The following is a 72089-nucleotide window of genomic DNA, read 5'->3' as shown; positions in this document are numbered from 1 at the left end:
TGTTGCAGATAAGCAGTTCCAGCTTTGAGAGTGAATCCTCGCAGGTGCATGTACTAGCTCTGAATACAGAGCCTCTTATAATAGAGCTGGTGTGCCCCCTAGTGTCCAAACATAAATACTGTTCTGCCTCTGTTCTGCCTGTTCTGTTCAACAGAGCAATGAGGTTGGTGGCAGTTACCAAATGGAGAAAGAAGGATTGCAGCGAAGCCTAGCTCTTCTGAAGGACAGTGGTGTGACGTTGGATTGCATTGTCACAGACCGTCACCCCCAGATTCAGAAGTTCCTGAGAGATCAGGGCATCAATCACTTCTATGATGTCTGGCATCTAGCAAAGGGTATGACACATTCAATCTCTTATGCTGTTGTTATCCTGTTCTGTTTAACACTTTGACTGCCAGGGAGCGTCTTTAGACGTCTTTGCTGGCCATGCTAAAGTTGCCGGGGGACGCTGTACGTCGTCTTTATATCAATATTTCAAAAATCTGCGATCGGATTCATAATGTCCCTCCGCTGGCCTGAGACACAAGTGTGATCTCCTCTCAATCCTCTAGCGGTTCAAGACCGCCATCTGGTGGCCGATCGGCAGATCGAAACCGGATGTCAACCTTTAACCCGGTAGGACTCACTCCATATGGGGTCCGGGCACTCGCTAATGTTAGAGAGACTCCGTCTTCACACAGTGAACATCGATCGCTGCAAATAACTCGAAAAAACAACATGATTTGGACGTATATATTATTATACAACCTGGAAATGGACCGACTATTTCAACATCCCATAATGGAAAACTGTCTACCCCACGCTGATCGCCCAACGGCCCGCGGAGACTGGGGTGAGTTTTAGCGTGTAATATTACCGTGTTCGACACTAACTGCTATGATGAACATTTGACCCACATTAGATGATTGGTATAACGCTGCCCACGGAATTATAAACGCCCCCTCGCCCATCCGGTCAACATCAGATGACGTGTAGTAACTTCTAGAAGTACGTCTAGTTGGAATTTTTTATATCGCGCTGATTGCCATCAAACTGTATTTCATCATCAATATAATGCATTTGGGGCTATATATCACGTTCTGGAGAAAGCTGCAGAAAGAGATGAAAACATACTTATACATTAGACCATACTTTACTATGAATATGTGAATGAAAAAGTTTAACGTTGCTACACAATGAACAATACATATAGGACTTTGAATGGGCCCTAATAATGGCAATGTAGCAATAGAATTTAAAAAGTTATAGCCCTGCAAAGAAGGGGACTTTCTCCATAGACAAATAGCGCTGGCAATCTATGGTATATCATTAATTTAACCTTAGGCAACCAAAGTGTTAAATATGCATGATATCAAAGGTCTAAAATTAAGCTGTGTAAACAAAATGTATAGCTTGTAAAAAAGTAAAAGTAAATCAATTATGTAAAAGACTGGATGATGACTTATGTTCTGCAAAATCCTATTACAAGGGTTGTCTAAGAAGGTGGACGAAGTGGCCAAGGACAAGGACTGTCTGGTGGTGAAGAAGTGGAGGCAAGCCATAACAAACCACCTCTACTGGACTGCATCTTCATCGCAGACAGGCCCTGAGAAAGTGGCAAAGTGGACGTCAGTGTTCAACCACATGCATGATGTCCATACACATAAAGACCCACTGTTTAAAAAGTGTCTTCATGCGGACCATCTCTCAAGAGATAAGAGCAAGTGGTTGAAGCCTTGTATGTACACACTATGGTTATGTGTCAGAAGTTGATATTGTCAAAAGACCGATGTATGTCTGTCCATCTTTCATGATGAGTATATATTCAACATATTTTTTTCTGAATGCAATTTCTTTTTACCTTTAGAATCAAAGGCTGCCTTCAGACTTGAAAAAGTGCTTCTAAACAAGAGAATCCTGAAGGATGTCGCTAAACAAACGTCTCCATTGGAGTCCTATCACAGTGTCATCTTACGGTTCGCACCAAAGAACGTTGTGTTTCCATTTCTAGGAATGCTTTGCAGGTAATTTAGATTGTGTACAGATGACTAATTATGAACACCTGATGTGTAATCACTCATTATGTAGAACATAGATGACCTACTAGATCTATTAAAAATATATTGCTTATATATATTTTTGTTCTGTCAGACTCTACCTATCTGCAATGCATTTCAATGAAAATGCCAAACGCCCACAAGCTACAAGTTCCACTGGAGAGCCTGCTTTCAAGTAAAATGTTCCCAAGGCAAAGAAGGGGGGCTACACTCTGAAACCCATAAGGGCTGCGGCAACATTCAGTGAGTAAAACATCCAGATTTATTAACATGCATAAACTATATTATTGAAAGACTAAAACTGAACTTACAGTTGAACAGCAACAATAACAATAAAGTTATAAGAATACAAATAAATTTAAATAACATTTATAACATGACATGGCATTTTTTATTTACAGACTATGTGAACGAGCTCATGGAGCTCTTGTTTGACAGCGTCATCATTGAACCGGAGCGTTACATGGAGCAGGTGCTTGAGATTCCCATCCCTGAACATCTGTCTGCGCATTTTGACAGGCCTTCGATGGAGGATGCCATTGCGGGATATGAGTCACGCTTTAATGAAGGGGCGGTCTGAAACCAGACCAGGTTACTGGTCCAATGAACCTGCTCCCTCATAGTCATTAATGTTCTTTATTTATCTCGAACATTTCAACCATAAAACAATGAGTAGTATACACTATTACCAACCCAGACTCATATTCATTATACACTCTATTACCAACCCATACTTATATTCATTATACACACTCATACCAACCAAGACTCATTATACAGTAGTAACACAAAGGTTTTAGAGTTTTTTTTAATGTTTTTATTTTCTTTAGTCATGGGGCGGCGGTCTGAAGCCAGTGTATACCCCCTCCTCATCTGGGTATTCTGCATGGATGCGAAGGACCACACAAGAGGGAATGACGACCCTCACGTGGCGGCCCAGAAAACCCCAGCACCAGCTGACAAAGCTTCGATAAGCTACATATCTGAAACGACTAACTATTTTATTTATGAAAAGGTCCATGATCAGTTTCGGAGCGCTGCAGTAGGGATACAAGGACAGTGTCATCTGAAAACGTAACCAGATGCCTTTGGTCATCAAGCGATCTGCAGCTGTCCGTGTACATAATAAATAGAGATTTAATCTTTCACTAGATTACAAAAAATGTGAATCCCTACCCACCTTCAAAACCGCTCTCAAAGAGCACCTACGGGAGGCTGCAATTCTAAACTGGCCACCATAATGTCCAAATCCTTGTATGAAAGGTGCTATACAACTAAAGTGTATTATTATTATTATCAGTGTTGGGATATTTTGCATTCCACTGATATAGGTCTGTTTGAATTCCCAGTGGAATTAAGGTGATACCCGGCCGTGCCAGCTAAGTCTATAAAAAAAATTGAGACGCATGCTTTGGGCTCCAATCACTATTTATCACAATTTTTGTGTCTTTTTTTTGCACCGGCCTGAAAAATTGCACACTGGAGTCATCCACTATATAAAAACAAGATTGCATTAGCATGCGTCCAGGAGTTAATAAGTAGTTATGATACATGTAACATATAGGAAAGCTAATCATTTAGACTAATATCCTACTACTACCATGGCCGCCTAGTTATAGTTGAAAGTGGGGGTGCAAGAATATTATTTTTATTAATTTCTTTTTTTTTATTATTATTATTATTATTTATTTATTTTGACAGGCAAGGGGTGGCAGATTTTTTTTTAAATGTAATGAACCTGTACGTGCAATATAGAGCCTTCAATCTTGACCAATAAAGCTGCTCTTTTCACTATAAAACTCAGTTTATATTGCAGTATGATAGCCAATTACTATAATAATAATATATTATACTGTATATACACTGTATATTGATTTTTCGCTCATTCATTTTTATTAAATCAATCTCCTTTCAAATAGGCCAAGTTTTTAATAAGAAAGAGAAAAAAGATATATTCCCATTACCTGTAAATCTTGTGTCTCTTTCTCTCCTTCTCTGCCTCCTCCCTGAGTCTGCAGTGCACAATCATGACATCGATCTCAAAAAAAAAAGAAAAAGTAAAAAAAAAAAAAAAAAAAAAAATAATAATAATAATAATAATAAAAAAAATAAAAGTAAAGTAAAAAAGTAAAAAAGACAGAGATGCTTGCCATTCGGGGGAGGAGTCAAGTCTGTCGGGGAGCTGGAGGTGAAGGTGTGACTCTGTGCAGGTTGCTTCCTCGGGTTGGGGTCGACCTCGGGTGGTGTTGGTAGATTGGATTCCCTTTCTTGAGTCTGTTGGGCAGAGTTTGGGGGTGGGGACATTGCCTCATGCAGGCTCGCAGTAGCAAGGTCGTGGTCCGATACTGAGTGGTGTGGAGTGTTCCCAGTTATCACTGTAGCAAGGTAATTTCCTGTTGTTTGTGGTTGTGGAGTCCAGGGTATAGTTATATCTTCCTCCATATGAAATATCCATGTTTGAAGTACTGCAATTTTCTGCAGGTGTCCATGGCAGTCTTTGCAGGGAGACATTTGTATCCATGGCGATAGCACTAACGTCAGGTGGTTAGGCTCAAATAAAATAATAAAATATAGGACTAAAATAGGGTAACATTGAGGATAAGATAACGCTAAAATTGAAAGTGTTATTTTTTCCCCTTTATGATCTGTAAGGTGACCTTGGGTGTCATGAAAGGCGCCACCAAATAAAATGTATTATTATTATTAAAATCTTAGACACAAATTCAGCTTGTTCAGCCCCGACAGCAATCTAGTCATAGTAGTCATACTGGCCAGCAGCGTAACTAGTAACAGTAGGATATGTACAGATATAGATATTGTATCTTCTACAGATATGTAAAAGGACTATGATCTGGATGAATAGATAGCACACTGGGTAAGGGGGAAAATATGTTAAGAACATCCGCAGCTCCCAACCCCCACCCATTCCAAATGTTGAATCGAGAACCTCATCCTTCACTCTGTCATCTTTCTCTCCCATTACAGAACCCGAGACTCTGACACTGGTAACGTCAAACCGTCCGACTACATGCCAGCTGGACCAGCTACCCTCCCCACTCCTCCAGACCATAGCACCAGACATCCTCCCATTCCTAACTGCAACCATCAACTCCTCACTCAACTCGGGGGTGGTCCCCACCTCCCTAAAACAAGCCAGAGTCACGCCGCTCATAAAAAAACCAACCCTGAACCCTACCGTCATAGGCAACTACCGTCCTGTCTCTCTTCTCTCCTTCATTTCTAAAACACTTGAACGTGCTGTATCCAACCAACTTACTGCTTATCTCTTACAGAATGACCTCCTAGACCCTAATCAGTCTGGCTTCCGGACTGGCCACTCCACAGAAACGGCCCTCATTGCGGTCACAGAGGCACTTCACTTAGCAAAAGCGAAAGGCCTCTCCTCTGTCCTGATTCTCCTAGATCTATCTGCAGCCTTCGACACAGTCAACCACCAGATCCTCCTCGTGGCCCTCGCAGGAATGGGAGTGGCTGGCTCTGCGCTGACATGGCTGACATCATACCTCAATGACCGCTCCTACCAAGTGTCATGGAGAGGGACCCTGTCGGCCACCCGCCCCCTGCGGATGGGTGTCCCCCAGGGCTCGGTTCTAGGACCCCTTCTCTTCTCCCTCTACACTAAATCACTGGGTAACATTATCACGTCTCATGGCTTCTCCTATCATTGTTATGCCGACGATACTCAACTCTTCCTCTCCTTCCCTCCCTCAGATATCCACGTCTCTGAGCGGATCTCGGCCTGTCTGTCCGACATCTCTGCCTGGATGACGACCAACCACCTCAAACTGAACCTAAGCTAAACAGAATTGCTCCACCTGCCGGCCAAATCTCCCCCCCTGACCGATCTTTCCATCACAGTCGAGAATGCAGCTGTGACCGCGTCCCCGACCGCCAAGAACCTTGGTGTTGTCCTCGACGACCAGTTGAACTTCTCTGCTCACATCGCAGCGACAACCAGAACCTGCAGATTCCTCCTGAGCAACGTCAGAAGGATCCGCCCCTTCCTGGCAAAAGAAGCCACCCAACTCCTCGTCCAATCAACAGTCATCTCCCGCCTCGACTACTGCAACGCACTGCTCGCTGGCCTCCCGGCCACTGCCACTAAGCCTCTTCAACTCATTCAGAACGCAGCGGCCCGCCTGATCTCAAACCTACCGAAGTCGGCCCATGTCACCCCACTTCTTAGGGACCTGCACTGGCTCCCCATTGCTGCACGAATCCGCTTCAAGGCCCTCGACCTGGCATACCGTGCGGCAAAGGGAACCGCTCCCGCCTACTTCCGGTCAATGGTCTCTAACTACACACCCTCAAGACCCCTACGCTCTGCATTTTCTGGCCACCTCAGACCTACTCCTATCCAAGCTCCGGGAGGGTCATCAAAGAGAAGTCGCCTATTCTCAGTCCTTGCCCCACAATGGTGGAATGAACTACCCACCCCAGTTAGGACAGCCGAAACCCGTCCAATCTTTCGCCGTCTACTAAAGACGCACTTCTTCAACCATTATCTGAAAAAAAATAATAATAATAATATCTAACCCTAACTAACCTTACTGTCATGCACTTGTCCTAATAAACTAACCTACACTGTAGCACTCAACACTTTGATGAACATTGTTACTCAGCTGATAGAGTTGTGCCCTTCCTGATGACTTGTCGTACAGAACTTGTAAGTCGCTTTGGACAAAAGCGTCAGCTAAATGACTAAATGTAAATGTAAATGTTAAAAAAAAATTATTTCTATCCCCTTTAAGGCGCCCTGATGTAAAATGCTCGGTCAGCAGGATCAGAGGACCTCAGGCAGCGCTCCGGCTCATAGGGGGTTAGAAGGTCATGTGATCAAGGCCATCTTCAGTGAACACTAAGGAGACACACAGAGACAAATCTCTCTAACCTCATTCATGGCATCATCGATCTGTTTGAGTTCTTCATATCTGTCTCGTGAATCTCTGAGCGGCTGGACCATCATCTCCTCAATCTGAGGGAACAGCTGAGAGACGAACACACACACACACACAAACATCACATTAAGCACTTTATCATCACTAGCATGGTTGTCGTTACCATTGCTGCCGTTACTACCATACTTTCACAGTTAAATTGTATTGTCGTTCCATTTCATTTGACTGGAACTGTTAGTGATTAACTGTTCTGTTTATGTAACAGTTTCACTGTCAGCATGACGCAACTGTTGCTTCACTATGAAAGACCACAACGGAAGTAACTCTGGGGCCTTGTGTCCATGTAGCGTCTTTCCCAGGGGTGTAAAGTACTTGAGTAATTGTACTTTGTTACAATAATTAAGTACTGTTTTGGGGGATTTGTACTTTACTCAAGTATTATTAGGTTTGTATACTTGTACTTTTACTCAAATTACATTTCAGAGAAAAATAACACTTTTTACTCCTTACATTTAAAATGCAGACCTACAAAGTACAAAGTACAAATCTCGCAGGTCCAACCATTTTAATTAGTATATTTGTTTCTCTGGCCGAACTAACGTTAACGTTATTAATCATGCGGCCACACTTTATTTAAAAACAGCCAATCAAATCCCCATCAAGTAGTGTAGAGGTCTAAGCACTGGTGTGGCTGGGTAGTGTAGAGGTCTAAGCACTGGGGTGGCTGGGTAGTGTAGAGGTCTAAGTACTGGTGTGGCTGGGTAGTGTAGAGGTCTAAGTACTGAAGTGGCTGGGTAGTGTAGAGGTCTAAATACTGAAGTGGCTGGGTAGTGTAGAGGTCTAAGCACTGATGTGGCTGGGTAGTGTAGAGGTCTAAGCACTGATGTGGCTGGGTAGTGTAGAGGTCTAAGCACTGGTGTGACTGGGTAGTGTAGAGGTCTAAGTACTGAAGTGGCTGGGTAGTGTAGAGGTCTAAGCACTGATGTGGCTGGGTAGTGTAGAGGTCTAAGCACTGGTGTGGCTGGGTAGTGTAGAGGTCTAAGCACTGGAGTGGCTGGGTAGTGTAGCGGTCTAAGCACTGATGTGGCTGGGTAGTGTAGAGGTCTAAGTACTGAAGTGGCTTGGTAGTGTAGAGGTCTAAGTACTGATGTGGCTGGGTAGTGTAGAGGTCTAAGCACTGGTGTGGCTGGGTAGTGTAGAGGTCTAAGCACTGGTGTGGCTGGGTAGTGTAGAGGTCTAAGCACTGGAGTGGCTGGGTAGTGTAGAGGTCTAAGCACTGGTGTGGCTGGGTAGTGTAGAGGTCTAAGCACTGAAGTGGCTGGGTAGTGTAGAGGTCTAAGCACTGGAGTGGCTGGGTAGTGTAGAGGTCTAAGCACTGGAGTGGCTGGGTAGTGTAGAGGTCTAAGCACTGGTGTGGCTGGGTAGTGTAGAGGTTTAAGCACTGGTGTGGCTGGGTAGTGTAGAGGTCTAAGCACTGAAGTGGCTGGGTAGTGTAGAGGTCTAAGCACTGATGTGGCTGGGTAGTGTAGAGGTTTAAGCACTTTAGTTACTCAATAGTAACTTATGTCTAACATAATCCTTTTATTTGAACAACTTACTGGAAAAGCCTGCCTGCCTCACTGCCTGCCTCACTGCCTGCCACCAATATTATGACACACTCTGTGGGCTTTGATATTTACACTGACTCCTGCCTGCAGCCAGACTGCAGCGCTGTGAGGCAGTGAGCCAAGCTCTACGCGCTGGAGATGGGAGGAACTGGATCAAACCATAATGGGGCAGGGGGGGGGGGGGGGGGGGGGGGGTTCGCAATCTTTGGAAACTTAAAAACGTGTTATTAAGTGTCATTGCGTATTATTAATTTGATTGAAATTACGTAGTTATGCTTAGATTTATATATTGGGGGGGGGGTATATCATATTTTTCATATGATCAAAAAGTGGTGGAGCAAGATCATATCCTTGCTCCCCCAAGTTCAATAGTGGGAGAGCACGTGCATCGTCTGCTCTATTGCGCAGGCGTCTATGACTACTACTCATACATAAAGAAAATAAAACCAAGAGGTCTGCTGGCCATTTCAAGGAACCAAGTTTCGTATCCTTCCCATTCATTCACATCTGTCAGTGCTCCACAAGAGCCTGAAGGTCTGGGGGGGTGGTGGGGGCTACAGCAGGAGTAAGCTGAGCAGGTGGCATGCTAGGGGGAGCAGGTGGCAAGTGCACCGCAGTAGTGGGTGGTGGTTTGAAACTGGAAGACCCAAGTGCTGAATGAACTCCGTGGCAATTTTCCACGTCTGGTCAATTTTAGCATGGTGTACTGTTATTCACCGTCAAAGGGAAAAAATGTATATTCTCTGCACGCAGTGGAACAGAGGACTGAGCAATCATGTATTGCCCAATGATGTGTCTGTCTAACCCCAATATTTTTATATATACGGTATATATACACAGGTGCCGCTCAATAAATTTGAATATCGTGGAAAAGTTATTTTATTTCAGTCATTCGAGCAAAACTCGATTATAGATTCATTACATACAAAGTGAAATATTTCAAGCCTTTATTTGTTTTAATTTGGATGATTATGGCTTAAAGCCCAAAATTCAGTATCTTGATAGTTTGAAGAGAAAAATGTAATATAGAAATGTCTTCTGAAAAGTTTGTTCACTCAGTAGGCTACTTGGTTGGGGCTCCTTTTGCACAAATTACTGCAAAATATATAGACTTTTACACTGTTCTAATTTATTGAGCTGTGTGTGTATATAAACACATGGCTGCTGTTACAAAGGGTCAGATTAAACCGAATATATATATTTACTACTTGAGATCCCTTGTATAATATTTGTATATCGTTTGATATCCCTTGTATATTCTTTGTATATATACACGGAATATCCCTTTACCTAGGTACAAACCAGACCATAATATTCGTTCTCCTATTGGACAGCGACCCCTAGGCGCCAACGGCCATACCCCCAATGGCAAGTTCAAAGCCAACGCCAAGGCATGTCTCAACATGTCCAGGTTTGCGCAGTAATACGAGACAGAACTGAGGTTGGCACTAGATTATTCACCTTACGCATAAATACGTCGCAGGTGGAAACAGCAGCAGTTCATTCAGTTCATCGTCTTATCCCAAAGTTGAAGCCTTCACCACGAGTCAACGACCAAGTGAAGTGAGCAACTTTGCGTCTAAATAGAGCACTTATAACATGTGCGAATAGGATAGTAAAAGTGTCAGAGTTTAGTAAAATAACGTCAAGTTCAATATAGTTTAATGTGAAGTATAGTGCACAGGAGAATCTACACCGGCGAATGCAGAGCCTTTTCCGGCTGGATTATATTGCTTTGGTACCGTGGCTGCTGGAGCAGAGAACCGTCTACCCCACTATTCGTGTGGGATCTACCCTGTGAGGAGCACCATCGAGCCCGCCTCTAGGACCACAGAGGCTGGCTAGCTTTCATCCATGCTGTCGTGCATACTGGAGTATAGCTGTTGCTTTGTCTACGGACCAAGGGAGTATTGCACTGGCTCCTGTACCTGGAGCCTCGTTATTCCGCGTTGACCCAGACTTTGCTCCCGAACATTCCTCTACCCTTGCTGGCTTACAACCGGAGGGAACCCCCTAGTGTCTCCAGCTGACTACGAGTGTGCCTTATGTAATTATTATGCTACAGGTGGCGTCAGTTATACCCATCTTACTATTCTCATGGACTTACGCTCTTGACCTACTTTAAGTGTTATTCGCCTTACAAGCGCAATCATAATTCTCACTCTGTAACCTACCGTTGCTTGCTTAATAATAATAAATCCCTCCAAATAGAACTTTATGTGTCATTGACGTATTCTTGTGTGGGTGTTCACCAGATATATCATGTACTGTATGGCCAGTTATTAAAGTACATAACTAAGCAGTGGTTTAATAATACCATACTCTCAATACAGTCAGGGAATTGTACCCCTCAGTTACAGTGGCGCTGCACCCCACATCATTGTTTAGGGAAAGCCCCAGCTAATTTACTCCCTACATTGAAACTCAACTATTTGCTGACCATAACAAATGAAGCTTCGAAGCACAATGATGAGGCCGCTGTGGCGGACATTGCTCTGCATTTTGTTATACAAGCAAATGATGTGGACTTCAATTCACCCTGTCCTGTAAACTGTACATCCTATGTGCATTACACAACGGCTACCTCCATCACCTTATCATAAGCTCTCAGTTAACCGATGTAAAGCTTTCTAAATAGTCATAGGCTGATTTTCAATGACCTAACCTTAGTAAATAGCATTTGTACTATTTTGTGGTAAATATTTTGCTAACTAGATATTTTTACTTGTTGTAACATTAGCATGTAGAGTAATGTATATAGCTAGCTAGTGGTGTATGGAAGATGCTGTTGGAATTTGTGAGCTTGTCTCAGAGTTCAGAGTTTATACGGTTGTGTGTGTGTGAGTGATTATGCTTGCCATAGTGATTGAAGTGGTGAAGACACCATTGCTAGGCAACTGGGCAATGCGTCTTGAAGCCACAACACTGGGTCCTTCATGTGGACTATTCTCGTGAACACTGTAAACACTACCCCATTTAATAATTAAAAGTGTTTGGCAAGTCAGTGCTATTTACTCCTCTTATAGTAGTGGATTTATTCCTCCCAGTATTAGTATGTGTTTATGGAAGCCATGTTCTTTTTATTGATAACTGCTCCTTGGTTATCCAATGTTTATTATTTGGATAAATAACAAGTTCAGTTAATCGTATATACTTGAATTGTCACTTTTGCACAACTGCCTTTGTTCATTTACAATTACACAATTGTATGATGTACAAGTAATATTCGCTGGTATTATAATGTAAAATAAATTGTGTTTTGTGCTGTACAACACAGTGACATTCCTTCATGCACAACACAGTATTCAAATACATTATACAGCTGTACTGTTATTACATTATACATACTTGTTTACACCCCAGATTGGCAGACGCCCATAATCTGCCCTGTAGATGTTGTTTGCCATTTGCAGCGAATATGGGTTTAGGCAGACTGGTTCCAAACCTGGGTGGTCTACCATGCACAAAGGGGGTTCCGGTGCTTGGTCACATCTTCTCCTGACCTATATAAAACAACACAGTTAGTCCATTTATTCACCCTAAACCCTGTCCTCATCCTTCAAGGTCAATCTAAAGAATGTGACATTAGCCAGATGCATGTTTTCTGTAACTGTTAGCCAGTTTATGTTACTCATAAACAGTACTGTATATTTGTAGATCTGGTATGTCATAAATGTCTAGATGCAACAGTACTGTCTACCTGTATGTAATTTATGTTATGATGAATTGAAAATGGGGGACCCTGATGTAAACAAGACGAAAGTCTTTCTCTGGTCTGCATCCCCTTATGTAATTGAGCTGTACTGTACTGTACCCATTCTGCAATCTAAAGTTTCAATCAATCAATCAATACCTGAGGTATTTCCAGGCAACAAAGATTCTCCACCGCGGTAGGCATTAGAGCACAGTTGCCACAGACACACCTGCAGTGCATAAACGAAAGTGCATATACTGTAAAGTGAACAGATTCAACACAATTCCTACTGTACTTGTAAGACGTGGATGCAATATATAACATTACGCTTCTCTTTTCGTTGGGCATGCTACCTAATTTACCCAAAGAAAACTAACGTTATACCTCGCTATAACGTCATAAATGACTACTAACTAACGTTACTGTTACTGACTGTTGTTAGACAGTATACATTACCCACCACTCAGAAACAACTTGAAGCCCTCGCTCAATCTTGTCCTCCTCCTCGTAGTCGCAGTCGGGGTCACTCTCCGGATCAAAAACATATGCTTGCGCCATGTTTGTTTACGAGTTCACTTTCGCACGCGTATGGGCGGAGCTACAGGTGGGGGTCTCTCTCTCTCTCCCTGTCACTCAAATCGCATTCAGAGTATGGGCGTGGCCAAGCCTCAAAACGGCTTAAAATGTTGAGGTAGACAAATGCTGTTTTTGAGTACTTGATTAGAAAGATTTTTTTTTTGTTTTTTTTTTTAAATAAACCTTACATATGTGTTCCATAAACTCACAGGAATTGTGTAAAAGTGCCCAAATAGTGAAAGAAATAGTAAAATAGTTCCCCTTTAAGTTTGGTCACTTCGGTTCCTTGAGATGCCTCCCTCCCGGTCTGGCGCATAACGAAGCCACTTCTTGACAGTTTCGCTGTAGTCCTGGTCGGTCAGCTTGGGGTCAAACTGTCGAGCAGCAGCTGATAGACACAAACATAAAAAAGTGAGGAAGAGAGGTGAGATGATGTACGATGATAAGAGCAACCCCCCCTTTACACGAGTGTGATTTTTTGTAATCACTCAATCACTCACTCTCTAGGTCTGGTGTCAGGCTAGGCGATTGCTTCTCTTTCCTGTCCAGTCTAACTGGATGCTGACTGTAGCTTGTTACTGTAGACTGTCTGCAGGGATCAAAGCCAGTCCCGTCAGACAGCAGACTGCTCCACCTGGCTCCTGAGCGCGACGCCCATGACCTCATCAGAGTGGGTGGTCGTCTGAGTCGAGCCCCGGACTTAACGGATGACGTCAAGTTCCCTATAGTCCTCAACAGCCGACACAAGGTCACCGAGCTCATCATAAAGAAATACGACGAGGATGTGCACCACGCTGGGGCAGAGAGAGTCTTCGCTGAGATCCGACGTCGCTATTGGATACTGAATGGAAGAGAAGCAGTACGACGCTTCCAGCGGACCTGTCTAGACTGTCGCAAGTGGCGAGCACAGCCCAGTATACCCAGGATGGCTGACCTGCCTCCCTGTCGCCTCCGACTTGGCGACAAGCCCTTTCACTCCACCGGCATGGACTGCTTCGGCCCGCTGTACGTGAAGAAAGGAAGAGGGACGGAGAAGAGGTGGGGCATTGTATTCAAATGCATGACCACCCGAGCAATACACATAGAACTCCTTCCGACCATGAGTACGGACTCATTCCTCATGGCCTTCCGGAGATTCACAGCGCGAAAAGGAAAACCGTCTATATTATTGTCTGATCACGGGACAAACTTCAAAGGCGGAGAAAGAGAGCTGAGAGAGAGCTTCCAAGCCATGGGCCCAGAACTTAAGACCCACCTCGCTCCCTCTCAGATTGACTTCCAGTTTAACCCCCCGAACACCCCTCACTTCGGGGGAACCTGGGAACGAGAAGTACATTCAATAAAGACAGCCCTGTACGCCGTGCTTGGGGCCCAGACCGTGGCTGAAGAAGTCCTCACGACAGTCCTCACAGAGATCGAGGGAGTATTGAACTCAAAGCCCCTCGGTTACGTCTCAAGTGATGTAGCTGATGTCGACCCAGTCACCCCCAACACTCTCTTGATGGGGCGGCTGGACCCCGCGCTCCCACAGACGGTGTACAGACCCGAAGAAGCGAACGGCCGAAGAATGTGGAGGTACAGTCAAGTATTGGCTGACAAGTTTTGGAACAGTTTCCTCCTCCACTACCTACCGTCTCTACAAACCCGCCAGAAATGGGTAAAAGATAGAGACAACTTGACGGAGAACACAGTCGTCATGATCGTGGACCAGTCACTACCCTGAGCTATGTGGCCGGCCGGCCGCGTAAGCAAAGTGATCACTGGTGCCGACGGAAAGGTCAGAGCGGCAGAAGTTCTTGTCCAGGGACGGACATACACCCGACCCGTGGCGAGGCTGATAGAGTTGCCAAGGCTCCCTGACTCCCTTGATGACGATCATGACCCACTGACTTTGTGAATTGCCCTACTCCCCACCAGTGATGCCGGTAACGCGTTACTAAGTAACGCGTTATTGTAATCTGATTACTTTTCCCCGAAAATAGTAATCTAACGCGTTAATCTTTAAAAGCCAGTAATCTGATTGCAGTTACTTGTCCAAGTGGCTGTGCGTTACTATTTCGTTACTATCTCATCATAAATTCATAATGCAGGTGGAATGCAGTATTTTATTTAGTTTTCGACAGTCAAAAATACATTTTTGAGCTGTTTTTCTTATTTGGGAGTGACGTGGTGTGGCAGTGAAAGGGTTACACAAGAATGTGTCCCGCGGCGTGACTGGACTCTCTGTCTGTGAGTGACTCTGCTTTGGCCCAATCACATTCCCCATCCACAGTCTGCGAATCAGAGGCAGAGTAGGGCGGGTCTTCACAGCACGTCATGTGACATATGCGCCAATCGTGTGACAGCAGGGCTCGTCTGCATTCGTCTGAGAATTCCACCCCAAAACGCTTGTCTAAACGAAGTGAAACCGCAAGAAGACTTTTGTGGTTTCTGTTCAGACTTCCACCCCAAAACGCTCGTCTAAACGTAGCCTCAGTCAAAATACTGTCTACCGCTAAAAACAGCACATCCAATTGCATTGAAAGCATCTGGAATCACAACACTAGCCGACGCTTCGACTAGGTACAGGAGGACTCGGAGGCCAGCCAAACAGCAAAAGAGAGAGATTGTTTCTTTCCCTATTGATTAATGTATATTTGATGGTGGCAGAGCAAAAGCTCTTATTTGCCAGATTTACAGTTAATTTACATGTTAAAGAGAGACTGATTGTATGTTTATAGAGAGACATTTATAAAAACAATTTAATAGTTACAGTTGATATAATTGAATAGTTCAGCCTGCATTTGTTAGATGTGAATGGATACACTGGTTTTGTAAAACCACTGGCTGGCTGCTCTAATGCTGTGAGCATCATAGACTGTTGCTTTACCATACTTGATGGTACAGAAGCTGAAGCACTAGTTTAACAATTTACGTTATGTGCAGAGAAACAAGTTAAAAACAATTTATGCACTTTCAATAAAGCGTTTAAAAAAAACTGTTGGGGGAACGACGACGACTTCGTAACCTAGTTACTTTCAAAGTAACTAAGTTACTCTGATAATCAAGTAATCAGTAAAGTAACTTGGATTACTTTTTAAAGGAGTAATCAGTAATCAGTAATCGGATTACTTTTACAAGTAATCTGTGGCATCACTGCTCCCCACAACAGACATTGAGTAGTTGACAAGACAATTAATCTGTCTTTGCTTTATCTAATTAGGTGCGGACTAATTAGGAGGCGGCTGTTACAAAGGGTCAGATTAAACCTATATATATATATTTATTGCTTGAGATCCCTTGTATAATATTTGTATATCGTTTGATATCCCTTGTATATTCTTTGTATATATACACGGAATATCCCTTTACCTGGGTACAAACCAGACCATAATATTCGCTCTCCTATTGGACAGCGACCCCTAGGTGCCAACGACCATACCCCCAATGGCAAGTTCAAAGGCAACGCCAAGGCATGTCTCCACATGTCCAGGTTTGCGCAGTAATACGAGACAGAACTGAGGTTGGCACTAGATAATTCACCTTACGTATAAATACGGCGCAGGTGGATACAGCACTAAAACGTTGATGCCTTCACCACGAGACAACGTGTAGTGAAGTGGGCAACTTTGCCTCTGAATAGAGCCTTGAGAACCGCGTGCGAATAGATTGCTAAAGTGTCAGAGTTTAACGCAGTACCGTTGAGTTCGACTTATTCTAATGTGAAGTAATAGTCTATCATTTATAGTGTATCGTGCGGCTACCGTTCTTCAGTGACCAGCATTGCCACCGGTTCGTCGTGTATATAGCTGGTGCACTTGTCCAGGCTGGGCGGCCTAGACTCGTGCCCCCACCCGAGGAGTCCTAGGCGAGAGCCGTTGGATATGTACACCGGAGGGCCTACACCGGCGACTGCAGAACCTTTTCTGGTTGGATTATATTGCTTTGGTACCGTGACTGCTGGAGGAGAGAACCGTCTACCCCACTATCGTGTGGGATCTACCCCCCGTGAGGAGCATCACTCGAGCCCGCCTCTAGGAAGAGGCTGGCTAGCTTTCATCCATGCTGTCGAGCATACTGGATTATAGCTGTTGCTTTGTCTATCGATCAAGGGAGTACTGCACTGGTTCCTGTATCTGGAACCTCGTTATTCCTCGTTGACCCAGACTTTGCACCCGAACATTCCTCTACCCTGCCGGCCTTACACCCGGAGGGAACCCCCCAGTGTCTCCAGCTGGTACTAGTGTGCCTTATGTAATTGCTATGCTACAGGTGGCGTCAGTTTAGACCCATCTTACTATTCTCATTGACTTACGCTCTTGACCTACTTTACGTGTGTTCTTCGCCTTACAAGCGCGAGTATAATTCTCAATCTGTAACCTAACGTTGCTTGCTCTGATAATAATAAATACCCTCCAAATAGAACTTTATGTGTCATTGCCGTATTCTTGTGTGGGTGTTCACCATATATATTCATGTACTGTATGGCCAGTAATTAAAGTACATAACTAAGTAGTGGTTTAATATATCATACTCTCAATACAGTCAGGGAATTGTACCCCTCAGTTACAGGCGGACACGGGCAAAACCAGGGTCAGTATCAAGAACAGTGTCCACAGCCCGCAAGTCCCACCGGTCCAGAACCCCCTCAGCACCAGAGCCAAGATGAGAGGCGGGGCCCAGCGATGGGAAGTCAGACCGCCAGCGCTGAGATGGGGGAAGCGGCGCCGACCTACAGATGACAAACGAGAGCGTTTATAGAAGCGTTCGAACGACACGAGGCAGTTCATCGAGACTTGATGAAGATACAGCGGGAGATTGGTCAAGCCGCACACGAGACGCAGAGACTGGAACAAGAACTGGCGAGAAAGAATGTACTGCTAGATGGTACAGCGATTGAGGTCCTGCTTCGGGGGCGTCGGAGTTAGGCCGCCATGATCAAGCAATGTCATGTGCCCTGTTGCCCAGACAGGGAGCGGGGCCTCGACAGGGTGCGCAGAGCCTCGGGCGGGGTAGGTTTCCAGACCCCTCCCAACAGCAGGCTCAAAGAACGGTGACTGAACAAAATAGGTACGTGGTTTTCTCCCCAGAACAGGCTCAAGGGGGGCGAGACCAGGAAGGGACTGTCAGAGGTGAGAGCCATGGCGGTAATGGCAGAGAGCAAGGACCGACTCTGGGCCCGATGAACCCAGGGCCATTCGATTACAGGCGGGGGGCCCACAGGGTCCCACAACCGAGGGAACAAGGACAGGTTTGCTGGATCTGTGGAATGATAGGTCATTTTCAAAGGTCATGTCTGCAGAGGCCGCCGGCAGAATAAAGAATATAGATGGATATTAAAAATAGAATGAATTGAATAAAAAATATGTACAACTGATTAGAATAAAAATAGAATAAAAAATATATAGAAGCGTTAGGTGATTAGGTTATGAGTGGAAGTTACTAAAATGGATGTGTGATTAACGTGGCGTGATGAAGTAACTGACGGATGCATGAACTAATCGGACTAACAAGAACATCAAATCAAATGTTAAACAGTTAATAGTAGGTATTCAATATTAGACAGTGAAATTATGTGACACTGCGGCAGCTAGTGGTCAGTAGATTATCCATGCTTGATCAACAATCAGATTGGTCAAAGGGTGGACTGCATGATTAAGAAATTAGGAAGACCCATAGTCTTTCCTAGGTTTTTATGATATTGATAGATCATGAGTAATAGATATAGGCGTTTATTTTTATTTCTACATATTTTTTCTTTCCTAGTGTGTTACAAGCAATTCCTGCCTTAGGCCGGAAGTTTTCATTTTGTTTATTCTTTAGATTTTTTCATTTTGTTTCTTAGTATATACGGGGGTGGTTACGCCCCTAGATGATTTAATTTGGTTTCTAAGAGTGAGTTGAAAAAGAAATGCTCACAAGTTTTGTTTATTGTTTTCAATTATTGTTTTGGGCATGTTTTTCTTTGTTTTGTTTCTTTTCTATATTTTTTCTTAGGAAACCTGACAGGCTGGGAGTGATCTCAACACAGCAGGACTGGGTAGTATATGTCTATATAGTGGACTGAGAACGATGTGGATGGACTAGAGCTGGTTCATGGTTTTTGTTCTCCGCTCATTAAAAATCCAGATCTAGGATCTGGGGGTTGTGTCGCGATTGGTTAAAGTGTTGGGAAACATGATTCTCTGTACGTTGATAAGCTCAGTAGGTTTTGGTCGCCATTGGCCAAATAGCCTTTGTGTAGGGTGTGGACATGTGCAATTGATAATTGGCTTGTGGGGGTCTCTGATGGCTTAGTAGAGGCTGGCAGAGCGTGTGAAAGATGTGTGTTTAAGGCGGACTGTGATTTGTTGCTGTGTGTGTAGGACTGCTGGGGGGGTGGTCTCGTCAGTACTGGCTGTCCGGGCCCCGAGGCAGCTGTCCAGAAATGAAGGTATGATGTTTAGAATTTTATTCCACATCAAAGGGTGGTGGGTTATACTGTTTTGACAGCATAATATAATGAGAGCCATGTAATTTTTTCTGAATTTTGAATATTAACGATCTAGAAGCCATGAAATATATAGATAAATGATTTGGAAAAGAAAGTTGTCAAACTCAGACCAGTAAAGAGTGTCTGAGGGAGGAAAATATGGATTCTCAATCAATTGTTGTGATCGAAGTAACCTGCACTGTCCACCGAAGCGATATATACTCACTGCAGGATACGAATGGGAGATTGGGGAGTCAGCAGTCAGCAGAGCGTGGTACGAGGAAGACCCAGGACTCCATCGGTACTGTTGATCCAGGACACTGGCTAGTGTCTACCCAGCGGTTCCATGGGGAACCACAACACTGCGAGTACCAAGAGATCCAGGAGAAGCCTAACTCTCAAGCGTTGAGAGTTCCGGCCAACGCAGTGACCGAGTCTTGAGGCTTCGGAGGGGAACAAGAGAGGCCAAACGACAGGCAAGCTACGAGGAGACAGGCTGCTAGGCCTCATCAACTGCTCGGGCTGTCAACAGACAGGCTGCAAGGCCTGAGCAACTGACCGGGTGTCATCGAGCGAGGGGGTGGAGCCTCTATCGCCCCTATCAACGACCAGGTCAACGGGGGTTGAGCCAGCGACGACTGCGGGAGACAACAACAACCTCCTCAACAGCCGTGACAGCGCCAGAGGGGAGATCTAATCACCCCACCTGAGATCGACGCAACTGACATCCGAGAGAAGAGTTCCTGGTTCAACTGAACAGGCCAATACAGCAGGGGGTCATGCCCCTATTCGAGTGACAGCACGAGGCACGAGGCCTCGACAGAAGACGGGGTGGGATCGGAAGTCAACTGGCTTTCTGATTCTACCTCCCAGAGTTGGTGGTAGCATTAAGAGGGAGATCAGCAGTCTTGAACTGCACGAGCTCTGAGAAATGAGGAGGGAGTGGACAGGTCAATCCAGAAAACATTGACCCCCCTTCTCCCTGCTCCAAGTCAGAATTTGACAAACCCCAATGGAAACCAGTGGAAATTGATCCTGGTACGAAAAAGAGTGTCAAAGACTGCACACCATAATGAAAATGGACTGAAAATAAAGATGTTTGGGTGACGATAAGGATACCTAGGAAAGAGATGTAGAAAAAGAATGTTGTTTTGATTTTTTAGGATCCAAGTGTGGGATGCCGTATGTAATATGATTTAAAATGGTTTATTTATATCCAGGTAGTGGAAATCAATACGTAGAAGTTGGGATCTATGGTTAACATATAATACTAGCTAATTAAGGATAGTTAATCTCTATCCAAGTGTGGACTGCAGTAGTATTTGGTAACCATAGATAGACATATGTTGCCTGAAACTGGTGTTCAAATCAAACTAATGTGTTCTAGTCTTGTAGAAACAGTCAAAGTGGAAAGATTGCCAATCAAAAATAGTTTATCATTAAACCTGATTTTACGAGGGTGACAAGCTTAGAGAGTGTGTGTGTTTACAGAGACCGGGGGCTCACCACAGGAGGTGATTTGCATACAACTGTTGGCAGCTGCAGACAAAAGATCAGGAGTCAGATATCCTGTGTTAGCGGTTAAACTGGTCCTATGGCCTTACTACATCACAGGAAGTCGTTATCTCATGACCCCGAGGCCAGGCCATCTGGTCTGATTATTACATGTTGAGACAGATGTAGGGGAGGAGCAAAGCGTCACCATTCTCAGTAACATAAAGTACACTTTCAAATGTCTGTTTCTATACTTAGATTAGTTTAATATGAACTACAAATGGTCCTGTTATATTGTGGAAATAATCTTGAATCTAATTATATAAAATATGCCATGTTTATGACTGGGAATCACAGAGTTTGAAATTAGGCCACGTCTGAATCTACATTGGAAAATACTTAAATGTGTTGAATAATAACTGTATAAAATAGATATTGATTTAAGTTAGCAGAATATGATTAGGACACTGGACGGGGGCTTAAATGATAAAACTACTGTGATTCTCATTTAGCATCACAAGAAACTGTTCAAAAATGATATCTCTGTGTTTATGAAATCAATCTCAATTTGAATATATATCTCTCAACAACCAAAGTATTATGTTAGTTAGACGGTATTTATTCTTTGGTTGGAAAACACAGGAAATAGCTGGTGGGCCCCAGGGGACGGCCCCTCTTTTTCAAATACTCTGTCAAGGCTCGCGATTGGGTGGAAATCCTGGGCGTGAGTTCACTTGGTGACGTCTCGCCCAGGGTCTCTGGCTCATGGATAAAATGGGAAGGTGGAGAGACTCTGAAACGGAAACAACACAGGACGACACCCACCTTCACACAGCGGACGGCGCGGGCAGAGGAGAACAACAAAGACAACAAAGAACATCAACAACGGAACAACTATCATTCTTTAAATCTGCTTTCTTAGAAGGACGAGCGGCATAGTGCTCCGGTACCTTGAATATTATAGTGTTCTTTATTGTAATTGAACCAGAACTTTTGTAATTACACTCTAAACTTTGAATTAAAACAGATGCTGTTACAAACCTCTCCTTCATTTCTCCTGCTGCTTAGCTGCTGTCGAACAAGACCAGTTGGTCTTTTGAAAGTACAAGGGTTTTTAGGAGACACAATTCACAACGCAGAGTATGATCCAGCCGGTTCTGATCTTATCAGAACCAGAACATAGACCTTTGTGACTTCAAGCTTTCCTGCAAGAATCCCATCTGACCACAAAGGATCATCATAGGTTGAAAGCCTCTTGGGTTGGACAAACCTTCCATTCCAATTTCAGTAGTAAAGCAAGGGGTACAGCTATTTTAATACATAAAACAGTACAGTTCAGACCAACTAAGGTTACAGCAGACCCCCAGGGCAGGTTTATTATAGTTTCAGGATCCCTTAATAATGTCATGGTAGTGCTAGTTAATCTATATGCACCCAATTGGGATGATGCAGCATTCATGGGAAAAGTAATAGCATGTTTACCTGATTTGAACTCTCACCATTTGATTTTGATCAACTGTGCAATAGACCCACGGCTAGACAAATCTAATCCAAAGAATATCTCTCCCTCTAAAATGGCAAAATCAATTACATCATTTGTGACCCATGGCGTTTTTTTTATCCGAGTAAAAAACACTTCTCTTTCTACTCTCAGGTCCATAAAACATTCTCTAGAATTGATTACTTCTATATTGATAAATATTTCATTCCGGCTGTCAATAATACAGAATACTCAACTATAGTGATATCGGATCACGCCCCATTACTACTTGACATCGCATTCTCACTCCTACAAAAATCAGGTTGGACTGCACATTGTTAAGTGATGATGGATTCTGCCAAACAATATCCAAGGTGATTGACGAATTCCTTATAACCAATAACCATGACAGCATATCCCCATCCCTACTACCTTAAAGGCGGTAGTTAGAGGAGAGATTATATCCTACTCTGCAAGACAAAACAAACTGAGAAAACAAAAACAGGAACAGCTCATGGAAAGTATTGCAAAACTAGACAGAAAATTATCAGTATCCCCAACCCCTGAATTAGACAAGGAAAGACAAAATCTCCAAATGGAATATAACTTACTTTCAACCCGTGAGACTGAAAAACAACTTTTAAGATTACGTGGGTCTTTCTACGAACATGGGGAAAAGGCAGGACGCCTTTTGGCACACCAAATTAAGAGTAGATTGACATCCCAACAAATTGAACAAATAAGGACTCCCTCCGGAGAACTCACAGTCATCCCATCTCTTATTAATGAGACTTTTAAAACATTCTACTCCGAGCTTTATACCTCACAAACCCCTGCGGATGATACAGACATGACAAGGTTTCTTGACAACCTGGAATTCCCATCCATAACCCACACGCAAGTGAGCGAAATAGACCAACCTCTAGAACTTGGTCATATAGCAGACTCGATTGGACTGATACAAAGTGGCAAGGCCCCTGGCCCAGATGGCTATCCAATAGAGTTCTATAAAAAATTCATAGATAAATGAACCCCCCTCCTGTTAAAAATGTTCAATCACTCTCTGGACCAAGGGGCTCTGCCTCCAACTCTCACTGAGGCCTCAATAACCTTGCTATTAAAACCGGGTAAAGAACAATCTGACTGCAGCTCCTACCACCCTATCTCCCTTTTAAATGCAGACTATAAAATCCTAGCAAAAACACTAGCCATGCGGCTAGATTAGGTTATGCCAGGTATCATATCATTAGACCAAACAGGGTTTATGAAAAACCGCAACTCCTTCTCTAATATCCGGCGCCTTTTAAATATTCTTCATTCTCCTGCATCCGGTGAGACACCAGAGGTGGTGATCTCCTTGGATGCGGAGAAAGCATTTGATAGGGTGGAGTGGGGGTATCTGCTAGAGGTCCTTAATAGGTTTCGTATGGGCCCAACATTTATTTCTTGGATAACACTTTTATACTCAGCACCTAAAGCATCTGTGAGTACTAATGGGATGATATCCCAGTACTTCACTCTTGGTAGAGGTACCCGACAGGGATGTTCTCTGAGTCCTTTGCTATTTGCCGTAGCAATCGAACCTTTATCTATTGCGCTCAAATCCGCCAACTCCAATCAAGGAATCTTTAGATATGGTTCGGAACACATACTCTCCTTGTATGCAGACGACTTATTATTATTCATTTCTGATCCACTGTCTACCATCCCTCAGACTATCGGACTGCTGAATAGATTCGGAACCTTTTCAGGTTACAAACTTAACTTTTCAAAAAGTGAATGCTTCCCAGTGAATAATCTAGCCTTACAGATCCCTGAAAAGCAATTCCCCTTTAAGATATCTAAAGACAGTTTTAAGTATTTGGGAGTGAACATATGTCGTACATTTTCAGACCTTATCGAGAATAATTTCTCACCCCTAATAGCCAAGCTTAAATTATACCTGGAGAGATGGAATAGCATACATATAACTATTGCGGGGAGGGTAAACTGTATAAAAATGAATGTGCTTCCACGTTTTCTATACCTTTTTCAATCCCTTCCAGTCTTCTTACCCAAATCCTTCTTTACTAAAGTAAATGCACTGATTTCCCATTTTATATGGGGAGGCAAGCCCCCCAGAATCAAAAGAGAGTTCTTACAGAGGCCTAGAGAGGGTGGGGGATTGGCACTCCCTGATATAAGAAACTATTATTGGGCAGCCAACATCCACAAGATGATTTTATGGACCCAAGAACCGGCACTGAGCTGGTGTGAATCTGAAGCAGGATCCTGCCAGTCTACCTCACTATTGGCCCTGCTCTCATCTGAATTGCCAATCCGGCCGACCAAATTTTCAAGAAACCCAATTGTTGTATCGACTTTAAAAATATGGCTTCAATTCAGGCGCGCCTCTGGACTCCTTGGGTTCTCCAGCCACAGCCCCATTTGCAACAACCACCTCTTTATCCCTCCCCACACTGATGCAGCCTTTTTGACCTGGCAAAGGTCAGGCCTAGTTAGAGTGAGGGACCTATACACCAATAAGGTTTTCTGCAGTTTTAGCGATCTGTGTGAAAATTTGGCCTCCCGAGATCTCATTTATTTCGATACTTTCAAGTTCGAAACTGGGTTAAACAACACAATACCTCCTTCCCTACTATCTCCAACTCAGTAATTGATACAATTCTGGACATCCCCACAAATCAAAAAGGTCTTATATCAAGGATTTACACCCTGATCTCCTGTAACACAGAAACATGTCTTGATAAAATCAAAGAGGACTGGGAAAAGGAATGGGGTGAGGCTATAGATGAGAATATTTGGAATGGAGTATTGGCCAGAGTAAATGACAGCACATCCTGCTCCAGGCTCAATCTGATGCAATTTAAGGTGGTCCATCGCATCTACTTCACAAACTCTAAACTCGCCAAAATATATCCCAATATTACAGACTCTTGTAATAGATGCCACATGTCCCCAGCAAATATGACGCACATGTTTTGGTCTTGTCCCCGCCTACACAGCTTCTGGACAGCTATTTTCAAACACCTCGCCGAGGCTTTCGACATGGAGCTAACTCCCAGTGCAGAAATAGCCATCTTTGGAGTCTTACCAAGACCGGATCACCAAGGGGTTAGGAGAAGAACAATAGATAGAATTGCCTTTGCATCCCTACTAGCACGCAGAAGGATCTTGCTAGAGTGGAAATCACCAGCATCCCCCAAAGCATCCCTATGGCTTAAAGATCTCATGTTCTTTCTAAATCTGGAGAAAATCAAACACAACCTAAGGGGTCTAGTGAAAAGTTTGAAATAGTATGGGGCCCTTTTATTGGTTACATAGCCAAGCTAAAGACATTAGGATAATGAGAAGGAAGGATGAGTGAGAGAGATATGTGTTAGTATGTTCTATGTTTCCTGTTGTGTATTTGTAGGATTGGACAAGATAGGGGAGGGAAAATGGGAGGGAGGGGGGAGGGTTCGTACAAGGTCCTTGAAATGCTAAATACTTGTATTTTGACACAAGGTAGCGCTAACTGTCGGAGATTGGCTTTGAGCCATGAAATATTGGATCCGACTAAAGGTGTATTCTTTACTGTTTATTAATTATTATTATAAATTTTTGCTATATAAAACAGCACTTAAAAGTGAACTGTATCACTTTAATTTTTTAATTCTCTTTTTTGAGAAAGTCCTTGAATCTAATTTTGCAATGTATTTGGGAACCCAGGAGGGAGGGGGGAAGGGCGAAAATACAAAATATGCCATTCAATGTGTAATGTATCCAACTGTACCTTTGATGACTAATAAATAAATGTTTAAAAGAAAATAAGAGCAAAATGGCCGCTGTGTGAACATGGTCAATTCTGGTATTAAATGCATCATACTTCATGAGAATACTATGAATAGGTACAGTAACCTCTCTTCTCTTTCAACCCTCTCTACCAGCTTTGCCCAGAAATCCACTCCACCCCTCAGTACCTGGCCCGTCTTTCACACCACAACCACAACTGTAGCTACTGGGGCCGAGAGTTGTCATCTGAGGAGGCCGTGGAGCATCGCTCCCTACTCGATTCCATTAAGTGGCCTGAGCCTCCACTCTTCTCCACACTGAAGGAGACAAGTGACCCCGCCCACAGCTGGTTCACAATCCTTCCGGTGGTGGGCGGCGGAGAGCGGCATGTAGGAGATCAGCTCGATGTTCGGATCCAAATGAATGACTTCCAGGATCGGCCCAAGCGGTACGGGGGAGACGTCTTATTTGCTCGGCTGCACAACCGGGAGCTTGTCGCGGGCATGATGGCGCAGGTGGTGGACCACCTGAATGGGTCCTACTCTTGTGTTTTCCCATTACTCTGGGAGGGTAGTGCACAGGTGGAGGTGACACTGCTCCACCCTAGTGAGGCTGTCTCTGTGCTTCTCAGGACAAAAAGGCAACAGCCTGACCGGCTGTTCTACAAGAGCCAGTTCCGCTCAGGCACTGTGTCCGAAACCATGGTTTGTGTTATGGTTTGACACCGACCCCAAACGCAACGACACAAGAGAGTAGGATTCAGAGTTGCCAAAAACAGGGGCTTGTTTATTGAGACTAATTAAACAGCATAGAATAGGAAGAGTCTAAACAAGACAGGAATTCAAGCAAGGATGAAACTGTTCTGCTGCTCTGCAGCTTCTCCCGAGGTGGTAGTAGGGGGTAGCAGATGCTGACGTCAGAGCCGCTCTGCAGACTTCTCTCGGCAGAATCTCCGAGGTGATGCGGGACCGAGAGAGAGAGAGAGGGAGCGAGTCAACACAGGGTGCAGGTAGAACGAGCAGGAGAACAGGAGAGGTGACTTGTACCCAAAAACAAAAGTTATCCAAGTGAACTAATCTTCGTGTAAACACACACAGTGAGCAATGTTCCAAAACACAATCCCAAGTGAAAAATATCTTCGGTGCAAAAATAGACACTGAGAGCGAAGTCCAAAATACAATCCAAAGTGATAATATCTTCGGTGTGATAAACACACAGTGGGAGATGTTAGGTCAAAATATTATCCCAGTGAAACAATCAAAAAGGCAACCGCTGGGTGAGTGACTGTCTGATAAAAAGGTGGTAATCTTCAGTGTTATAAAAACACACGAAAACGGAATTTGATCAAAGACAGTCATTAAAAACTCACCCAGGCGTTGTGCGTAAAGAGCGCTGGAACAGCAGCGGAGCGAGCGCGTCGCCACGGGAAAAAGGTGTCCAAGAGGAAGGCTTCTTGGATATCCTGGAGGTAAAGCACAGGGAACAACAGCAGCAGCAGGAATGGCGAATGCAAACAGAAAATATCAAAACGATCCAACAAAACTTGAGTGGGGAAACGGGGTATAAATAATACGGGATTGATTGATTGACAAGCAGTGACAGCTGGGGGATGTGATTGAAAAGCGTGTGGACGGGAGAGAACCAATCAACGACATCTCTGGGAAGAAGCATGTGAATGGGGGAATGAAATGATTAACAGAAACAAATGGAAAACAGAGCGAGGTGGTTTAAAGGAACAGAGCGAGTAGGTGAGCAAGGACAGAAACCTCACAGTACCCCCTCCTCCACGGGAGCCACCCGGCGACCAGGCCGACCCGGCTCGTCAGGATGGGCACGATGGAAGTCAGTGATCAAGCCGGGATCCACGATGAGCTGCCGGGAGACCCAGCTACGCTCCTCAGGACCGTAACCCTCCCAGTCTACCAGGTATTGGAACCCCCGGCCCCGCCGACGAACGCCCATCAACCGGCGGACCTGCCACTGGGGGTGACCATCCACCAACACGGGAGGCGGAGGATCAGGAGCTGGAGGCATAAGGGGACTGAGGGAGACGGGCTTAACCCGGGAGACATGGAACACGGGGTGGATGTGCATGGACGCAGGAAGTTTCAGGCGCAGGGCCGCCGGACTGAGTACCTTCAGGACCTCGAAAGGTCCGACGAAACGGGGGTTGAGTTTCTTGGCCGAGGACTGTAGCGGCAGGTCCTTTGCGGAGAGCCACACCCTCTGCCCAGGGCGGTAAGTCGGCGCAGGAACCCGGCGCCGGTCGGCACCACGACAGGCGCGCTCAGATGTCCGGAGCAGCGCGGTCCTGGTGATCTCCCAAACTCGTCGGCAGCGGTCGAGGTGGACCTGCACGGAGGGAACTGCCACTTCCGCCTCCTGTGCGGGGAAAAGAGGGGGTTGGTAGCCCAGGGAAACCTCAAAGGGTGAGAGGCCGGTGGCGGAACTGACCATTGAATTGATGGAGTATTCAACCCAGGGAAGGAAACGGCTCCAGGATGCCGGTCTCTCGGCTGCCACACACCGAAGAGCAGACTCCACGCTCTGGTTCATCCTCTCCGTCTGCCCGTTAGTCTGGGGATGATAACCAGAGGAAAGACTGACCGTTGCCCCCAATCCCTTGCAAAAGGCCCGCCATACCTGGGAGGTGAACTGGGGCCCCTGGTCAGAGACGATGTCCTGGGGAAACCCATGAAGGCGGAACACGTGGTGAGTCAGGAGGTCCGCCGTCTCGGCCGCCGAGGGAAGCTTGGAAAGGGCCACGAGGTGAACCCCCTTGCTGAATCGATCCACCACGGTCAGAAGGCAGGTGTTCCCCTGGGAGGAGGGCAGACCTGTGACGAAGTCCAGCGCCACATGTGACCACGGACGGCTCGGAACGGGAAGTGGCTGCAAGAGCCCGGAGGGTGCCTGGTGAGAGGCCTTGCTGCGGGCACAGACCGCGCAGGCCAATACGAACTCCTTGACATCGTTCCGCATGGTGGGCCACCAGAAACGACGAGCCAGGAAGGAGAACGTGCGATGGACGCCAGGGTGGCGAACCGGCTGGTATGGCCCCAAAGCAGTACCCGGGACCGGGCAGAGTCGGGGACGAAGAGACGATGCATAGGGACGTTGCTAGGAGCACGCTGGAAGCGTAGGGCACGCCTAACCACACCCTCGATGCCCAAGGTGATGGCTCCAACCACTCGGGCCTCCGGGAGGATGGGAGTAGGGTCCTCAGAGGGTGGAGCCCCCTTGGAGTGTAACCGGGACAGGGAGTCGGCCTTCGTGTTGCGGGAACCGGGGCGGAAGGTCAGCGAGAAGTCGAACCGACTGAGGAAACTGGCCCATCTCGCCTGCCGACCGTTGAGGCGCCTGGAAGCGCGGATGAACGTCAGGTTCTTGTGGTCCGTCCAGATGGTAAAAGGCTCCTCGGCACCCTCTAGCCAATGACGCCACTCCTCCAACGCAGCCACGACCGCCAGCAGCTCCCGATTGCCGGTGTCGTAGTTCCTCTCGGCAGGGAGGAAGCGACGCGAGTAGAAGGCGCAAGGATGCACCTTCTGGTCCGAAAGAGAACGTTGGGATAGGACAGCGCCCAGGCCAGTATCCGAGGCGTCCACCTCCACAATGAACTGTCTCTTGGGGTCAGGGTGGAGCAGGATAGGGGCGGAAGTGAACCTCTTCTTGAGGGAGCGGAACGCAGCGCATGCCGCTGAGGACCAGTCGAACGGCAGAGCGGGGGAGGTCAGCTTGGTAAGTGGCTCCGGCACTTGACTGTAGTTCCGGATGAACCTTCGGTAGAAGTTGGCGAACCCGAGGAAACTCTGTAACTCCTTCCGAGTGGTGGGTTCAGGCCAATCCTCCACAGCTTGGATCTTGCGAGGATCCGCTCGGGTCAAGCCCTTCTCAACGATGAAGCCCAGGTAGTCGATGGAGTCGGAGTGGAAACGGCACTTCTCCGCCTTGACGAAGAGCCGATTGTGGAGGAGGCGCTCCAGCACACGGCGGACATGCTGGATGTGTTCCTCGAGGGTCCTGGAGAAGATGAGAATGTCATCCAGGTACACCACCACGAACACCTCCAGCATGTCGCGAAGGACGTCGTTCATGAGTGCCTGGAATACCGCCGGGGCGTTGGTGAGGCCGAACGGCATCACTAGGTACTCGTAGTGGCCCCTGGGGGTCTTGAAGGCGGTCTTCCATTCATCGCCCTCACGGATACGGACAAGATGGTAGGCACTCCGGAGGTCCAGCTTGGTGAAGAACGAGGCCTGGGTCAGTGGCTCGAAGGTGGAGCTCATGAGAGGTAGAGGGTACTTGTTCTTGATGGTGATCTCGTTGAGCTGACGATAGTCGATGCAGGGTCGCAGGTCCCCATCCTTCTTACCAACAAAGAAGAAACCGGCCGCCACCGGGGAGGAGGAAGGCCGAATGAGTCCTGCTTCCAATGACTCAGAGATGTAGAGATCCATCGCCTTCTTCTCCGGAACGGTCAGACTGTAGAGGCGGCTGCCGGGAAGGGGAGCCCCTTGGCGCAGTCATAGGGGCGGTGAGGTGGAAGGGCCTGAGCCCTGGATTTACTGAAAACCTCCAAGAGGTCGTGGTACTCGGGAGGTATGGACGAGAGGTCCGGAGGCAACTCACCAGCGGGCCTCCGAGGCGGGGGACAGGACGCCGCCTGCAGACACAGGGCGTGACAGGAGGAGCTCCAGCCCTTGATGGTACCGGAGGACCAGGCGATGTGGGGCTCGTGCAGCGCGAGCCAGGGCCTACCCAGGACCACCGGGACAAGGGGGGATTGGGTGATGAGGAACTGGATTCTCTCGACGTGGTTCCCAGCGATGGTCAGCACGACTGGGCCGGTGCGTTGAGAGATGTCGGCCAGGCGGTGTTGGTCCAACGAGAAGATCTCCAAGGGCCTCACAAGGTCCTCAAGTGGAATGTTGGCTCGGGTAGCGAACTCGAAGTCGAGGAAATTCTCGTCTGCCCCAGGGTCGATGAGGGCCTCCACCGTGGCACGTTGGTCCCCCCAGGCCAGGGTGACGCTCATCAGATGGTCAGGTGGTGCGCGGCGCTGGGAATGGGAAAAACGGCTCACCAGGATCTCCCGGGGTCTCGGCGAGCCTGATCTTTTGGCCGGGTGGGGCAGTCTGCGATTCGGTGTCCCGCACCTCCGCAGTAGAGGCAGAGACCGGACCTGAGCCTTGCCTCACGCTCCGCCTGGCTCAGATGAGAGCGTCCCAGCTGCATGGGTTCCTCCTCGCGAACCGAACGGGAAGGCCTGCTACCACCAGTAGTGTTGAGGACAGGGCGTCCAGGAGTGACGTCATGCGTCCGGGGAATCCGGGGTACCTCAGGAGGTAACAGTCGGGTCCTCTCGCGCCTTCTCTCCAGGAGGCGTCCGTCGATGCGGATGACGAGGCTAAACAGGTCCTCGAGGGAGTCGGGCAACTCCCGGGTAGCGAGCTGGTCCCGGACTGCGTCACTGAGTCCCCTCAAGAAGGTTAGGCGAAGTGCAGGGTCGTTCCATCCACTCTCCACCGCCGCCAGTCGAAACTCCAGGACATAGTCCGTCACCCTGCCGCTCCCCTGTCGGAAAGTCCCCAACCGGGCTCCGGGGTCCAGACCTCGGGCTGGATGGTGGAACACTCTGCGGAGCTCCGCCACGAAGTCTGGATAGGAGAAAACAAAATCTGCATCCATTGCCCAGGAGGAAGTGACCCACTGGGCAGCATGGCCTGAAAGCAAGTTCGTCATATAAGCCACTTGGGACCCTCGAGCAGTAAAACGGCTTGGTTGATGACGGAAAACCAACTCACATTGCATGATGAATGTGGCACACTCCTCGGGATTGCCGTCGAACAGCCGTGGGACGGAGAGACGGGGTTCCCGAGGTGCGGGATCTGCTGGGGCTGCGGTGAATGCTCCTGAAGGATGTGAAGGAAGTAAAGCATTAACGGTGTCGCTCAGCGAGTGAAGCTGAGCGAGAATACCGGATTGTTGTCCCGCCAGAGCGGCCATTGACCCTTGAATAGGCAGGACCTGTTCCCTGAGATCCTGCACCGCAGCCGCAGCCCTCTCTAGTTGGAGACTGTGATCCCTGGTCAACTCGACTTGATTAGCAAGTGCGGTTCTGACCCTCTCTGTGTCGGCTGGGGTCGTCATTTTGGTTGGATCGTAATGTTATGGTTTGACACCGACCCCAAACGCAACGACACAAGAGAGTAGGATTCAGAGTTGCCAAAAACAGGGGCTTGTTTATTGAGACTAATTAAACAGCATAGAATAGGAAGAGTCTAAACAAGACAGGAATTCAAGCAAGGATGAAACTGTTCTGCTGCTCTGCAGCTTCTCCCGAGGTGGTAGTAGGGGGTAGCAGATGCTGACGTCAGAGCCGCTCTGCAGACTTCTCTCGGCAGAATCTCCGAGGTGATGCGGGACCGAGAGAGAGAGAGAGGGAGCGAGTCAACACAGGGTGCAGGTAGAATGAGCAGGAGAACAGGAGAGGTGACTTGTACCCAAAAACAAAAGTTATCCAAGTGAACTAATCTTCGTGTAAACACACACAGTGAGCAATGTTCCAAAACACAATCCCAAGTGAAAAATATCTTCGGTGCAAAAATAGAGACTGAGAGCGAAGTCCAAAATACAATCCAAAGTGATAATATCTTCGGTGTGATACACACACAGTGGGAGATGTTAGGTCAAAATATTATCCCAGTGGAACAATCAAAAAGGCAACCGCTGGGTGAGTGACTGTCTGATAAAAAGGTGGTAATCTTCAGTGTTATAAAAACACACGAAAACGGAATTTGATCAAAGACAGTCATTAAAAACTCACCCAGGCGTTGTGCGTAAAGAGCGCTGGAACAGCAGCGGAGCGAGCGCTTCGCCACGGGAAAAAGGTGTCCAAGAGGAAGGCTTCTTGGATATCCTGGAGGTAAAGCACAGGGAACAACAGCAGCAGCAGGAATGGCGAATGCAAACAGAAAATATCAAAACGATCCAACAAAACTTGAGTGGGGAAACGGGGTATAAATAATACGGGATTGATTGATTGACAAGCAGTGACAGCTGGGGGATGTGATTGAAAAGCGTGTGGACGGGAGAGAACCAATCAACGACGTCTCTGGGAAGAAGCGTGTGAATGGGGGAATGAAATGATTAACAGAAACAAATGGAAAACAGAGCGAGGTGGTTTAAAGGAACAGAGCGAGTAGGTGAGCAAGGACAGAAACCTCACAGTTTGTAACCTCTGCCTGACTTCAAATCAGCAGCCACTGTGCAACTACAGCGATCACAACCCAGGAGAGCACTATTACTGCTACAAGCCCACGAAACTGAGCTGTGACAAAAGGTTTGACAACTATAGCGGTGGCTTGAAGAGAACCGTCGCCACCAGGGAGGACGCACTGCTCTTTAAAAGGTGAATTAAGGTTATGGTTGCACAATCTGATTTCAGTGTTCTCCCTGGAATAAAATAATTGTTTTAAAAGAGCTGAGCTATCCAAGCCATACGCCATACACAATCAAGGTCAACAGTAGATTCAACATTGAGAGTTCTACATTGATTTATTCATAAATCTTTTCAGATTTATTGTGAACATTCATGACCTCTAGAGGAAGAATCCTATTGATTTTGATGACCCTGTGTCCTTTCCTCTAACACCATCATCAGGCCAAACTTTTAATTATGAGTGGCTCCTTGTGGAGAACAAATTGACTATGTCCGCCATATTGGATTAAAAACTTCATTTTGAAAAACACTTTTTCCATATACTCCCCCCTATAACTGATTATCTCAACCTGCTGTGTGGCATATGGGGACCATTGTTTTCCAATATATTATTTATTCCCACAAAAAGTATAAAATATTCCCTAACGGCTTGTCCGATCATGGTTACATTGTAAATTGTACATACATTGAAAATGTTATGTAAAGTAATACGGCCACCATTTCGATTTCTCAAAAACGAATTGTCTCCTACTTTTTCCTACTCCTAGGCCATTCAAAAATAATCAATTTACTGATTAAAAGCTGTATGAAGACAGTTTGACCATATCAGGGTCATGGTCAAAAGGCACAATCTAGGTTTTGGGCCATTTAATTTATTTTGTTGTCTGACACCCAACAGCGTAAGTACAGTAGTACTGTTGAGACCTATAGAAATGTCCTCTCTTGGGCAGCTGGGTGGCGCAGCGGACATTGCGCTTGTCACCAACGCAAGAGACACCGGGTTCGACTCCGGCTGTCTGCGTTGCCTCCGGCTTGGGCCAGTCGTCATACTAACTCAATTGGCAGAGTCAGCGGGTGAAAGTCAATGGGTGGTAATCTGGACGTTGTGGACAGCGACTCCTACAGGTCGGTTGGGGACGCCTGCACAGCAGAGACAGGAAATGGCGGGGGTAGTGTGAGCCTCCCACACGTTACTCCTCGCCAATGAGAGTCCGCGCTGGCAGGTGAAAAGATGTGACAGGCTGCCTCCTCGTGTATCGGAGGGGACACGTGATGCAAGGCTTCTATCCTCCCTACAACCGGCCAGTGGGGGGCATATGCGAGCAACGTTCAAGACAGGGGAGGGGAGAATTGGCACAGCGGGTAATTGTGATGGGAGAAAAATAGAAAAAGAGACGAAAAAGTGGATACAAAAAATGTCCTCTCTTTTTCCTCAGTGGTGTCAACCTCCAAGTCCACATACGTGCTTCAAAGTCTGACAGTGTCAATGTGTTGCCTAAGAAGCAAGGTAGGCCTACTGGGAGTGCATGTGTGTTTGCCTGTGTAAAGATGCTGATTTGTAGATGTAAATTATGTTATAACCCCAACTATAGAACTCTCATAGGTGACATATGTCCGGCTGCTCCAGTCTCTTCGGTTTCTCCGGTACCTCTGGAAAATGAATGGACTATTAATAGATCATTCCTAGCTCCGTCTGTGGTTCATGTAGGCTGTGGTTCCTGTGAGCAAGACATGTCAGCAGCGGAAGGTCACCTCAGTCACATTTTGTAAGATTTGATAGTGAGCAACATTGGACTTTTGTCCATCCAGACCTGCCACTTAATGCACCTTGTCGCGATTGGATGATAAATACGCCATTGAGATGACTAGGGTAGTTGTGCCCTTCCTCTTAGATTCTCCATAAAGGCCTAATAACATTTATTTTCCCACAGTGGCTCTACATTGATGATGTAATAATCGGTGCAGGGGTTGCAGATTATTTGTTACATTAACATTGATTGGGAACATGTAGAGTGTTTTTTTCGTTCCCGTTTTTTTTTTCAAAACCATTGAAGACATGTCTTATTTGCTCTCAGACAAACCAGAGGGGACACCAAGGCCTATGAAGGTGATGCCTTCTGGATACTAGTACCAGGGTGTGTGGCGAGCGCTGGGTGGAGTTCCAGTTCGCCAGTTCCTTACCTCGTCTGCCGTCATCCAGTGTCTGAAAAACAAGCAGGTTCACCGGAGGGGGACTCCACTGCCCGACAGTGGTTTGAGTACATCAATACAGCGTTACCAGGTAAGTGTTGCTAATCAATCTTACTATTTTTGCATCCATATCTTTGTTTAATTTTAACTTGTTGATCATAAATCTTGGCCCTTAGAGCTGACAGAGATCCTTCACTCTCCTGTGAAACTTGGACCATACGAGGCAGTGAACATCCCTAATAATGTCAGGATGACCTTCCGCTGCCACGGTCCTCCCATCTCCTTCAATGTCCCAGTCAGCTGTAGTATTAGGTTATATTTGTATAGGAACCTTTGTGCGGTAGGAACCTTGATGTGTGACGGGGGGGAGTTTGCCCCTCATCCAACCGGGTGAACATGTGTGGATCAGAGACACTAAGGAGCGAGGCACAGTGGTGTCTATGGCAGGCACACCCAGGTCTTACCTTGTGGAGACACCCGGAGGAGGTACCCTATGGAGAAACAGGTCTCACCTCTCCCCAACCCTGGTGGCTCCAGATTCTGAAACGACTTACCTGAGACGACACCATGGGTGAACCGTGAAACAGATGTAGTGGAGACACATGTCGCTAAAGTGACTCAAAACCAACAGCAGCAAAACAAATTATAAAAAAGAACCTATAAAAAAAAAAAAAAACTGACAAGTAAATTGGTAGCCTATTATCTTTCCCCTCTTATTCATTATCCATTTCTCTTATTCATTAATTTATTTATTTCTCTGCCTTATTACTGAATCATTTGCTTGCTTGTATTGTTTGTTTTTTAGTTTAATTTTGTTCCTTTTTTCTTTTTGTTTATTTTTGTTATAAGGAGTAACGCTTCACAGCCTGGTTCAAATAGTGGTGTGCCACCTGGCAATTTAAAGGGGAAGTTAACAGGGAGCCAAGTAGGGTAATATAGGACTAGTGAGCCTATGTTGTGGTTTACTTTCTGTTTGGGGAGGGTATGGGGGATGAAAAGGGTGGGGGGGGACCTAGTACAAATACATATTATCTTCACGAACTCAATGCATGTGATCTTGTGAACCATGATAGATTGTATGACATAACTGAAGTGACTAATGGTAGGCATATGCACTGCGAACATGTGTGTGTGTGTGTGCAAAAACACACGCACACGCTCATGTTCAAATGGAATGCTGCAATCTCTATAACAAAACCACAATTAAACCCCTTATTGAAGATATAATGCTTGTTTGCAAAGTTTGCTGGAGCCACTTCATCCAGAAGGGCACACCCCGGTCAGAGAGCGGACGCAGACACAGAGAACAGTCCTTTCGTATTTATTAAGGATTCTGTTGTTGAGCGATATGCTTCCATCCAGGTCGTAGGGCTGGATGGAGCGATCAAAGATTGAGTGAGTGGTGTTCTGCAACAGATAAGCAGAACACACAATAATTAACAGAGGTACATGCTTATTAATCATAACCTGAACACACAGCAAAATATGCTATCTAGCATATTAGCATTGGCTGCATGGACCAAACATAATGCGCACAACTGAAAGGATGCTATCTAGCATGTTAGCATCGGCCGCATGGACCAAACATAATGCACACAACTGAAAGGATGCTATCTAGCATATTAGCATTGGCTGCATGGACCAAACATAATGCACACAACTGAAAAAGATGCTATCTAGCATATTAGCATTGGCCGCATGGACCAAACATAATGCACACAACTGAAAAGATGCTATCTAGCATATTAGCATCGGCCGCATGGACCAACATAACAAGTAAATGGCAGAATGCAATGGCATCCAGAACACACAACTGAAGAGATGCTATAGCATTATTGGCATTAGCATAGCTCAATTAGCAGCATGAATTAACACAACGTAGCAAACCAAATCATAGTCACACATGCATGTCACAGCATCTCAACACATAAGGCAGGCTACATATGACATGTATCTATCATTACCATAGGCACTATATTTGTAGGCTATTGGTGACTTACTTAGTTCATGAACGCACTCTTACTGGGAAAGCAGACAGCAATGGAACACATGGGGGCAAGATGGCCGCTGTATTTAAACCCATTAGGACCCCTGGGCTGTCCAGAGAGATGCCAGACTATAAATAATAGGACCCCTGGGCCATCAAAGAAGTGCCTGACTGGAAATGACAATACACAGCATAACAAATCATGGGGAATTTACAACAGCCGCCCCAAGAATAGCATAGCTATTATGTAAACAGTCAAATTCCCTAAGTGGCTACCGAGGTCTCTGATTGTCGCCATCATTTGCCACAGTCGGGTCGGGAGCGTAGGACACTTGTGGCAGGGAGGCATCCCGCCGCCCCATCAGCAACCTGTTTGGTGTCACATAATGGTGGCTTAAGGGGCCGCAACCGGGCAGGAGGTAAGTCTGCCACCATTGGAGCCACCGGCTCCCACCTCCACTTCCTACATCCTGTGCAGGTCCTCTGATGATGCTTGATGGCCCGTCTTCCCCACAGGACCCAGTACTGGTGCCTGATCTCTGCGAAGACCCTATCGGGCCCTGGGTGGAGTAGGCGGGCATCTACATCCTTGATGAGTTTCGTCACTGCATGGCCAGGATCGAGAACTATGGGGTGGATGTCAGTAGAACAGGAGGTGTCCAGGTGACAAGAGCGTCCACCAATTTGGAGAAGACCCATTGTATGATCCATCTCTGGTGAGAGCGTACTGAGCTTACTACTGGGCAGTACTGGGTTTCCAGCTCTGAGACACTTAAATCCCTCTGGGAAGCAGTCCGCCTGGCTGGTCTTCAGCAGGAAGACTTCGGTGTCATGCAGGTTAGGTTGAGTTAAGGAGGAGTCGGCCGCCGCCCCGTGATGGGTGAACCATGACTCGTCAGACTCATTTACCGCTTCTTCACCCAGCTTGGCAACACATCCTCCATCGAGCTTTTTGATCTCTGCTCCAGTGATTTGAGCCTTAGCTGAATCTCCTACCAGTCTTTGCTCTGTGTTACGGGGCATTGGCATGACTGCTTTGGCAGTGGCTTTCAGTGGTGGCGCATCCTTTGCGCGGAGCAGAGGCGTGGCGTATCGGAGTGTGTCACCAACCTTCACCCTCTCAGTGCGTGCTTCCAGGATGCCCACAGTCTCGTGGTCCAGACGGGCCCTTACTGCTAGCTTTCCACTTCTAAATGGAAGCACATCAAGCTGCCAGAGACGTTCAACGTGTTGATAGAGGTCGTCCGGTGCAGACTTGAGAGAGGTAAAGTAGCATGAAGTAGCCTGTGACGCAAGACCATCTGGGCCTTGGAGTGCCCAGCCGAGCGCTGTGTGGACTGCTGCGGGTCCACCTTTGGGGCCGAATCTGATGGGTTCTTGGGATGTGATCAGATGGGTGCAGTCTGCACCAATTAGCAGTAGTGGATGCACTTGACTGAAGTCCTGCAATGGGAGCCCCCTCAGGTGGCGATAGCGTTCCTGAAGCGCAGTCACAGGGTAAGACTGCTCGGACAGGGCTAATCGACCTGCTGTGAAGGCGCCCTTCACCAGGTGCTGTTCAGAAGGATGAGTCAGGGAGGCCACATGGAAATCTACAGACTTGCCAGTGAGGCGAGCCACGTCCTGGCGAATCGTCCGCAGTGCGAGGGACTCCACTTCGCCTTTAAGGTCCAGGTGTCGAGCTGCAGCAGGCAGTATTATCGTGCGTTCAGCTCCATCGTCTAGGATCGCATAAGTGTGCAGTGACTTGCTCCCGTCAGTAATGACGATTGGTACCACCTTAAGGTACACCTTCCCTCCTTGTTTGGAGTTGGAGAGCGAGGCACCATCCTTTGGTGTGATGAGGTAGGCACGGGGACCCGGCTTGGCGATGGCGTGGAGAACTCTGAGGTGGACCTCCTGGCACTCACTGCATGGTTTCCTCAAGGTGCAGGCATCTTGCACATGGCCGGTCGACCTGACTTCCATCCCGTTAGGTCCTTCCAGTGATGTGAGCATTCCCACTAGCAAGTCGACGCTAAGGGCGAAGCTCTGGAAGGCTTTGGTATCTCCTGCTTTGAGATCAGGAGCGTTCAGTAGTGCGGCAATCTCGCTTTGTGCAAGCTGATATGGCTGTCCGTATTGCCGCTGCAAGGCCTGCATGGCGGCGGTGTAGGGTTGCGCATAATGCCTGCAGGACTGGGCTATCAGCTTAGCCTCATCTAGAACCAGCTGCTCCATAAGTACACGGTACTTGTAGTGCTCAGAAAGTTCAGTGTGGGCATCGAGTAGGTGGTCCAGCGCCATCTTAAGGTCCGTGAACTCTCTCTCGCTGTCATGGACCAGGTTAGGCAGTTTAGGTACAGGGACTGGCTGCCTGGGAGGCTGGAGAGCGTATGGATCCTGTAGTGCTGTGTACTGGGCCTGATGGACATACTGGACCGGTGGAACTGCTACATGATAATAGGGTGCTGGACCGGGTGTTGGATGCACAAGCTGATAGGCTGGCTGAGTCGATGCAGCAGGCTGAGGCTGATACACTGGTTGTGGATGGTGGCTCAGTTGGTGCAGCAATGGTTGATACATATGCTGAGCAGGGATGGCTTGTGGAGGCTGACATGCTGGTTGTTGATGGCTCTGCTGGTACGGCAGTGCTTGATGCAATTGCTGAGCAGTGTTGATTGGTGGAGGCAGATATGATGATCGTTGATGGTGGCTCAGCTGGTGCGGCAGCGCTTGATACGCTTGCTGAGCAGGGAATACTGGTGGAGGCTGATATGCCCTCGCTGCTGCGACAGCGGTTGTGAATGGTGAAGGCGGCGCTGTCCAGGAGGGTAGTTGATAGGTAGACTGCTGAGGTGCACCTGCTGTATGTTGGCCCACTGGCTGGAGAGCAGCTGCAGTGGGTAACCATCGTGCAGGGTAGAGTGCTGTTGCAGTCTGAGGTTGATAATTAGGCTGTGCAGGCGTAGCTGTAGTATATTGATGCACTTGATATGCAGATCTCATTGGCGTAAGCTCATACCGGGTCTGTGCGGCCGCTGGTGTGCTGCCATGCCTGCTCCTCACCATTGATGACACAGGCTGGTTTGACCGGTAGGTAGGCTGGTAACTTGGTACCGTTGGCATTTGCTGGCCCACGTGACCCACTGCTTGCATCACCTGGAAGTCAGACTGTGGCATGACCAGACTCATCGCGGTGGGGGCTGGGGGCCTCGGAGCAGCCCCGAACAGCGGTGCGGAGGTTACTGTCGGCGGTAGGGACTGAGTCGACATGTAGGCTTGCTGCCTTTGGCCCGGTGTACAGGTTGTGGCTTGAGACTGTAACGTTGCAGTTGTTGGGCACAGCAGCGGTATTAGTGGCAGCGAGCTCGACCATGGTGAGCGGTTGGGTGGGACGCTCAGACTATGATGTGACAATGGTGGTGGAAGGCGTAGGGGCACGGTAGAGCAAGGTCCTCTTGCGTCAGAGGTGCCACCTGTTAGGCTCCGACTGTGGTGGCTCTGCTCTGATGGGGATGGCGATGTGAGCCCCACACACACTTCCCGCTGGTCAGGCCGGGTGTTAGCATACGGTGATAGGTCCCAGTGTCGCGTCTGATCGACTGCTCCCGGCAATGAGAGGCAGGGAGGGGGCCCGAGCGCAGTGTGGAGCTGGTCACCTGTAGCTGCAAACTCGGTCTGCAGGCTGAGTGACCGCAGCTGCTGTGCGGTGGCACCTTCGCTGTCATCTGGTAGAGACGGTGCAGTATTAGGCATGAGGGACTGTGGTAAACTAACCAGATAGCCTTGCAGGTGTGCTGGAAGCTGTCGCAGCCTTCCTCCTCGTCTTCCATTTTCGTCTGCTGCTGTTCTCTGTGTGTCCATGGCGCCGTCGTGGGTGAAGTTATCCGGCTCGAAGGACCAATATTGAAGATATAATGCTTGTTTGCAAAGTTTGCTGGAGCCACTTCATCCAGAAGGGCACACCCCGGTCAGAGAGCGGACGCAGACACAGAGAACAGTCCTTTCGTATTTATTAAGGATTCTGTTGTTGAGCGATATGCTTCCATCCAGGTCGTAGGGCTGGATGGAGCGATCAAAGATTGAGTGAGTGGTGTTCTGCAACAGATAAGCAGAACACACAATAATTAACAGAGGTACATGCTTATTAATCATAACCTGAACACACAGCAAAATATGCTATCTAGCATATTAGCATTGGCTGCATGGACCAAACATAATGCGCACAACTGAAAGGATGCTATCTAGCATGTTAGCATCGGCCGCATGGACCAAACATAATGCACACAACTGAAAGGATGCTATCTAGCATATTAGCATTGGCTGCATGGACCAAACATAATGCACACAACTGAAAAAGATGCTATCTAGCATATTAGCATTGGCCGCATGGACCAAACATAATGCACACAACTGAAAAGATGCTATCTAGCATATTAGCATCGGCCGCATGGACCAACATAACAAGTAAATGGCAGAATGCAATGGCATCCAGAACACACAACTGAAGAGATGCTATAGCATTATTGGCATTAGCATAGCTCAATTAGCAGCATGAATTAACACAACGTAGCAAACCAAATCATAGTCACACATGCATGTCACAGCATCTCAACACATAAGGCAGGCTACATATGACATGTATCTATCATTACCATAGGCACTATATTTGTAGGCTATTGGTGACTTACTTAGTTCATGAACGCACTCTTACTGGGAAAGCAGACAGCAATGGAACACATGGGGGCAAGATGGCCGCTGTATTTAAACCCATTAGGACCCCTGGGCTGTCCAGAGAGATGCCAGACTATAAATAATAGGACCCCTGGGCCATCAAAGAAGTGCCTGACTGGAAATGACAATACACAGCATAACAAATCATGGGGAATTTACAACACCCCTATTAAAGTCGATATTGAAAATGATCCTAGATGACTAGCACTCTGACATTTATGTCCTTCAATGTTAAGGGCATCAATAATCCCATTAAAAGGAAAAAGATTCTCAACTATTTAAAGAATCAAGATTGCGGCATTGCATTTATTCAGGAAAGCCACTTGACTGATGCAGAGCATGTGAAGTTGCAAAGAGATTGGGTTGGGTCAGTATTTTATTCCTCATTTAATTCCAGATCAAGAGGAGTGGCCATACTATGTCACAAACAGTTAAACCTAAAAATACGTTCTCAAGAAAAAGACACTGCAGGTAGATGGATAATCCTCAAATGTGACATAAATCACGAACCATTTACACTTATTAATCTATATGGCCCCAACAAAGACGATGCACCCTTTTTTAGGAATATTCTATTATCCTCTGCACAAAACTATGGCACATGTATCCTTGGAGGTGACTATAATTTAACACTGAGCATATCAGATAGATCTAATAGGATCCCCCAGCCATTAAGTGCCGCAGCCAAAGTAGTAAGGGATGGTATGTCTGAAATGGGTTTGGTCGATGTTTGGAGAATACTTAACCCACTGGAGAGGGAATACTCATTTCATTCTGCGGTACATGACACTTATTCCAGATTAGACTTGTTTTTAACAACTAAATCACTACTTCATAATGTAATTGAATGTAAATATCTAGCCTCTACAATATCGGATCTCTGTCCTTTGAAATTGAAGGTGAAACAATATTTGGACAAACCTAAAACTAAGCGTTGGAGATTCAAGCCATATCTCCTTAACAACCCAGATTTTGTTAACTTCCTAGAAAATCAAATCGATGACTTTTTAATAATTAATGTAAACACTGCCTCCCCAAGCATAATCTGGGAGACACTGAAAGCTTTCCTAAGAGGTCAGATAACGTCTTTTGGAGCTTCTAAACAAAGAAAAAGTAGACAGTATCTAAACACACTAGACAAAGAAATTCATGAACTAGAGAAAAAACATGCAGAATCCAATAGAGCAGAAACTCTGCACATACTAGTAAAAAAGCGGCTTGAATATAGCAACTTAACTACTAGCCAAGTAGAAGCAGACATGGCCAGAACTAAATACCACTACTATGAAAAGGGGGACAAAACCGGCAAGCTACTCAGCTGGCAAATAAGAAAAGAAGAGATGGCAAAAACAATAGACTCAATCAAATCTAAGGATGGTGATGTATTACATAAACCTGAAGAGATAAACCAGCGTTTTGAAATGTTCTACCACAATCTATATAAGTCTGAAAAGTTTCTTGGGAAACTTACCGATTACTATGCTTCCTGTAGAAGTGAGAACTACCCTTGAAACAGAAATATCAAAGGAAGAAATCACCAAGGCTATTAACTCATTGCAAACGGGCAAAGCACCCGGTCCCGACGGCCTACCTGCTGAATTTTACAAACTGTTCATAAATAAATTAATCCGCCCTTATATGGACATGCTCAAAGACAGTCTCAATAATGGTAAATTACCACCAAGTCTAGAATTAGCAACAATCAATGTACTTCCTAAGCCCTCTAAGGATAAACAACTTTGTGACTCCTATAGGCCCATGTCAATGTTAAATGTGGATTATAAAATATTTTCTAAAGCACTCGCACTAAGAATGGACCCTGTGATGTCTCTCTTAATCCACGAGGATCAGACAGGTTTTATTCAGCAGCGACAGGGATCTGACAATATCAGAAAACGTTTTCATATCATAGAGCTCTCTAAACAAACGAATGACTCAAGACTTGTAATCTCGATGGATGCTCGAAAAGCTTTTGATACAATAGAATTTGAATATCTTTTTTATACTCTGAAACAGATGAATTTTGGTGATGTTTTCATTAATTATATTAAGATGCTTTATTGCTCTCCGAAGGCACAAGTGTTGACAAATGGTATACTTTCCAAACCCTTCCAATTGGGACGTGGAGTACGACAGGGCTGCCCACTCTCCGTATATCTGTTCGCCGCAGCCATTGAACCGTTGGCGGTGGCAATACGGAACAACTACAATGTATGTGGCATAAAGACTGGAGCAAACAAATCCAAACTCTCACTATATTGTGATGATTTACTAATTTATATTACCCAACCAGATAAATCCTTGCCGCAATTACTCAGCATACTAGAGGCATACAGTGCCATATCTGGTTACATGATAAATTATGACAAGAGTGAAATAATGCCACTAAATAGTGTTACCACCCACAATACCCACCCAATGATTTCCAATTTTAAATGGGCACCAAAAAGCTTCAAATACCTGGGAATCCAAATATCTAACGACCTGAACCAAATATACCAAAATAAATATCTACCTATTATGAAAAAAATCAAAACAGACCTATACAAATGGAAAGATGTACCAATTTCTTTAATTGGACATGTTAATGTGGTCAAGATGAATGTTCTGCCTAAATTAATTTATTTGTTCCAGTCAATTCCACTCAGCTGTCCACCAAGCTTGTTTACATCACTGAATAAAATCATTTCAATGTTTTTGTGGTCCCAGAAACGGGCTAGGATCAGATTAAAAGCACTACAGGCTCCCCTGAATAAAGGGGGCTTAAACCTCCCCAACTTCAGACTGTACTACCTAGCCTGTCAATCACGTGTTATTTGGTGTTGGCTCAACAGTGAGAGGCTGCCCACACCAGCATGGGTTAAACTGGAAGAGAACATAATTCATCCTACTCCACTACAGGTAATCCCCTATATAGACACGCAAAAAACTCTTAACTCTATCACTAAAAACCAGATTATACATCATACCTTTGCATGTTGGAAAGAAACTATTAAACTAATGGGAAATCAAAATACCTTGTTAATGAGCATGCCCCTGTGGAACAACCCTTGTGTCCCCAAAATTATTAGTGATGGAATATCTGAAAATTGGAGAACCAAGGGAATCAGCGAAATAAGAGACTTGTATAACCAAAGCATCTTTTCTGATTTTAATTCCCTGAGAGCAAAATATAATTTACCTTCATCCATCTTTTTTAAATACCTACAGATACGGAACTGGGTAAAAAATAACAGTTATAGCTATCCCCATATGTCTGAAACACCAATAGAGAAACTGTTTAACACTACAAAAACATCAAAGGGCCTGATATCTAAAATCTACACACTGATGAACACTGAACAGAAAGATGATAAGATGCTACAACAAAAGGATAAATGGGAAAAAGACATTAAACACAAATATACCATGAAAGAATGGCAGTCATTGCTCCAGAACTCCCAAACAACTTTAACAAATACCAACCATAGGTTAACTCAATTTAATATACTACACAGAATTTATTATACACCTCACAGATTATATCAATTTAGCCACGAGACATCACCCAATTGTCTTCGATGTCAACATGCTAAAGGGGACCTAATCCACACGTTCTGGAATTGCCGGAAGTTAAATTATTACTGGAAATTTATATTTGAACAACTTTCAAAAATTATTGGAAAAACGATGACTCCTGACGCACAAATAGCTATTTTGGGTGATATCTCTATGCTGAGTAACTTTGACAACTTTGAAAAGAAATGTATCCTGTTAGCAATGTCTGCTGCAAAAAAATGTATTCTTTGTCATTGGAAATCTGAACCCCCTCCCCCGACTAAACAATGGTGGGCAGAACTCCTATCCTATTGCACACCTGAAAAAATCATGTATAATGTGAAAGGAAAAATAATACACTTTCAGAAGATCTGGGGTCGGGCAATGGATTACATACCAAATATGGGTATAGAACTGGAGAGAGCTAATTGAAGCATAACAGAGATTGTGGATGTTGTCTTTTTATATTCTATATTTGTCTGCCTGTTTTTTTTTTTTTTTTTTTTTGTCATGTTTATTATTTTATTCAGGTAGTAGCACAGACAATCATGATCTTAAAGTAAATCATGCATTTGATAGTTTTTTTTGTACTAGGAAGGGTCGGGGAAGGGTTAGTAATTGTTTAGTTAGGAAATGTAATTTATATATTTATAACTTGCATTTTACAACTGTATGTAAATGAAATGTTAAAAGCAAATAAAAGATAATAATAAAAAAAAAAACCAACAGCAGCAGCAGCCACAGAGCTTAATGACTGAGAGACGATACCCACCTAGAGTGAGGGGCCCTCCAGGGCACCTAAAGGACTTTGTGTGCACACATAGTTAAGTCCCTAATAATAATAATAATAATAATAATAATAATAATAATAATAATAATAATAATAATAATAATAATAATAATAATAATAATAATAATAATAATAATAATAATAATAATAATAATAATAATAATAATAATAATAATAATAATAATAATAATAATAATAATAATAATAATAATAATAATAATAATAATAATAATAATAATAATAATAATAATAATAATAATAATAATAATAATAATAATAATAATAATAATAATAATAATAATAATAATAATAATAATAATAAAAAAAAAAAAAAAAAAAAAACAGAGTGAGATATGGGGCAGAATAATCCTCACACTCTGTAGAAGGGCTGGGCAGTCTACCCCACCCTTATCTAAGAAAGAAGTTAAGTTACCATTCTAATGTGTTGTATAATTGCAAATAACTTTATACAGAAGAAGCGGAAAATATTATTAGTTAGTTATATTTAGCTACTATGGTTGATTGTTGAGACTGTCATGTTATAAGTTCAGGGAAAGTTATTTATCCTAAGTTCAGGGAAAGTTATTTATCCTAGGAAGGGAGATGTAGTATTAGGTTATATTTGTATAGGAACCTTTGTGCGGTAGGAACCTTGATGTGTGACGGGGGGAGTGAAATAAAGCATGCACGGACTCGAAAGCTATCGCCTGTGTCATATCGTCTCTTCATTATAACAAACCTAAGATCTCATGATTATAACTCAACAAGCGTGCTTCGCTATGTAGCTAATGAGCTGGACCGCCTGGTTGGCGGCACAAACACTGTCGTTGTCCTCAGTGTCTGGGCCCATTTTACCCCTTTCCCCATGGAGATCTACATCAATCGGCTACGCAACATTCGGAGTGCAGTGTTGCGCCTCTTTGATAGAGCCCCTGGAACACTGGTGGTGATTCGCATGGGAAACCCAAGGGCTCAGGCATATAATCACCTACTGTCCTACAGTGACTGGTACGCCCTACAGCAAAACAGAGTGCTCAGAGCCATGTTCAAGGGACTGAACGTTCGCATGGTTGATTCCTGGGAGATGAGCATGGCCCACCACCTTCCCCATGACATCCACCCAGGCCTGCCCATTATCAAGAATATGATTAATGTTCTCCTGTCCTACATCTGCTGAGAGAAGAAAGAGAAATTAAAGGCAGTGGTTGGGAAGGTACTCAGAGTATAGTTTTGCAACTGTGAGAGAATGAAACTCATCATCTCCTACCACCAACAAGAAGACAAAAGACGCCCCCACCCTCCATTGTATCCAAAGACCCCACACCCTCACCTCTCCTGTCAAACCACCCCCAAACACACCACCCCCCCCCCCCTTCACCACCCCAAGCCCCCCCCCCCAGAGCAGAGAAAACCACACAACTCACCATTCCAGACAAACCACCCCGAAACACATCACCCCCTCCTTCATGGACCTGAAAGCTGAAACCCCCCCATGGAACAGACCAACCACCCACCATTCCAGTTCGACCACTCACAATGGACACACCTTTTGCTCCCCCTGTATATAATGAGACCACAATCGTTGATCATGAGCTCAGTTGGGGGCAGTGTACTCTCTGAGTCATCCTGCTGTAACTCTTTGATTCACCTGAACCTGCTTTGGTGTATTAAACCCACGTTTGTTCAAGCCTACCTGACTGTCTACATTTGATTACTCCGGGAACAATTCTCCCACACAACCTACCAATTTTTTAACACTGGAAGAAGTTGAACTACTGAAAATCTACCGTCAAGAGAAATATAGTTTAGTTAAAGTTATGATACTGTACATACTTTTCACAAAATAGGAAGCTCACAGTATAATCATGTATTCATACCGGTAAGTTCTACTGAGGAAATGTTTGCAAACCTAATGAGTTTCATAGGCCTTGTGCTATCTAGTGGTTTGCAACCATTTCCTCAGTAGACAAAGACACATCTGGTTATACTGTGAGCTTCCTGTTTTGGAAAGGCCCATGATGATCATAGAGGTAGGATTAAATTAAGTCTAATCATGATAATGATGATGATCACAGAGATAGGATTAAATTAAGTCTAGTTTGGCTTGTATGCATCAGGGTGTACCTTAGAATGTACCTTGAATCCTACCTCTATGATCATCATCATTATCATCATCCAACCTGAGGTTGTTGATGCAAAGGTTGTGTTGACACAGGAGGTGGTGTCAGACCAAGGTCCTCTGTAGGACGTATTGGCCTATATGAAGACCATTCTGTATGAAGAACATTCTGTAGAGTCTTTTCCCGCTTTAGACCAGTTACAATAGCATTATTCAAAGTTGATACTCAGGTTTGGTTGTCTAGTGCCTTAAAATTTTATTTGTGTGTGCACATCCTGGAACTCTTTTTAAAACTCACTGGTATATCCGTCACTTCCAGGTGATTCATTCATCTTCAGTTTTTTTTATATGGTTTTGAATTTCTTTGCATGTTTACAAGGTTTTGAAAATAAATGTATTTGTTTATTTGGGGTTGCAATAAAGCTTTTGATAATATTTGCAAAACTGCTATCCTTTCTTTTAGTTAGTTAGGTTTTTGTGTGAATGTCTTTCGGATTTGAGATACATCAGACTGGTGCATCTGGTTACTTTTTTCTGTAGTCCTACCTTTTGGTGGAAAACACAGACACCATTCCTATAGATCGCTGCAGTATTTGGCCGGCAGGATGCTTACATTGTTTGAAACATTTGTTTTGTTAGTGCATCATTTTATGTCAAGCAATTACTTTGGCTGCCAATGAGCAACTATTGTGAAAAGATAAGAAAAGATACATGATGGGGGAGCTCCCGTAGCTCACCGCGTATCTCGGCGCTATTTCGGCGTCGGGGACAACCGTGCTCGTCACGGATCTGGGGTACACGAGTTCGATTTTCTCAGAGTGTCTTCCCCTACTCTACATCCCATTCAACCTGTTTCTGTCGGTCATGCTTGACCAGAAAAAGCGATAAACGCTAAAAAAAAAAAGTAAAAAAAAAAAAGAAAAGATACATGATATATATCTGTATATCTGTATGTTGTGTATGTCATAAATGTCATTATGAATTGAAAATGGGGGACCCTGATGTAAACAAGACGAAAGTCTTTCTCTAGTCTGCATCCCCTTAACAATTGTGTGTATTGAGCCGTACTGTACCCCAGGGGTGGTTCTAGCATCAGAACTTTAGGGGGGCTCAGCCCCTAGAGCAGTATCATCATTTCACAAAATGCCAAGGTATGGCAAGGGAGGGTGAAGGGGGGGTCTTTTTGGTGGATTTTTTTTGTCAAATCAGTTGTGCAATAGTCAATTTTGGTGAGTTGTTTCTATACAATTCACTTTCCCCCCCCCCCCCCCTATTGTTAGGTTTTAGTGAGTTTTTCCTTACCTTCGCGTGGGGTATGTCTGGGAGTGCTTGCATTCATTCATTTATTTGCATTTATTTTAAATTTGTTGGACCTTATGGTGTTCTTGTTTTGTTCTTGACTTATTGTTATGTTTCTTCTTGACTTGTTTAAAGAAGACATGTCCGGCCCATGGGGACATTAACGTGTGTTGTCGGGCCTTAAAAATAAATTTGATTTGATTTGATTTATGACATTTAGGTAACATTAATGAACAAAGGAGACAACTAGAATATGTACAATAGCTGCACGGTGGTGTAGTGGTTAACACTGTCGCCTCACAGCATATATTATAGTCATAACCTAACGTTCTGTATCATTAGGGGCTCTGCTTGGCATCACTCTGCACAAAGGGAGGCCAAGCGGAGCCACTGGCCGACAAATACACCCCGCTGAAGGCCCCCCACAACCAACAGAACAGGGAGGGCCGAGCCCCCCCGACCCCCCCTAATGGAGGGCACCCCCCCTATTAGAGGTTTACCGGGAGGGCGACGGACCCGACCGTGCGAAGAGGCACTCAAGCAACTCAACGCACAGGGTGAGCAGACCGTGGCTTGACCCCACGACTACACACACGCACAACCCGCATGCCACCCGGGAACGAACGGAGGGAAACAACCTCGTTACTGCCCCCAGAATCACGGGATCAAGGGCAAACCCAACCCCGTGGCAAGGCCGTAGCAGCGGAGCGCGAAGGAAGACCCAGACCCACCAAAAGGACTGGACTCCCTGGAATGGGGGCCCGGAGAAGTCCATGATGCCAGCATCAAGACCCCACCAGGTGGGCACTCAGTGACCCCGCCCCCCACATCGCCAGCGTATTCGGACAAAGGCCCCTCAGCCGAGCGGGCCCTGTCCTCCCCAACAGTACACCGTCTGGCACACTGGCCCTGCAACAGGCAGACAGCATGGCCGTAAACACACAAGAGTTAACCAACGGAAGCAGGCAGTGCACCGGGGAAAAAGACCAGGCAACAGGCTGTTAACCCTAGCCTGGAGACTGCGGACGAGACAGGCGCCAGAAAGGACAGCTGAACACAGCCGCCCGGGCGGAAGGGGCGTATGCTGGCGTTGTCGCATAACCAAGCCTCCACAGAGAAGGCTGACACGATTGGCAGACGTCATGAACGTGCAGGGGCACCCTCAACCGGTGAACCCGGGAGTTGACACTGCAGCAACACACCAGAGAACCAACCACCCAGGTGTTTCCCTATGCAATGGTTGGTCCCATAACCCCTCAGGAAAAAAAACCCAAAACACACCTGCGGCACTGCCGCAGCCCGTGTTCCAGTTTCCAACAGGGTTATCCCGGGCCTACGGGTCAACGAAACATTACCCCGGACCGGGCCCGGTGATACGGGGAGCACAGGGTCCCCCGAGGAGGCCAAAACCACCCCAACAGGCCCCTCTTCGCCATGCATAAGAGAAGAGCGTAAAAAATGGAAAACCAGCCCCAGCACCCCGCACTCGGTATACCCAGGAGGTCACCCAACCAAGTACCAACCAAGACCAACCTGCATGGCGGCCGAGATCCGACGAGATCGGGCGCGTACAGGTTGGCACGGCCGTAAGCCAATACAATGTACCCAACAAGGGTTCCATAACGCTCAACCCTGTGACACCCGGACCGACCTAGCATTTTTTCCCCCTGAAAAAAGCCCAAGTCCCTCAGGGTACCAGAACAGCAGATCTGCATCCCCGGCGGACAACGGGTGTAACTGATCTGGACCAGCGCGACCAGAACCAGTCCCGTGCCCTAACCACGCCGACATGCCAACCCCAGGAGAAGGGGCAGATATGCGTGTTGACCCTAAAACATAAAAAGAAGGCGCCACCCAGACGTTTCGGTACGAACCGCGCCCGGCGGCCCACCCCCCGGGGGCGTGAGACCCTTGCCCATATGTTCAGATCCATTCCGTTATCATCCCCTGATATGAACGGGAACCCATCGACAACCACACAGGGTGTCGGAAGAGGAAAAAACCCCCATCCTAATTGCTGTTTTAACCCCAAGCAATCAAGGCGCGCCAGTCAGCCAATGTCCAACAGAACATCCTGAGCTAGCACTATGTGTGCGTTTTGACATACCCACATCAACAATAGGCTATTTAGACCATCTTATTGAATTCCCAAGACGCCCAGGGGAACGACAAGAGGGGCGAGATGCAATCAACTCCATGAATGAATGAATGAAAACTTTACCCAACAGATTGCAGAAAGGGTACAACCCAGTACGGCGCAATACACACAATTGGTTAAGGGGAGGCAGACCTGAGAAAGACGTGAGTCTTGTTTCCATCAGGGACCCTCATTTCCAATCCATATAGACACATCCAACTCTTTATAATAATAAAGAAAAAGCATCACCCGTATGAACCAACTGCACAGCTGGGAGTAAAAAACCCGTTTTCACATGATTTTAATCCAGTCACTCTTTTTAATCAGAGTGTAAAACCAGACCCTCCCAGAAACACCTTCCCACATGAGTTTATAGTCATGAAAAAGATATGCCAACTGTGAGTCATGTGACCAACTGACTCAAGTTTACACATAAATCGGGCGCAGCAGAACTGTGAGCCCTACGCCCTAACTCGACACCTTTAAGACACCGTAACTCATGGAAGGCGTCGCCATAGCAACACCGCTACAACGGGCGGGGAATCCTGCCGGCTCCTGTCTTGTAATAGGAGTTGGCAGAATAACCCCCCCCCCCCCCCCCCCGCCAAGACGTCTCACCGGCTCGGCCCTGACTGGCTCAGCAGAAGAGATCAAAAATCCCCTAAACCAATCAAGTGGGAAAGGAGGGGTTTATTCGACACCCCCTCACGAAAACACACTTCGTTCCCTACACACAGAAAAACTACCGTAGCCATTTTGAAAACCTCCGGTAGAATGCAATGCATAGCATAAGCTAATTCAATGCCCGCTACCCACAAAATGTGAACAGGATTTACAACAAAACACAAGTCGCATGTGTGTGAATCCTACACCCGTTGACTATGTCGTACATAGCAAAAAACGCTGACCGAGAGTAACGGCTAGGCCGTGGAATGTGCGTGTACGAGTATTACTGCAACTAAACAACACAGCATTGTGAGACACATATACTTAGTTCAAGCAATGGAATAATACCAGTTTCTACCTGCATGTGGAGCATCAAGCTAATAGAACTACTTACTGAGTGTATGTTGCAGACCTTGCTTAACCTCGTAACACAACACGACTCATCTCACAACGTAAAAGTGCAGATTCATATATACACAACCCCACCATATGAATTGTTGAAGAAACACACAGTTCGTTCGGCCAAAACACAGTCCCCCTTATGTCGGGGAACTTTTTTATTTATAATGTTTTTTAAGGCACAAAATCATAGAGGGGCCGGGGAGGGTGTAAAAGAGAGGGGATACAGAGGGGAAAAGTCACTCAGCGGCGTCTGCCACCTCGCGCCGCTCGAGTCTTGCCACCCCGAGGAGCCCCGGAGGGACGGTAGGTTACAGTCTGCTGGACACGATGTTCCCTACCGTCTCCTCCGGTCGTGGATGGGCCGGCGGTGGCAGAAGCGCCGTCTCTTCTCCTGGCCCTCTTGGAAGGGCCAGCAGCGGCGGCGGAGGCAGTGGTAGCGGCAACGGAGACAGCTCGACGTCGCGGAAGCCTTCTGACTCCACCGGCAAAGACAGGAGGCGGAAAATGGGGTTGGAGGATGGATCTCTCCTCTGCCATCTCTCTGCATGTCGAGGTCATCAACCGCAGGGCCTTCCCGAACAGACCAGCGTCGGAGAGGGCGGCCGTCAGAAGAGGAGCTCTCTTCTTCTCCGGCACACGGGCCTGCTCCAGCCAAAAATGACGCTGGCCCAGGGTGGCCAGGGCGCGCACTTTCCCCATGGCTATGGCCAGCACCTGGGAAAGGTGCAGGACAGCTCCAGCAGCCTGGGTGATCTGATTGCATTTTACCTCGTTCAGATCCGTGCCGCCCGTCATGATCCCCGATACAAATCTAGCCAGGTGGGCGATGTTAGACGCCGCAGCCAGCGATTGTGTACCAGCGATGAATGACTGGTCACCCCAATAAGCCAATCGCCTAGCCGATTTCCCCTGGAGGACCGGCTTGCATAGGGGTTCCCACACCATATCCGGACAGAGGAGAGCGCCCATCGGACTGTCAAGCCGAGGCACGCCCTCCCCCATACCTTTGACTAACCCCGACACCCGCGTAACTGGTACGTAGGTGGGAGTTAGTCCCATGATGTTGGACACCGCCTGACCCCGACGAACATAGGCCCCCATCGAGGGGAAAAATGGGTAGACAACGTCCACCCCTCTCACTGGGCGACGCTGCCAGGGATGACCTATGAGATCATCAGGGACAGGTGCAGGCAATGGCAGCGGCAGCGGCACGCCGTTTGCGGCGGCGGCTACCGCCATGAGCTCGGGAAACAAAGCCCGCAGTTCCCCCTGCGGACTTTCCTCCACCGACCCCGCATCCCTCACATGCAGCAGGCTGCGACTGGTTAAGGAGCCACAGTCTGATGTGGCCGACAGTAGGGCATCCTGTTGATGAGGCCAAGGTGGTTCCTCGACATCCTCGAACAGGGAGCCCCATGGAGCCATTTCTCCCCCCTCCGGGGTCTCCTGAGGAGGGATACTCTCCTCCACGGGACCATCATACAAGAATCCATCTGCCTCTTCCATGAAGTCCTCAGTTTCCATCGGAAATCCAGAGCCGGACGCATCCTCGCTGGTCTCCAGCAGTTCCCCAAACCCAGGCCGTTCGCGTCTGCACGCTACCATCTTGCGACGTGAACGGGCAGACGCGAAAAGTTTGCGTCGCAAATCCTCTGGCTCCAAGACAACCCCCCGTTCACCAACGGACGATTCCCCGGAACCAGAAGAAGCAGAGTCGAGATCAGGCCATCGCCGGAGCGACGGCACCGACTCCTCGGCTCTTCGGAGAGGCAAACTATCCATCGGCTGTCTCCTGGGCTGGGTCGGCAACCACGAAAGTGGCAACAGCCCAGCACCAAGACGCACGACGGAGGCGGGAATGGAGAACCGCTGGTGAAGAGTAGGTCTAGCGGGTCTACTCTCCGCGGAATACATTATGACCCAAACTTTTTCTTTACAACAGATGTGAGAGAAGAAAAAATTAAGCACAATGTAAACTCGTCACAACTCTTTTCAACTAACAACACGTCAAGTGGGGTACTACCAGGCACTTCCTTGTGGTGAAAGCGAGAAGGAGGAGAGCAGGTGACCACACACCTGCTTATGAAGGTAAGCTGATGAGGGGTGTGGTCAGACTAATACTGGTATTAAAGGTACATTTGTGGAATTTATTCAGTGCTCGTGCACGTACGCGAGAGAGTGCAGAGTGATGTCAAGCAGAGCCCCTAATGATACAGAACCACTGTTTTGCCGTTGCCCGTTGGTGTCATTAATGCATGCTGGAATAAGAATGCCTTTCTTCATTTATTTTTAATATTAATAATTATTATAATACAATAAAAGACAGCTCCGTCTTTTAATACACATATATTGTACAGTAACGTCAAATAAATACTACAGTCCCCGCTGAAATAAAGGTTCTGCACGCACATACCAGCAGTGATCTACAGCATAAAAGATAGCCACTTTATTATTATATTATACTATTCTGAGTAGATAATTCATCTGTATCGCAACAGAGTCACGGATCTGGTCGGGGCAGGTAGCATTATGTCGGGAAAATCTTTATGAAATAAACAAATGTGAATTAAAGAATTTAAAAACAAAGTTTAGCATATTAAATTGTTTTATAAGCTTTCTGAGTAGATAATTCATCTGTATCGCAACAGAGTCACGGATCTGGTCGGGGCAGGTAGCATTATGTCGGGAAAATCTTTATGAAATAAACAAATGTGAATTAAAGAATTTTAAACGAAGTTTAGCATATTAAATCGTTTTATAAGCTTATAGCTTTTTTCGTGCTGATTTGAGAAGGGTCCAGCTGCAGAGCCGGAGAGCAACTCTCAGGGCCAAGATAGCACTTATACTATTTTGAGAGAGACAGCAGAGAGACAGACAGCAGAGAGACAGACAGACAGACATACAGACACTGTTCCACAGTGTGTGTGTGTGTGTGTGTGTGTGTGTGTGTGTGTGTGTGTGTGTGTGTGTGTGTGTGTGTGTGTGTGTGTGTGTGTGTGTGTGTGTGTGTGTGTGCGTGCGTGCGTGCGTGTGTGTGTGTGTGTGACTACTAGTCCAATAGTAGAGACTCAGCCCCCCCCCCTCTGGACCACCTCCTAGTAGAGACTTCTCTAGGAAGAAGACAAAGATGAGGATTAAGGCGAGACAATGCAGGTGAATAGGCAAATATACTTTCTTTGTTGATTTTGAGATTTTGTTATATTTTGCTTCCTAAACATGTCTTCTATGAAACTAGTGACAATAAAACGTCAATAACACACATTTAGTTGTTTATTTTACTTCATTTTGCCTTATTGCATCCATAAATGTCCACATATTTAATGGGGAAGTGCCTCATTTGCATATATAAACATACATTTCAGAAAACTTGTCTCTACTAGGAGGTGGTCCAGAGGGGGGGGTCTCTACTGGGAGGTGGTCCAGAGGGGGGGGGGGTCTCTACTAGGAGACTAGTGGTCACACACACACACACACACACACACACACACACACACACACACACACACACACACACACACACACACACACACACACACACACACACACACACACACACACACTGTGGAACAGTGTCTATCTGTCTGTCTGTCTGTCTCTCTGCTGTCTGTCTCTCCGGCTCTGCAGCTGGACCTTCTCAAATAAGCACGGAAAAGCTTTTAAGCTTATAGCTCCAATTTGGGTCCCAAATTGCGGTACAAATGAAGGAGGTGTCTCGGGTAGTGGACTCTAGTTAATATTATGTTCTCTCTGCAATTAGACTGCCCCTCATTCATTCATTCATCCCTATCTGATGCTATCTCTGAAAACAGTTCCTGCGAGCACAGTCAGTGCACCCGATAACGCTATATATATAAACCTGCATTCATTCGGAGAGAAAGACCTATTCCACATGCTATTTAGGGTTTGACAATAATTACACTAATATCGCTATTTCACAATGAACTATAATGAATTACGGGGGTCATACAGAACACGTCAGTCAAGCTTATTTCCGCGTTGAAACTAATGCATGCAACTGATCTATGCCGTCCGTCTGCAGTCCCCATATTCTACCACAGGGCGTCAGCTAAGCATGCTCTGGGCTGTGTGCAGACATACGCACAAAGTCAAGTTCATGTTCAAATTGATAAATCCCACACTTTGCTTAGAAATGGTCGTACGCACGGGTTAAGCACATATCCGTGCGTACGTCACGTTGATAAATGAGGGCCCAGGTTTCCATGATGCCAGGTACCCAGGTGGGGTATCTCCCAGGCCTTTCTGTGTGGAGTTTGCATGTTCTCCCCGTGCTCGCAAGGGTTTCCCCCCCAATAAGATAAACCCAATGGAAAAACATGCACAACAACAGATCGCTAACGCTGTGGCGTCCTTGACGATGACGGACAGGAGCACTTGGATTGGTCCCCTGGCGCGGCTCATGTTGACGCCTGTCTGCTCCCGGGTGCCCTTGGGGGGAAGGACGACGGGATGGGTTAATCGCAGAGACGAATCGCATCAGCGATCCTACAGACAATGCATGCGTGTGTGTTCTGGTGTGTGTGTGTTGTGGATAATAGCCAATGCCAATTAAAGACCTCTGAGCAGGTCCTGCATTATTATTATAATTATAATTATAACTGTTTCCACTAGAGGGCGCTCTAGGCGGAGCCACTCAGGAACACCACCAGGTGGCGAGTATAAATAGAGATGTCTCCTCCCATTCTTTATCTTCCCCCCAGCCTCTCAGTGAGAGGAGACCTGTAGAACTGCTGCTCTGCCATGTGAATAAATAAACCACGGCAGTTAAGGCTCAAGATAGAAACCATGCCTCTTGACCACATTATTGTCACCCTATAGCCGAATTCTGTTAACAGGTTATGGGCCCAGATAACGCCGGGGCAAAATAATAAGGGTAGCAAGCTTAGCTAAAGTATAGGCTAGGTTAGCGCCGGAAGCACCGCGTGGCTAGACGCTAGGCCAACAAGAGCTAAAGCTACGCCTACCACCAACAAAGAGGATGGAAAACAAGGGAAGGGGCAAATGGCCCTCATTCAATGGAAAAGCAGAGGACTACGAGCTCTGGGAAGAGCGCATGCTATGCTGCATGCACGGTGCAGGACTGAAGGAGACGATCCTGGCAGCCCCCACGGGAGAACTTGCGGCGGAAGAGCAAGCCCTGGACAACCAGCGTAACGCAGACGCGTACTGAGAGTTAGCGCCGCTGCTCGACGACACCAGCTTGGGGCTAATATTCCGCGACACTAAAGACCAAGGCAGAGAAAGCCTGGAGGTGTTGAGAGAGCATTACATCGGGCGAGGAAGACCCCGAGTCGTGGCCCTCTACATAGCACTAACGGCCCTGAGGAAGGGGCAAACCGAGACTGTGACCGAATACGTCAACAGAGCGGAGCAGATCACGACGCCATTGAGGAGTGCCGGAGAAGCACCAAGCGATGGGCTAATGATGGCGATGATGATGAGAGGACTACCGGAGCTGTACAAACCGTTCACACTCCTGGTAACACACGGTTCAACGGACATGACGCTGGGACAGTTCAAGGCTAAGTTAAGGAACTTCGAGGCCTCAGAAGATACCCACCCAGCCGCCGCGGAGGCGGGAGAGAGGGTGCTAAAGGCCCGAGCGACGCCAAGGGAGAGGACCAGGACCACGACGGAACTGGCGTGTTGGCGATGCGGAGAGAAAGGCCATCGGAGAAGCGACTGCACAAAGACTGTCTGGTGTAGCTTCTGCAAATCCACGGGGCACACAGACAGAGCGTGCATGAAGAAACACGACCAGAGCGTGCGATACGCGCATGGGCAAGATGGCGGCCATGGACGAGACGGCGGCCATGAACGAGACGGAGGCCACGGACAAAATGGCCGTTACGGACAAAATGGCGGCTACGGACAAGATGGCGGCTACGGACAAGAAGACTGCTGTGGACAGGATGACGGCAGCAGACACGATGGCGACGACGGTCGACGTGAGACGGATCGAGACGACGCCCGGAGAATAACGGGACAAGAAGACTGCGCTTTCGGGGCGCGGACGGCGTGCATCGCCGGACCGGCCCAGCTGCAGCGAGCCCAGAGAAGGGGACTGATCGTAGACACAGGTGCGTTGTCCCATGTCATCAAGGACAGGAGTCGGTTCAAGAACTTTGACGACACTTTCCACCCGGAGAGGCACAGCATGGAGCTGGCAGACGGGAGACGCACCTACGGATTGGCGCAAGAGAGGAGACGCACAGGTATGCCTCACGGACAGTAAGGGGTGCCGGCGTACGGTGACATTAAAGAACGCTCTCTACGTACCATCGTTCCCAAAAGGACTATTCTCTGTAATAGCTGCTACTGCAAGCGGTGCCAAGGTATTCGTCGATAAAGGTAAAAATTTTCTTGTAGAACCTGACGGTACACGGTTTGACATAAAGATGTACCAGAGAATATATTATCTGCAAACAGAGTGTAATGACAACAACAAGTGTAATGATAATAATGATATGTGTAGCGTGACGGCCAGTCACGATATTCAGACATGGCACGAGATTATGGGTCATTGTAATTACGAGGATTTACTGAAACTGCAAGTAGTGACAGAAGGCATGCACATTGAAGGTGAAAAGCGTAGACCTGACAAAAATTGTGCAGTGTGCAAAAAAAAAGTTTACTCAACCGAGATACAGAAATCCCACAGAAAAAGTAAGGGTACCACTTGCATTAGTTGACACGGACCTAGCCGGCCCAGTAAGCAACGAGTCCATAGGAGGCTTTAGATATGTACAGTCTTTTACAGATGTGTGCACAGGGGCAGTGTTTGTTTACTTTCTCAAAGCAAAGAGTGACACACTCCAGGCCACGGAGAAATTCCTGGCAGACGTAGCCCCTTATGGTAACGTAGGATGCTTGAGGTCCGACAACGAAACCGAGTTCACAAACAGAGAGTTCCACTCACTGTTGAGAAGGTACAAGATAAGACACGAGACGTCACGTCCATATCCCCCACACCAGAACAGGGTGGCAGAGAGGGAATGGCGCACCCTTTTCGAAATGGCTAGGTGTAAGCTAGTAGATAGTAACTTACCTAAGAGCCTATGGCATGCGGTGCAAGAAGCCGCTTACACCAGAAACAGGTGCTTTAATAAGCACTCGGGCACCACCCCATATACAGCGCTGACAAGAAAAAAGTGTAATCTAGCCAGAATGCACCAATTTGGATCAGTGTGTTATGCATACCCGCAGGACAGGGGAAAGCCAGAGTCCAGAGGTGTAAAAGGATTTTTCGTAGGACACGACAAGGGAAGCCCCGCTTTCCTAGTTTATCATCCCGGTAACGGGAGAGTGCAGAAACACATGCTAGTCAAGTTTGTCACAAAGGCAACATGTGAGAGCGAGACACAGACAGAGGAGCCAGAGCTGGACTCCAGAGTAAGGGGTGTAGAAACAGAGACACACCAGCCCAGTGTACATAGTACGGTCATGCAGGCAGACAGTCAGCAACCCCCAGAGGGCGATGACGAGGAGCACCAGAGGGTGACGTCAAGTGCCCCAAGCAGTGGGAGGTATCCCTCAAGGGAACACAAACCCCCAAAGTATCTGACAGACTATGCCCGGAAAGGGAGTGACGAGGAGGACAGTACACCTACCCCCTTTGATTACTACTACAGGATAGTCAGTGGGGTAACCCTGACCTTTAAAGAGGTTACATTGTCCCCCGAAGAGGGCAGACAGACAGTGGGAGGGAAATGGGTGTATTCAACCAAGTTACCAGAGGGCAGACATATAGTGGGAGGGAAATGGGTGTATTCAATCCAGGAGGGTTTTGAAGGCCACGACAAATACAAAGTATGGTTTGTAGGAAATTGCTTAAATGCTGAAGGAGGGTACCCCATGTTTAAATACTGAAGGAGGGTGGCTACACTGCCTAGATGCAGGAGGATGATACTCTAGGTTTAAATACGGGAGGAGTAGAATCCAGGTTTAAATACCTGATTAAGAGTCCATGTCTAAATACTGAAATGGATCCTATGTTTAATTCCATGTTAAAGTACACAGGTGTCCATGTCTAAATACTGAAATGGATCCTATGTTTAATCCCATGTTTAACTACATAGGTGGATGACTTACCATGTTCTCAATGATGTAACTATGTGGGAAAGACCCTGGAATGAATTAATGAATGAAAACTTTATTTAACAGATTGCAGAATGGGTACAATACAGTACAGAGAAAGACGTTTGTCTTGTTTACATCAGGGTCCCACATTTCAAGTTTCAAGTTTCAAGTTCAAGTTTTCAATTAATATCGACATTTATGACATACACAACATACATGACATTTATGGCATAGGGACATACAGGCATGGCCGCCTAGTTATAGTTGAAAGTGGGGGTGCAATTTTTTTTAATTTTAACAAAATTTCTTTTTTTTTGTTTATAATTTTTCTTTTTCTTTTTCTTTTATTTTGGGACAGACATATTTTTTTCATTTAATGAACCTGTACGTGCAATTTCCTGCAATATAGAGCCTTCAATCTTGACCAATAAAGCTGCTCTTTTCACTATAAAACTCTTTTTCGCTCTTTTATTTTTATTAAATCAATCTCCTTTCAAATAGGCCAAGTTTTTAATAAGAAAGAGAGAAAAAATACCAACAAGGAACAATAACAGGGTCTGCTGTAAATATAGCCTATTTTCCTTAACAATTGTGTGTATTGAGCCATACTGTACTGTACCCATTCTGCAATCTGTTATTGATTGATTAAAAATGTTATTAACATATTGCAGAATGGGTACAATATAGTACGGCTCAATACACACAATTGTTAAGGGCATGCAGACCAGGGCCCTATTCCCCGTACCTGGTTCAAATAAGTCGATCAAGAGTCCCATTATCCAGATTCAGTTAACCCGATGTTTGAAGCTGGGATTTTCCTGTTCCTCGAAGGTGGATTCAGTCTCGTTAACTCAAACCAGACTTGAGACCCAGGATAAGTGCGCGCGGCCGCTTCAGTTGAAAAGCCATCACGTATCGATAGCAGAGATCCTGATTTTCTAACGGCATTGATTGATTAATTGATTTAAAACTTTATTAACAGGTTGCAGTACGGCTCAATCGCCTCGCCGACAAGTTAAATGCGTTATCTATAGGCTAATTTTAAGTCCCTCATTACCCCAATCAATCAGATTATATTTCTTTAAACTTGCCTGCTGGCAGTAGGTTTATGGAATGGATAATCAAATGAGATCTTGCTAGCGAAAATAATTAGTTAAACTGTTATGCAGAATAAGGATACGGCTCTCTTACCCATTGATTGATGTATGGTGGATCTTTTACTTATCTACACTGTGGTCTAATGGTTTCTGCTTTTGACTTTCACACAGGCGGCCCGGGTTCGAATCCCACTTCTCCTAGTCTTTTCCTTCTTTTTGCAATGTAGGAATAATTCAATTTGGTGCACGTTGAGAGCTATATAAAGAATGACATCCTCAATGCATGTAGATTTATAATATTTTAACTTAAAACTAGGCTACTTTTGCGTATAATCATTAATATTATATTCCAAAAAAATTATATTGGAAACGAGGGGTTTCGAACACCGGTCACCCGGTTGCCAGGATTCAGCACTAGCCGCTGCGCCACTGTGCCAGACGTGATATACTCATTGTTTATGCATTAATGGACGAGAGACCCATGTTTAGAATATTTTTCTTACCAAAAAATGAAGTTTTATCTCTTTATTCTCAAATGCATTAATGTGACGTCAACGGCTCATTCAATTTCTCAAATCCGTCAAACAGCGCATCTCATCAGACATTTTAATCCCAGTTACAATATCACACAAAAACCACAATCCCCGCATAGACACTTCAATTTTATGCTTGAATGAAACACAATCCGGCGCTCCGTTAAGCAAATCTACAGCGGAGATTAATATATGAAACTAATCAGAGCAAAACGGCCGATAGGTTTCATTCATTAAAAATATCCCCGCGGGATTCACATTTGCAATGAGCCGTTATTAAAATAACCACATGCAGCGTGTATCGCGACTCCGAGCGCCGTATATGACGTGCATTATTTTATTTAGGACAAAGTAAATCTATAGGCTCAATATGATTTATTATCAGCATTTAGTTCTATTATTATACATTTCAAAAGCCCCCTCTAGGAAAACGAAGCACAGAAACGTAATTCAGAATGGTATAATGCAGATCCTAGACTGTGAGAATCATTTCAGGAAACGAGCTGTCACTTCTTTGCGGGGGCGTGGCCATGGTTCATCCGGCTAACTTGAACTTAACCCTGCTCTCGACCAGGCTCAAACTTTTTGATCTGTTGTCATGGTGATTTAGACAATCGCGCGTCGGGGAATGGGAAGGTCCGGCTTAAGTCAGGCTTGACCGAAAGTTATCCGGCTAACTCAGTTATCCAGGTACGGGGAACGGGGCCCTGAGAAAGACTTTTGTTTTGTTTACATCAGGGTCCCCCATTTACAATGCATAATGAATTGTAAGTAAGGGTGCAATTAACACCATGCAATCCATTATTTGTGGAGCCCGCCCTTTAAGTCTTTGAGCTATTAGGCTACTAGGGTTCTTACTTTGCGTTTTGGTGTACTGAAAATGCTCTGATGTCTGTATTCTTTCTTTTTTCTGCCATGTTACCTGGTTGGCTGGACACACACACACACACACACACACACACACACACACACACACACACACACACACACACACACACACACACACACACACACACACACACACACACACACACACACACACACACACACATTTTAATTTCAGGTATTGTACCTTAAGATAATTGAACATCTTGATTTACCGTAAATCCTCAAATATAGGACGGGTCTTCTATTTACCTCAGCTGCAAAGAGCACCAGGGCCCTCATTTATCAACTTGACGTACGCACAGATATGTGCTTAAGCCGTGCGTACAATCATTTCTAAGCAAAGTGTGGGATTTATCTATTTGAACTTGTGCTTGACTTTGTGCGTATATTTAAGCACAGGTCGGACCATGCGTAGTTGGCGCCGGGTGGTAGAATATTTTTACAACGCGGAAATAAGCACTGACTGCGCTCCGCGTAACTCAACTCGTTATTATTTTGCGCATATATTGCAGAAATACGGGAACGTTTTGATTATATTTAAAAGGCTTTGCCATTGTTAAACGTAATAAGTGGAACCCCGAAGCTGTAAGCAGAATACAAGTCATATGAACACCCACGATATAAACGCATTGCAACGAGAACAGACAGAGGTTATTTGTTGAGTGTATGTGTATACAAAACCCTTGCAATAAATGTGTCTTACATGAATGAAAAGCATACATGCTCTGGACACAGAGCATATATCGTGTGGGTGATATCATGACTTGTATTCTGTGTCAAAGCCTATATCAAAACGTTCCCGTATTTCTGCAATCTATGCGCAAAATAATAACGAGTTGAGTTCTAACAAAGAACGTATTACATGCTGGTAGGCTGATAGAGTAAACTATGATATGAATATGAATATGATATGATATAAAGGTATACTGGTCCGTCCGCGAGGATATCGAGGACTGTAAAATAGCGACAGTAGTGTAATTATAACGGGCTCAAGCGGGAACAAGAAGTTGGCTTGCTTGTTTGGCACGGGGGGCAGAAGCAGAACACCCACCTCCAAACGCCATTAAATATTGTTTCAAATAAAAAGCGACATACTATTATTTTGTGTCATGTTTCCAAATAAGATTGGCCACAACGGAATGCTTTCTACTTCAATTTGTTGATTAGAATAGATTACCTCGCTCCGTTGAAACTTCACTGAGCTCAGCACACAGACATGATAATAATAATAACAACAACAATAATAATAATAATAGCTTCATTTTACATAGCGCCTTTCAAGAGACCCATGCAAGGTCGCTTTACATAGATGGGGGGGGGGGGGGGGGAATAACAAAGTAATAAAGATAGTGGACAGACTATGTAAATATGATGATGGGATTCAAGTTCGCGTTTTTATTGATCATAGGCATGCTGTCAGAGTATGATATCTTAATCAAACATTCTAGAACATTTGTCGTCACAGATCATGTCATAATAGAACATAGGCTACATGGCATGGTCCATCGTGATGTTGTGTAGACTGTTATTACTGTACCACCCATTGTGACAACAGCCTTGTGAGCTCCCGCACACAAACATGATGGAATTCAAGTTCATGTATTGAAAGGCAGGCTACATCATACATGGCAGTGAGATTCATTGTTCTTGTATATGCTCTCGTATTATTGTTTATATAGGCTACCCAATACTGACATCAAAATAGATTGTATGCCTCTAGAAATCATATGCAGCAGGTAGAAAATTGACGGAAAATCCGTCGCGATTTGGAATAAAATTGAGGAGAACTTTAATCCCTGGGTATTAATCAAACAAAACGGAAAAAGGCAGTCATATTCCAGCACGGTCTTTATTAGTGTTTGCGCTGCCCAGGCAGCAATGGTTAATAGATATCATATCTGACATCACCGTACGTGTACACGTCTGTCAGCCTGTCTCATAACACGCTTCCCTCGGTTTAGTCCATTTTTAGTCCAAAAACGTAATTTTTTATTTTTTTTGGGGGGGGGCCTCGTCACTAGATGCCCAAGGGCCGCGGCCGTCATTAATACGGCCCTGCTCGTCTGCCATATAGATAGCGAACGTTAAAATTTGCAAACGAAGTCAACGTTATCCAGCTGACACCACATATCTAGATAATATGACAACGTTAGCTAGCGGCTAGCACTAAAGCTAACGCCAACCAGAGGGAAACTTTGTTATTATTATTATTATTATTATTAGAGGATTTACGGTATGACCAGATGGCATTTCGGGACGTGAAATTGTATTGTATTGCGTGGTAGAAGTTCTACCACTCAATAGTAAAGACATGTCTAACATAAATAATAAATAATAAACAACTTACTGGAAAATCCTGCCTGACACCAAATGACACACTTGGTGGCCTTTGATATTTACACTCAGCCTACCTGCAGCGCCAGCGCCGTGCGCCACTGTCTGCTCTGCTGGGGGTGGGAGAGGCACTGGATCAAACCATATGGGGGGGCACGGGGGTCGCAATCTTTGGAAACTTAAAAACTTGCTATTAAGTGTCATTGCGTATTATTAATTTGATTGAAATTACGTAGTTATGGTTACATTTATATATTGGGGGGGGATATATCATATTTTTCATATGATCAAAAAGTGGTGGAGCAAGAGCATACCTTTGCTCCCCCAAGTTCAATAGTGGGAGAGCAGATGCTCCGAATGCTCCATTACGCAAGCGTCTATGGTCTCAACGATACAGTCCCACTCTCAGCATACAAGATCGATGGTCTGCTGCTGCTGCTGACTCCCAAGCGATTCATTCAAGTGAAACGGAAGGTGAATAGTTATTTTATTAATCGATTATTGTGTCTTTATTCACTCGTTGTGTAATTGACCAGTTCATATTCTGTATAAGTTCATATTCTGTATATGTTAATAATGACGCTTTCTGTGTTGTGTTTATGACTCCTCCTTAGGTCCTTGAGCTGCTGTCTGTCGACCGGACCACATCTGTCCACTGTCCATCTACCTGCAGTCTGGTCTCAACGATACAGTCCCACTCTCAGCATACAAGATCAATGGTCTGCTGCTGCTGCTGTCTCCCAAGTGATTCATTCAAGTTTCCATAGCACAATGGCAGCTGCCTCCCCACAACCCATGATCCTTCGTGTTGTTGAGACAGACCGGGCTAGAAAATGAAAACTCAGTTTACGACCCGCCTCTGTTGATGCACTGATCAAGATTATAAAAGAACAGTTGGAAATAGACCTTCACTTCAGTTTGCTGTATGAAGATCCAGACTTTGATGGGAAACTTACTTCCCTTGATGACATTACGGAATTGCCACAAAAAGCTGTTGTGCACATTTCACTTTCGCTCGACTCCAGCTCTCTCGCATCTACTGATATACTTTCAGATATGTCTCCAGAACGTCTAAGCAGATGGCCTCCAGGTCCTTTTCCAGTTCCTACATTTGCATTCGATGTTGAGCTGAAACAACGAATTTGAGAAGAACAAGAGACACCTTAAGTTGACAAGAGACCTAAAGCACGACATCTTAGAAAAGCTTGCATCTACAATGTATGCTTTCAAGGCTTATCCAAGTGATGAAGAGATAGCAGTGGCTTCTGCGGCTCTTGTCGCAAAACATCCCTGCTTGAAGGAAGCAGGATCTGAGACCGGCTGCAATGGATGGAAGAACAGCATCAAATTCAAGATGGACAATTTCAGGAACAAGCTGAGACGGGCAGGATGTGAGGAGGTCACTGTAAATGCTGGAAAAAGAGGTAGAAGCAATCCTGATGGCGAACCTTCACATTCCAACATTAAAAGACCCAAGCGAGGGGAGCTCCAGTAGCTCACCACGTACCGCGAGTGCTATTTCAGCGCTGTGGACAACGCGCTCGCGCGGATCTGGGGCTGAGCGCGTTCGAATCCCGGACGGCAGCCGTGCCTTTCCCAGAGTGTCTTTCCCCCCCATCTGAACCCTTTCAGCCTGCTCTGTCGGTCGAACTTGACCAAGTATGAATGCGAAGAAAAAGCGATAAACGCTAAAAGAACCAGGTGACTGGTCAAAGTTTAAAAAAAAAAAAGACACAAGCGAGCAGAAGTAAACTTCCTACCCAACTATCCCCAAGGAGAGGATTCCTTGAGGCTTGAGCAGTTGAGGCAGACAATTGCTGAAGAAGTCAAGAAGACTGAGAAGAACCTGCCCCTCATTAGAAAGCTGATGCAGACCACATTTGCCCTGCGCCGACAGACCATAGTGAAGTCCAGCCCACCAGTGAACGAGCTCATGGCAGTGGCGGCTCTACCACTAGGGGCGCTCGGGCGCCGCCCCCCCTCAGCTCCTACCCTGGTTATATGAGAGAACAAGAAAAATAAGTTTTTAGTTTTTTGTTTTAAAGCCCTATAAATAATATAAACATGTTTAAAATTTATAATATTTACTCATTTTAAGTATGTTTGTGTTTCCAATGCACAATATAACGTTATTATATTAAAAAAGAAATACTTGTTTTCTTGAACAGGAAGTGACGTTTTTTTTAATTTTTTCGTATTTCGTAAGCGATAGCGCTCTGAGTGCGCGTCACAGTTTGATCGCTGTCTCCGTCACAGCCAATCAGTGCATACGGCGTTGTGCGTTGAAATATGACTATTATGTTGGAATCCGAGCGCGATTTGAAGCGGTCTAGGCAGCAGCGTGAACTTCCGTGAAGAATTTCCATAGCCGCATTTCGCGGAGACGCTCTCTGATTGGCCGACGCCAGTATTTTTTTCCATGGCAGAATTTCACAGAGACGATCTCTGATTGGCCGAATCCAATTTCTAATGTTCCAATTCTAGCTTCTAGCTTGGTTCCTAGGTTGGTCCTAGGTTGGTCGGTGGAGATAGTTGTGTTGTTGTGAGATGCATGCAGCTGTTTGTCTTAGACGAGCGTGCCGTGACTGCAAGTTCTTTAGACTGTTAAGCTTAGGCACTCTTTCAAAGTTGGTTAAGGTTAGAGTTTGTCTTAGAGCATGGCGATAGAACGCCAGGTAGTTTGCAGTCTGTTCGAGCGGAAATGGACAAAGGAATGTACTTGTTGAGTGTTGTGCTAACGAGCTCAGCTAACACTTGGCTAACAAGCTATATGGCGGATTATACACGTTTATCAAGCTCTCCTGCCCTGGACGTTTCAACTAAACAGTGAGTCTCTCTCTCTCTCTCTCTCTCCCTCTCTCTCTCTCTCTCTCTCTCTCTCTCTCTCTCTCTCTCTCTCTCTCTCTCTCTCTCTCTCTCTCTCTCTCTGTGCTTAACGTTAACGTTTGTAAATAGTTTTTTTTAGGAGCAGTACTACTGCTGGCCATTCATGAAGCGAGACATTGCTGATTGTTTATTTATTTTATAACACAAGACTATGACTACCAACTGCCTAGCCAGCCGTGTATCAATCTTGGATGCAATAATAACGTTACTTACCACACTGACTATGTCGATGGCTCATTGATTTAACTACTGCAGCTCTCTCGGATTGAAAATACGTGGATTATGGCTTGTTCAATATCGTCTATGTTTGAATGAATGAATGAGAACTTTATTAACAGATTGCAGAATGGGTACAATACAGTATGGCTCAATACACACAATTGTTAAGGGGATGCAGACCAGAGAAAGACGTTTGTCTTGTTTACATCAGGGTCCCAGATTTTCGATTCATATCGATAGTTTAATAGCTAGCCTTGGCTCGTTTAACAATATGCAAAATATGTGTACAGCCCTGTACTCATACTGAAGTTATTCTTGGTATATAATAGGTCTGATTGTGTAACGAATCGATTCCACGTCGCGCTGTGTGTGAGAGAGAGAAGGAGAGAGGGAGAGATCTGCCTGTGTTTGTAGACGGGCAAGTTTTGTTTCTAACTTTTCTATTTATATATTGTGTTTCAAGTTGTGAATTAGAGTCTAGACTATACTTTATTTGACTGGTTGTGTGTTGTTGTAGTAACAGCTGAGCGACTCGTTCATAAGAGCCGATTCATTGCCGTGAGCGTGAGTCGAATCGCTCACGTCTTGCCATGAGTGTTGCGTGGTACTGTACTGTACATGTTTGCATTTTGCAAAATGTTTGGTATAGCGCCCCTAGTGGCGAAGTACCCACCGGCCGCCACTGGCTCATGGACCTCTGTCCTGCTCTCAAAATGGAGTCTGAGGAAATATAGATCAGCTCTCTCTTTCCTGTGTTAACATTTGGCACATTCTGTGTGTTTTAAAGTGAAACTTGTGATTCTTAAGCCTGGTTTATATACTCTAGCGGCGCATCTGCGTGTGTGTTCTGTGCGTCCCCGCGAGCTAGTCATCAGCAACCGATTCCGCAAAGCATGTAATGACATGGTTGACCAGAAATCCCGCCGTCATGCTCTGAAGCCCAAACCAAACAAAGTAAGAGATCCACCAAGTTGAAGTGACTAATTGATGTTGATATACTATATTGTCCTGCTGTTTTTAAATATAGGTGTATGCAGAGTTCCAGCTGATTACCAACCAGAACCTGCCCAACACATTCTACGCTGAGCTTGAGCTTCACTACCAGCCTGTGACAATCTCTGTTGTCATTGAAAGTCACATCATGATCAGCCTCCCCAGATTTGGTGATTCCTTCCTGGTAATGTTTGGACTAATCTATGCACTACACCTCAGCTACCTCACCTAGGGACTTACCAACACTTTTGAATTCATTCAGAAGATTTTACTAGGTCTAGAAGCTGGTAAACTGTCGCCCAGGTTGCAGACTCTCAAGAATGACTTGATGATGCATTAATTATTATAATTTTTTTTCTGTTTCTGATTTTTCAATGGATTTTCTCCCCGTCCCAATTAGTCGTTGTGCCAATTCCCCCCCCCCCCCCCCTCCCCTACCTGGTGCTGTATGCATGTTCTCCTACGAGTCGGTATAAGGGCATCCCGAGTCGATCGCACGCTTCCTCCGAGACGTGCGCCGACAGCCAGTGACGTCTTTTCACTTGGCAGCGAGGGCTCTCATTGGTGAAGTGTAACGCGTGGGAGGGCACGCTATCTCCACCAAGTCCTGCCCCGCTTAGCAAGCGCCGAGACCTGACCTGTAGGCGTCGCTGTCCACAATGCCAGATTCCCACCCGCCAGCTTCCCCACCCCCTAATACTGCCAAATTGTATTAGTGTGAACGGCCAGCCAAGCTGGTGACAACGCAGGGAGTTGGATTCGAACACTTGAATCCAGTGTCTCCAGCGTTGGTGACGAACGCAATCTCCGCTACGCCACCTGACCGCTCTTGCATTAAACTTTTGAAGGTATTATTTTGACATGACAAGGACATTAATACCTCACCCCACATCCTTCTTTCAGATGAGTTTCTATTCCTTACTGTCATCAGTGACCATGACACAAGTCCAGTTCACTACCAGCCTGTGACAATCTCTATTGTCATTGAAAGTCATATCATGATCAGCCTCCCCAGATTTGGTGATTCCTTCCTGTAATGTTTGGACTAATCTATGCACTACCCCAAAGCACTTACCAACACCTCAAAAGTGTGTCTATAGAAACTCATCTGAAATGTCTTGTCATGTCAAAATAATACCTTCAAAAGTTGCTGTACTACTTTGCAGATGTTCAGCCAATAGGTCCAAACTACTCAATGTACCTTGTTCTTTATTTTTTATGTAATATGTTTACATTTGAGAGTTTTACAGTTAGAATTTTCTTAACCGTCTATAGCATTATTGTAATTTCATCCAAGTAAGTTTTAGAGTTGAAAGAGTTTATCAGAATCTCAAAGGCAACATCCAAGTCCCAAACGTTTGTTTCTCGAGGAACAATAGGAGGCAATGGGCATAAATGCCACTCTGCTCTGACTGCTTCCATTGCTTGTAGGCAGTGGTAGAGTTAGTGTTCTCAGTACAGAGTACAAGGCGATATACCAGGAGTCATAAACACAACACAGAAGCGTCATTATTAACATATACAGAATATGAACTTATACAGAATATGAACTGGTCAATTACACAACAAGTGAATAAAGACACAATAATTGATTAATAAAATAACTATTCACCATTAGCTGGACTCAGTTCCGTTTCACTTTAATGAATCGCTTGGGAGTCAGCAGCAGCAGACCATCGATCTTATATGCTGAGAGTGGGACTGTATCGTTGAGACCTTGTAGGCAGTAGTATAGTTAGTGTACTGTATAGTGTTCTCAGTACAGAGTACTGTGTTCTCAGTACAGAGTACTGTAGTGTTCTATAGTTATCATTCTGCAAACATAGCCTGCTCTAAATGACGGATGGTGCCTCTGACATTCTGACTAACTCTTTCAATGAAAACACCATCTTGTTCCATGATATAGAACATCATGGAGCAAGTACAGCTGCATTTCCATATGT

The 72089-nt window shown here is 45.7% G+C and overlaps 1 pseudogene across 1 annotated transcript; it reads left to right on the top strand.

Annotated features, from left to right (window-relative positions):
- Positions 1-17745: 17745 nt before the first annotated feature.
- Positions 17746-47653, top strand: LOC311228115 (NXPE family member 3-like; annotated as a pseudogene). The gene is made up of 7 exons: positions 17746-17802; positions 17902-17958; positions 26187-26735; positions 35457-35537; positions 35623-35741; positions 38007-38149; positions 47245-47653. The product of its transcript is annotated as an NXPE family member 3-like (transcript).
- The last annotated feature ends 24436 nt before the right edge of the window (positions 47654-72089 follow it).

The sequence above is a fragment of the Notolepis coatsorum genome, assembly GCF_963971535.1.
Source record: "Notolepis coatsorum genome assembly, chromosome: 5".
NCBI classification, from domain to species: domain Eukaryota; kingdom Metazoa; phylum Chordata; class Actinopteri; order Aulopiformes; family Paralepididae; genus Notolepis; species Notolepis coatsorum.
This window is presented reverse-complemented; position numbering and strand designations above follow the sequence as displayed.